The following is a 72,089-nucleotide window of genomic DNA, read 5'->3' on the forward strand; positions in this document are numbered from 1 at the left end:
TATTTGTAGAACATGGCACACAAAAGTGGCAGAATACACTTTCTTCTCAAGTGCACACAGAACATTCTCTAGTATACATCACATCTTGGGTCACAAATCAAGCCTCGGAAAATTTACAAAAATTGAAATCATATCAAGCATCTTTTCTGACCACAACGCTATGAGATTGGAATTCAATTACAAGAAAAAACTGTAAGAAACACACATACATGGAGGTGAAACAGTGCACTAGTAAATAACAAAGATATCACTGAAGATATCAAACAAGAAATTAAAAAACACATAGAAACAAGTGACAATGAAAACACACTGACCAAACACCTATGGGATGCAGCAAAATCAGTTCTAAGAGGGAAATTTATACCCATTCAATCTCACCTCAAGAAACAAGAAAAATCTCCAATAAACAAGCTAACCGTACACATAAAACAACTAGAGAAAAAAGAACAAAAAACCCAAAGTTAGTAGGAGGAAAGAAATCATAAATATCAGAGCTGAAATAAATGAAATACAAATGAAGAAAACAGTAGCAACAATCAATAAAACTAATAGCTGGTTCCTTGAGAAGATAAACAAAATTGATAAACCCTTAGGCAGACTCATCAAGAAAAAAAGGGAGAGGATGCAAATCAATAAAATTAGAAATGAAAAACTAGAAATCACAACTGACACTGCAGAAATACAAAGGATTATAAGAGACTACTACAAACAACTATATGCCAATAACATGGAAAACCATGAAGAAATGGACAAATTCCTGGAAAGGTACAATTTTCCAAGACTGAACCAGGAAGAATTAGAAAATATAAACAGATGTATCACAAGTAATGAAATTGAAATCATAATTAAAAATCTTCCAACAAGCAAAAGTTCAGGACCAGCTGGCTTCACAGGTGAATTCTATCAAATTCTATTCTATCGAATTCTATCAAATACTATTTAGAGGAGAGCTAACACCGATCTTTCTCAAACTCTTCCAAAAATTTGCAGAGGGAAAAACACTCCCAAATTCAGTGTATGAAGCCACCATCACCCTGATATCAAACAAAACTAGAAAAAGATATCACAAAGAAAGAAAACTACAGGGCAATATCACTGATGAACATAGATGCAAAAATCCTCAACAAAGTACTAGCATACAGAACCCAACAGCATGTTAAAAGGATCAGACACCATGATCAAGTGGGATTTGTCCCAGGGGTTCTTCAATATGCGCAAATCAAACAACCTGATACACCACATTAACAAATTAAGGAATAAAACCCATACAAACATCTCAATCGATGCAGAAAAAGTGTTTGAAAAAATTCAACACTGATTTATGATAAAAACTCTCCAGGAAATGAGCATAGAGGGAAGCTACCTCAACATAATAAAGGTCATATATGACAAACCCACCACAAACCTCATACTTAATGGTGAAAAACTGAAAGCATTTCCACCAGGATCAGGAACAAGACAAGGATGTCCACTCTCACCACTCTTATTCGACATAGTTTTGGGAGTCCTAGCCACGGCAATGAGAGAAGAAAAATAAATAAAAGGAATCCAAATTGGAAAAGAAGAAGTAAATTTTTCACTATTTGCCTATGACATGATACTACACATAGAAAATCCTAAAGATGTTGCCAGAAAACTACTAGAACTAATCATTGTATTTGGTAAGGTTTCAGGATACAAAATTAATGCACAGAAATCTCTGGCAATCCTATACACCAACAACGAAATATCAGAAGGAGAAATTCAGGAAACACTCCCATTTACCATTGCAACAAAAAGAATAAAATACCTGGGAATAAACCTGCCTAAGAAGGTGAAAGACTTGTACTTAAAAAAGTATAAAACATTGATGAAAGAAATCAAAGATGACATAAACAGATGGAGAAATATACCATATTCTTGGATTGGAAGAATCAATATTGTGAAAATGACTATACTACTGAAAGCAATGTACAGATACAATACAATCCCTTTCAAACTAACAATGGCATTCTTCACAGAATTCGAACAAAAAATCTTGCAATTCGTATAGAAAGAAAAAAGACCCCGAATACCCAAAGCAATCTTGAGAAAGAAAAACGGAGCTGGAGGGATCATGCTCCCTGACCTCAAACTATATAACAAGCTACAATAATCAAGACAGTACGGTATTTGCACAAAAACAGAAATATAGATCAATGGTACAGGGTGGTACAGGTACCCACACACATATGGGCACCTAATTTATGACAAAGGAGGCAAGAATATACAATGGGGAAAAGACAGCCTCTTCAATAATTGGTGTTGGGGAAACTGGACAGCTACATGTAAAAGAATGAAATTAGAACACTCCCTAACAACATACACAAAAATAAACTCCAAATGGTTTAAAAACTTAAAAATGTAAGACCAGACACTATAAAACACTTAGAAGAAAACATAGGAGAAACACTCTTTGACATAAACCACAGCAAAATCTTTTTTGACCCACCTAACCTACAAGAGTGACAGAAATAAAAACAAAAATAAACAAATACGACCTAATTAAACTTAAAACTATTGCACAGCAAAGGAAACCATAAACAAGACAAAAAGACAATCCTCAGAATGGGAGAAAATATTTGCAAATGAAGCAACAGACAAAGGATTAATCTCCAAAATATACAAACAGCTCATGGAGCTCAATATCAAAAAAACAAACAATGCAATTAAAAAATGGGCAGAAGACCTAAATAGACATTTCACCAAGGACGACATACAGATGGCCAAGAGGCACATGAAATGATGTTCAACATCACGAATTATTAGAGAAATGCAAATCAAAACTACAATGAGGTATCACCTCATGCCAATCAGAATGGCCATTATCAAAAAAGCTAGAAACAATAAATTCTGGAAAGGGTGTGGTGAAAAGGGAACCCTCCCACACTGTTGGTGGGAATGTAAATGGATACAACCACTATGGAAAACAGTATGGAGGTTCCTTAAAAAAAATAAAAAGAAAACTACCATATGACCGAGAAATCCCACAACTGGACATATACCCTGAGAAAACCATAATTCAAAAAGAGACATGCACCACAATGTTCATTGCAACGTTATTTACAATAACCAGGACATGGAAACAGCCTAAATGTCCATTGACAGATGAATGGATAAGGGAGATGTGGTATATATATACAATGGAATATTACTCAGCCATAAAAAGAAATGAAATTGAGTTATTTGTAGTGAGGTGGATGGGCATAGTCTGTCATGCAGACTGAAGTAAGTCAGAGAGAGGGAAAAAAATACCGTATGCTAACGCATATATATAGAATCTAAAAAAACAAAAAAGGTACTGATGAATATAGTTACAGGGCAGGAATAAATAGGTAGATAAAGAGAGTGGACTTGATGATACGGGGTGGGAGGGCGAGGTGAGCTTAGCGTCGACGTATTTACACTACCGAATGTAAAACAGTTGGCTGGTGGGAAGCAGCAGTATAGCACACGGAGATTGGCTCGATGCTTTGTGATGACCTAGCGGGGTGGGATAGGGAGGGTGGGAGGGAGCCTCAAGAGGGAGGGGCAATGGGGATATGTGTATGCATATGGCTGACTAACTTTGTTGTGCAACAGAAACTAACACAGTATTGCAAAGTAAGTATACTCTTATAAAGATGTATTTTAAAAAAAAGATATGACTTTAAGAGTGATCACAGATTTAATTTTCCAGGTATACTGAAAGAAACCAGAGTAGTGAAATTGCACTAAGGATGATGATAGCAACCGACTTCATTTTTATTTTATCTGCACATTGCACAAGAACTCTTAAGCCTGTGCATCACTGCTTTTTAAAAGAGAAGCTTCTTTCATTATAGGATCCTTTTTTTCTAATAAATATATTTATTTATTTAATTTATTTAAAAAAATAATTTATTGATATAAAACTATCAGGAGTTAATGAGTTCTAATCTACACTTGGGAGTAAAGCAAATTCGAAAAATCATCACATTGATGAAATAATGAATACATAATTTAATATGCTACTCAAAACTTAAGAAAAATAACTAAAGTCTAGAACTACATAATTTAGGTTATTAAATACAAAAGCATTTTCATGCAACTTCCAGAGATTCTTGCATGTCGTATAACATTTCTTTCTTAAAAGTGCCTTCCTGCATAATAATAACACAAACAAAATACATTTTTTTCTTTTTCTTATGTATTTATCAATACATTTCATTTCAAATTTATCAATAATGTATATAGCTTATAGCACATTTCAGGAAATGTCTATATGACAATATTGTGTTGTTTGGGGTGTTTTGGATTCTCTAAAATTAAGAGAAGATTAGGAGCCCCAATAATGATTAAAATAGAGATCCTCTTGTACAGTATTCTTGAAAATGGTGCCCCATGGATGGTCAAATAAAATGGCAGATAAATAGAATTTTAAGGGGCATGTGCAGCCGATTTTCTATTCTAATAAAAGCCATTATTGATTTTCAAAACATTATTTTCGAATCCAAACAATTAATTTTAAAAATAATTATTTCATGATCCAGTAAACAGGAAACCTGGCTCTTAGGAAAAGAAATCTAGCTTTACTCTTCCTAAATCTTGCAGAGTAACTTTACAGAAGTTCAGAATTTTAGGCAGTATTTTTAATAACCCAGCCTTTCTGAAAATATACAGGCTAATCAAGGATCCAGAACTGATAATGTTTTAAATGTCAACTTTATTTTGTAAAGTGCCAACTTTTCTTTGTAAACTAGTAGCAAAATTTTGGAATTATACAATGTGTAAACCCTTATTTACATTTAATTTTTAATATCAGAAGTTTTATTTTGCAGGGTAATTTAATTTACTGTGTTAAGAAGTAGAAGTCTATGAAGGTAAGGACATAGTACTATTTACCTTTCAATCCTCATAACAGTTCACATTCTGAAATATTGGAGGTTCTCAGAAAATAGTTGTTAATAAATGAAAATTTGATTAAGGACTGAATATGGTGATTTAGATGATCTTTCTCCTGAATGACACATTTATGTGGTTGATTCCAGAGTCATATTTTCCCGTAGGATCATATGGATGCTACAGTCTCTCCTGTGTGTTTGTGTGTGTATGCTTTAGTTTTTATTTTTAGCACCAGTGGAAGTCCTACAACTTGCTATTTCCATTGAACAGTCCATCATCAACATCTTTCCAAGTCAACATCTTTCCACCTATAGATTTACTTCATTTAAAAATATCAAAAAGTAAAACACAAATTAATAATATTGCATTGTGTAGACATACTAGAATTTCCTTACCTGATCCCTCTTAATGGCTATATTTATTGAATGTTCGTTTTCATATTAAATAATTCTGATATCAGTAATCTTATTACACATGTATTTGCACAAATGTTGCTCACACACCGGTTTCTTATCATTGGACTTTGCTTGTGGAATATGTAAAGATGAATTTGTGGTCAAGTTTATCATTCATTTCTTTGATGGTTTTTGGACTTTAAAAAAAAATGCTTTACAAGGGCTCCATTTTGAAACCACAGAATAAAAATCATTCATACATGTTTTCTACGTGTCCTTTCATGGTTTCAGTTTTACAGTCCACGCAGCCCAAGTCCCCGCAAAATCCCCAAGTGCTCCCAGGAGGAGGGACCCGCCCGAGCGCTGTGGGCCGCTAGTGCGCCCGCCCCGCCGGGAATCGCGTGGGGAGCGCTTCTCCGCGGCAGCCTCCCGGCGACCTCTTCCCAGTACCCGCCCTCTTTCCGTTGCCGGGGTCGCTTCCCGCGGTGCCGATCCCCGAGCTAGCTCCGAGGCGGAAGCCGCGGGACGAACTCCGGCGTTTGGGCGGCCCGCGCTGTACCCTCGCCGGCAGGCAATCGGGATCAGTCCCTCGGACTTTCCCGCCGCTTGTCGGGCGCCAAGTGGCCGCTGCTTGGAGACCGTCCCTTCCATCCGGAGCTTCAGTGACCTTCGCGAGGGCTGAGACTCAGCCTCCGGGCACGAGGCAGAGTTCCGGGAGGCCGGCGACGCTGGCGGCGACTGTGCCGGTGGTGCCCGCCGTTCATGTTGTCGCCGGCGATAGGCCGCCGAGGAGGCCTAAACCTTCTGAGGCTGTCGCTGAGCCCTGGGAAGGGTTGGGTATACTGGATGGGTGGACCAGCACCCCGTGGTGCCCCTTGGGTCACGGTGACCACAGGGACTGTTGTGTGTGACCAGGAGAGTGTGTCCGTGACTGGCGTCGTCCTCCGTGTGTCCCGTTGGTCGTACTTTCTCATATTTTCCAACTCGCCTGGAGGTTAGGAGCAACACGGATGGACGCAGACATCACCAACCCTAACCCTAACCCTAACCCTGACCCTAACCCTAACCCTAACCCTCCCTTTTTGACCTTCAATGAGCCTTTCTGCGTGTGTGTAGTTGGGAATGAGGAATATGTGCTCTTTTATCTCTTATCTGGGCAGGGCCCAGCCTCCTCTCTCACTCCTGGTATTTTGGAGTATCTGTCCACAGGGGAGAAACTCCAGCTCTTCACCCTGGGACCCATCTATCTCCTGCCTCATAGGGATGGTGCAGGGGCTTAGACCACAGACTTCAATCCTGAAAGCTGTTACAGTGGAAGTGGCAGTTCCAGGACTCTGGAGAGGGACGCTGCTAGACCTCCAATGGCCGACCCTGGCCACTTTCATACAGTGCTTCACCACCCAGGCCCTCTCCTGGGCCATCATGCCCAGGTCTCCGAGGCAGGTGGTGATGATGCACTTGGCCACACTGTTGAACTGGGTGACAGTGGCATGGATGGTTGGTGCCATGTGCTCATTTCCAAATGTGTTTTCTGGGACCAGATGGAGCCCAGGCACTGAGCGGGTACCACCTTCTTCAACACGTCCCGGGGAGCAGGGGGAACGTCACATGGGTCTGCCACACCCCGTCTTTGCATGCCCGGCAGGGGCATCACTGACAGTGGGAGCTCAGAAGTGGAGGATATAGCCAAGCCTGCCCATCTCCACTAACTGCCAGCTCCACAAGGCAGCTCAATTCTGCTCAACCCAAGGGAGCATCTTCCACCCACCCCAGTCACCCTTCTGCTCTAATTCCTTGTTCAAATGCACATTCCTCTGTGCAGCTACAACCAGGGGATTTGCCTGTTTCTGTCCCTTGAGGTTAAGGACACTTCAGATGTGTAATAGGTGCTGAGGCTGCTGAGTCTCTGGGCAGATTGGGGGGTGACCCGGGTACCTGGCTGCACACAGTGAGCTCTCCTCCCCCAAGCGATGGACCAGGCTCTGCCTGATGTTCTGCCTGTTCTACCTCTTTTAATCTGCACAGCCACTGTGTGGGAAGTCCTCTCATTGTCCATCTCTACTGATCTCAGGTGGACAGTGAACTTGCCCAGCTTACGTGGTTGATAAGTGGTGGATCTGGGGATCTGCACCCTGATCATAGGAGTCCACGCCATGAAAATGCAGGTGTGGGGCCCCAGGCCAACCATGAGTACCCACGTGCTCCGCACGCCCATCGGAGCCAACGGTCCTGGTGCAGCTGTCTCTAGCACTGCGTTGACCCTTCTTCTGACCCTTCAGCAAGCAAGAACCTTGGAGCTGGCACTAGAGCAGGATAAAGAGAAAGGTTCACCCACATAACTGACTTTCCCTGTGCCTTCCCCCAAACAGAAACATCTACTGTCTTTAAAAGGAATACCCAGCCCCTAAACCCTAACGCAGACAATCTTCCCTGCCTGCAGTCCCTTTACCCTCTGGCTTTGCCTCAGTGGACTCTAAAATCTCCTTCTGGACCAGGAAAATGGGGCATGGTGTTTCATGTCTGAGGCAGGCAAACTGACCTGCATGTATGCCAACTTTAGCCTAAAAAAGGGACAGAGCAGGGGCTGCCAGGTAAGCTGCAGGTACTAACACAACCAGGTGCCTAAGATGAGAGGCAGAGCGTGGGGGGAGTCACGTGTATAACAGAGCCGGATGCCTGGCCTCTCACTCAATGCTGTGCACCCGAAGCACCCTCCTTTGGCTCTTGGACCCAGATGATGGCCTCAGCCCACTTCCAACCCCACTGTGGTTATCCTTGTACTGGAAGGCCTGAGCCCGACAGAGATTGTGTGAGTCTGGTCTTCTTATTGACACTCTCCTCTCCAAGGTCATGGGCACAGCATACTCCATCCTCCATGCACATGAGCACCAGGACTGAGCTTGAGACAGCTTTGTGAACATGTTGCTCACCTCACCTCCTCTTCTGGTCCCCAGTTATGGGTGTCAGAGGAGGGTAGGTGGATTGAGATGGGGCTACGGAGGGGATGAGTCTCTCGGGGACCAACTCAACCCCTCTGATTCCCAGGGAGGCTGGGACCCTATCCACAGCTTTCTGCCCCATTTGCTTCTTCGGGGGAAACCCCCAGACATAAGCGTTCCCATGGGAACTGAAAGGTGTGCGGGCTCCAGCGTTCTGCCTGTCCTTGCCCAGCACGGCCTCCACACTCCCACTCTGTGCTGAGGCCTAGCACAGTGGTATTTGGGTCGACAGAGGAGCCTGTGAGCCCAAGGCCACTCAGAGTTTTAGTTGGTCCTGCCGTTTATATTTGTGTTCTAATATGGGAGGAGCACCCCTATCCAGAGGCAGCCATGAGGACATCACTTCTCATGCACTGTGGACATGACTACTTAAGATGTCTAGAGAGATGATCTGAAACTCAGTTTATAATTTAGCCCCAGGGATTGTGTCTGTTTTATTCTTTAAATTTAGTGTCTAGGAAAATGCCTGCATGTACTGGGTACTTAATCTATATTACTGAATGAGTGAGTGCCAACCAGAACCATCCCAGGTATCTGGGTGGGCCTGGAGTTCCTCTGCCTGCTCCCAGAAATTCCTAATCTGGCCACACCAAGGACTAGGTCCAGAACCAGATGGATGCAACCACAAAACTTCTTTGCAAATAGGAAATCAGGGTGATTTTCATGTGCTTTTCCAAACTCAGAAAAACCACAGGCCGGTGCAGGATGAGGCAGAGAGCTTCTTCACTGGGAAGAGAGAAATATAAATGTGAAGACACAGAGCATGGCCAGCAGCCCTCTCTGCAGAGCCAGCCACCAGGCAAGCATCTACCGTGACTTGCTACAGTAACCCTACGAGGTTCATACTTTTATCCCCCTACTTGTGTGAAGAGGAAAGTGAAGCTCAGAGAGGTGTGGTGACATTCCAAAGACACACAGACAAAGGTGGGACACTCGCCACCATGCTGTGGCTGGCACAGCCCTCGCCTATGAAACTGCTCATGTAGGACCTGTTGGGCAGTAGTGAAGGCCTGATAGGAGCACAGGGACAGCGTGGTGGAGGTGATGTTTCTACCTGGGAATGCTGGTACCAGGGACTCTCTCTGATTCTTCCTTGTGCCTGCTTTGAGGGGCAACATTATTCAGGCATCGTCCGGGGACAGGGCTGTCTGTTTTCACACCGTGTGGACAAGGAAGGACATATACACAATGGCAGCATCATAAATCACCAGTAGGATCAGGATGTGGAGCTCAGACCAGAAACTAGTAGCATAGCAGGAAGTGGTGCAAGAGGAGGACCTGAGTGCCCATCTCGAAAAAAGTTCTAGGTTTAAAAGTATAAGTTAAGTGGAGGGGGCTGATCGACAGTCGACCCTTCAGGACATTCTGTTATCTGGTGAACACCAGCACCTCCCTGTTTTAAGTACATCAGCCCAGTTAGGCATCAGTAAACATCACTGTTGACATAAGAAAATAGACGGTTAGGAATTACAAACAAGTACTCAAGATCATACAGGTCAAACAGGGAACTGCCCAAAGCACGGGCTGAATGACATTCCCTCTAAGCTGCCTGAGGCTTGGTCTGCTCTTGATGTGGAACAGAAGGCCCTGGAAAACCACATTCCTCAGAGGACCCCAAGCACTTGCCAGATTCATGTTTGGGTTCTAGGCCAACTCTGATCACCTGTAAGTCTTGGGATTTGAGACTCCTCTGCACCTGTTTTCACTGAAGACCAGAATTTGATGTTGTTGGCGGCCTGCCCCTTGCCTCGAAACGTGGAAGAGTTGAACCCATTGACCAGCTCCACAAAGATCTTTGGGTGGAACTCTGCAAAGAACTGTCTGGTAGGTGGGCCAGGATTGATCAGGAGCCTACCTGAACATTGCCACAGGGAGAGTCCCCATGAGAATTTCTGTTCCTCAGTTCAGGAACAGAGAGGCATCTGTCAAGTTCCCCAGCCAGGGGGGAGAGCAGATGAAAGCTCTAGGGATCAGGTTTAACATGTGCACAGATGATCTTGGTCTCGAGCGCTCACCTCACATCCTGCCAGCCACGAACTGGGGTTTGGGCATGACAGACCCCCCGGGCTGCTGACACTTGACAACCTGCTCCTGCCCTGGAAGGACGTACCCCTCATCCCCTGTCCCCACCACCCCCTTCACACACAAACAATGCTGGGCTGCTCTCTGTTACCTTTCGGTGCCTCCTGCCAAATGGCCAGAGGTATCGGTGATGAGGGCTGAGCAATGTCCACAGCAACCAAAAAGTCCCTCAGCCCAGAGCCTCTGAAAAGTGGGGCACAACAGGAGAATAGATTGTTCTCTTGAGAGTCTCCAGTCGAGTGAGCTCTTGGGGGGCTCTCCCTATAATGTGGTGGCGTCATAACCAGTGTTTAAGTTCTGTTGGGGCCTCTCACCAAGGAAGTGAGGTCACTTATTCAAGATTTTATTACCTGGGATCCTCCCTTCAATCAAATCTACCCAAATCCGCTTCTATGCTGTTAACTGCTCCACCCCCCCATGTCATCCTCTTTTTTGTACACGATGAGGTGATACAGCCCTGGACACAGCTGTCTGGAAATGTAACTAGGGTCCTAACTTTCAGGAGATAGAGCTGAAATCACTCCCTTTTCTCACCAGTTCTGTTTCCTGGAAAACACCGTGCTCCTCTCAGCTGTTCCTCAGTCTTCCAACCTGCACAGTGGAGATCGGGCTAGAATGTTCTTTCTAGGAGCATCACCATGTGCATTGAGATAATATCTATAACAGCTGTGGCTAGTGTCACATGTGTCTAAACCGCAAAGTAGAGACTGGAAAATTACAAGAAGGGGGGTGGGTCACAGCATAAAATAACTCAAAAGATGTCCGAGTTTCAGTAAGGTGAAATTGGAACTGTCACTTCCCCTCTTGGCCTCATTTTTAGGTCAGCAGCATGAAGGGGTTGAAATTAATGGAAATTCACTCATTGTCACCCTTCAGAGTAAAACTGTTCAGTTGTTTCCTGTTATAATTTGAATGAGACCCAAGTGACTCAAATTGGCCTGTGCGGTGGGCAGCCTCCACATGGCACCCAGTGACCCCATCTTTGCTATACATACCGCTGTGTAACTACTAAGTGGTTAGCAAATACCCCAATCAGTAGATTTTAGTCAAAGTGATGGAATGTCACGTGTATGCTTTAATTTCAAAAATCGCTCACCTTCCTTTTATTCCCCAATTTTCCACTTCCCTCTCTCCTATCCCTGAATTGAGGAATCAAACACAGATATTTTGAGCTGTCATATAAAGAGCCACACAAAGGAGAGAATCGAGGCATTGCCCAAGTCAACACACAGAAAGGAACTCAAACTCCAAATCCAACCTGCATCCTGAACCCTGTGAGTAAAGTTGGGACCAAATCCTCTGTCACTTGAGTCTCAGTTGAGGCTGCAGCCCCAGCCTGTGAGGCACCTTGAGGCAGAGGAGTCCATTAAGCTGTGCCCGTATTTCTTACCCACAAAAATTGCGAGCTATTAGATGTATGTAATTTTAAGATGTAAGGTTTGGGGTAAATGTTGTTAGAAAGAAACAGATACCTACCTAACAGTCTAGCACACCCCAGGATATGGCCCTGACTTCCTGACTCCCCCTAACCCCCGCAGGTTTTTCTCCAGTTCTACTCATCACTTTCCAGCTTCTCTGACCCACTCACTTCTGCCCACATGTGTCTGCAGAAGTGGTGACTTCTCCCTGACATGCTGCTCCCAGATGTGTGAGGTCTGGCTCGCTCTTGTCATTCTGGTCCCCGTAACTGTCACTCCAGTGAGGCCTCTGAGACCCTCCTACCCAGGGATTCCCCAAACCTCCCTCAGAGCACAGTCTTTATTTCCAGTCTCACACTTGCTCTTTTCTTTCATATGTCTTGTTCCTGTACTTCTGGCCATCTCTGCTCCAGGCTGTGAGCTCCTGGAAACTAGGGAACTCTTGGTCATTTTGTGCCCCACACAAGGGCACCTGGCAGAGAAAGAGTGCTTGGTGCATAGTTGCTGAAGGAATATATGTGATTATCTTGGCGTCCTCCTCCCTTTTAACCAGCTGGACTGTGGAGGTGAATGCTACTAACAAGAGTTTAAAGGTGTATGTGTAGCAGGGGGGACAACATAGCCCTCTATGTGGCCCTCAGTGGGTATCAGTGATGCAAAAGCCTGTCTGCTCCTAGGTGACCAGCACTACAACTGTGGTCCCGGGCCTGCACACCCCTCAAAACCTGGTCCCTTTATTTGGGTGTCCTCAACACAGAGGCTCCTCAGAGTCACAGGGGCATAGAGGAGACCATACAGGTTCCAGGGCAGTGCAGTGAAAGTGGCCCCAGAAGCTTCCTTTTCCCCACCGTTTTGTCCATCACTGTGGTGTCTCTTTGCTCGTGAGGGATGACCTCAGCCAAAACAATGATATTCCCACATCCAAATGAGGACCACGAGGCCCCAACAAAGACTGGTCTTCTTCCTAGAACCCTGGCTCTGGGTCTGAGGCTCTGCCCGCTTGTGCTCACAAGGCCTCATTTCCCCAGCTAATCCCTCCTCTAAGGGACCTCCGTGAAGTGGAAAGCATTTTGCCAAACTCTCAGAACACAGTAGTCAGTGGTGGAGAACCAAGGTTCTCAACAGTCTTTCCAAGCATGCAGAACACTTGCAATCCACCACGGCAAGCACACAATTTGAAGAGAAAGAAAGCCCTTCTCCCCTGCAGCACTGTCTACACTGGGGAATGGGGTGTGTGCTCAGCCTTGGTCTAGAAGATCAGAATGGTGGACTGTAAGACCCCAGGCCCTGTCCCCTGGAGAACACTAGTGAGATGGCCCACGCCCAGGCAGGTCTGTGGGAACCTGGAGAATCCCCCTCATTCTTTCGACCTCTGGACACACTGCCAGAGGGGTGGACGCCCCTGCTCCATGGCAGAGCTGTCTCCAACATTTTCCTGCTCTCCTCGGCACTTACATATTGTTTTCTCTTCCTTAACCACCCTCGCATCACCCCCAGCTGTGAACCCGATTTCTATTTGTACATACATGCGTCTGCATGGAGATGCGGAGAGAGTAATGGCCCAACTTGTGCCGGCTTGGCAGGGGTTCACCAGGATCTTAAGGGCTCTTATTTCAAAACTAAACGTGATGGGAGGGACTGAGTACTGGCTTAGGGAGCTGGATTCCTCACTCTTATTCTGGCCTCTGGTCACATATGATGTCCTAGACAAGTCCCTGCCTCTTTCTGGGCTTCAGTTTTCAAATTATATAAAGAGGGCTTCGATGCAGAGATGCATAGGCACGTGCACAGCCAGACAGGTCCCCAGGCTCCAGCAAGAGTAGATGGGTTGTTGGCGTGAGTGAGCTCAGGCAGGCACAGGTACACAGGCCTCCTAACATGGGCAGATGCAGGCGGACATGTAGCAGGAGTGACCAGGATACCTATGTCCTAGCACAAGCAAGAGACAGGGCACCTGTACCCCACCTTCCTGCACCAGCATGAACACTGCAAGAAGGGCTCTCCTCAAAGGTGAGCTCTGTCTGATGCCCCCACCTGCTGTGTCTAAAAGGTCCACATTCTCTGGAGCCCTAAGGACGAAGATCATTCACAGTGAAGTGGTTCCCAGCAAGTAAATTGGGGATGGAAGTGATATTTTCTTTGTAGAGGCTCAGGCCCTGGAAACACGCTCCCTGATTTGCCATACATTTTCCCTTTACAATTGAGTGGAATAAACCCAAGGAACATACCCGTAGTTGAAAGCACATGTTGTTGTTGGACAATCCACAAATTGAACGTTGCTGGGTCCCTGAATCTCTTATTGGAAGAAAATCAACAAGCAGAATCATTTGCTATTTCGAAGCCTTTGTTGAGCTGTTATATGATGTGAGTGTAAGTTTATGAAAGGTTCAAACAACTGATATTTTCATGTATATCTGTTAAGCAGCTAATTTTAAAGTCTGTAACAAAAGTATGTTCTGAAGAAATTTTTTCAAGAAAAATTACTTTCCAAAGTCTGAAAACAGAAAATCCCACGTGAAGTTCTGAAAGGATAAGTTTTAAAATGTAATTCATGAGTTTGTTTATTTAAGCAACTGATTATGAATTTTGTAAATAATTTTGGATATTAGAAATGTGTATCTTAAATACATTATCATTTTGTTTTCTGATATTTTATATTTAACGTATTTTACATTACTTTCTTGTGCATAAAAATATAATTGAATAAAGGTGGTCATAAGCAGAACGTTTTTTCTTGTTTCCTTATTTTTTGAGAGGATTTGCTAAATGAGGGAAAACACAGTTTGATTCCCTCCCTGACAAGCTCCAAGGTATGTCAGCTGTATTCCACTGCTTCAGATAGCTAACGATTTCTTGGAATTAACTGTGGACTCCTATTCTCAAATGAGGAAAAGTCCATAGATTTTCTACTCTCATCTTCTGTTTCAGTTATTTGTGATTGTGATCAACTCTGTATATTACTATAGAGAATTTTATTCGAAGCAGAGCAGCTGTCCTCTGTGTCTAACAGGTTGAAGATCCAGTGGAGAATCTGATGGTGGAAATTGGTGGCTCTTTTTTTAGGGACCTGAAATGGATACTGTCATTGTGGCATAGAATAGAGGTTATTATCATTTTGGGGGGAATGACCTAAAAACCAGATGACATGGCTCCAAAGAGTGGGGCACATCTCAGGCAAGAGAGCGGGCATGGCTGGATCAGAGCATCACCAGTGCCATCAGCAGAGAGGCTGGGGCACTGAGATTTTGAGTAACTTAGCATCCTGGCTGGGAGGGGCCACATGTTCTCCAGTGAGTTCGAGCATCCTACACTTCCCCCAAGGGCCTGCAGGGGGGGCACGAAGCCACTATGTCACAGGCGATGGGGCGCATGCGCAACTGCACCCGGACTTGATGGGCGGTCTTCCCTGAGGACGGAGTGGAGGCGCCATGGCGGTTGCGGGCCCGCGTGTGGGGCTGGCTGGTCTGCGGGAGGAAGACGTTCCCCGCCCGCGCCCCGGCCGGTGCAAAGGGGCTGTGCCCGCTCCTCGAGGCTCCGCGTCTTCCTTTCCGGCCACCCCGCGCGGTGTATCCCCACCTTCTCAGGTAACGTTCGATGTCGCTTGTTGTCCCTCGGATCCGGTCTACGAGGGGCCGGCGGCGTGGAGGCTGTTCCCGGCGGGGCGTCTGTTCCGGACGCGGGGCGGTTGGCGGGAGGAGCTCCGCCCGAGGCGGAGCGCGGGGAGCGCGTGTCCTCGTGGGCGGCGCGGCTGGGCCCCGGACCCTCGGGCCGCGGGGAAGGAGCTGGGGCGCGGGCGACCGGGAGAGTTCACCGTCGCGGACAGACTCTGCTGCGTTTCCTCAGACGCCCCCGGAAGGTTGTAAAAATGTCTCTTTTTTTTAGTGGCCAAGAGAAATGTTTCCGCCCCTTGTCCTCAACAGCACGGAATTATCCACTTATTCCTTTGTTCAAAGACCTTAACTAACAGACTATACACGGATGATGTGCAGGTAACGTGGATCTAGTTGAAAACGTATTGAAAGAGTAAAAAAACAGGGCTTCCCTGGTGGCGCAGTGGTTGAGAGTCCGCCTGCCGATGCAGGGGACACGGGGTCGTGCCCCAAAGAGTAAAAAAAACAGTGTAGTAAAACACACTATGTTAAGTTTTATAGTTTAAACATGTCAGAATCAGAATTTATTGTACTTTACTTTTCCGTCTTAAAGGAATAAAATTATTTGGAGCGTATTGTCAGCTATGGATCGGCACTTGCCATCTACCTCGACAAGGATTAAATCAGGTGCTGGTGCAGCTGCTGCAGCCGCTGACCTTCAACACCCCCTGAAAGGAGTTCAGGGTGGAGAGCGGAAATGACCCGCTCTGTGCTTGGGGGAAGCTGGCAGGACAGCTCTTCAGAGAGTTAGATACTTTCAGGAAGAGCTTTTATGAGCCCAGTTCTTGTATCTCCTCGTGTCTAGAGAAGCACTGAAATCCTTTATGGTGACGTCACTAGCCGGAGCCTGCATGAGCCGAGCAGAAACCTTCTGCAAAAATTAGATGTGCTCGATTGCGTGTACTCCCCCTTCACCAAAATTACATATACACTGACCTTCCCCCTGCCTCTTTGGAACAGTTTCTTGGAGCTATCTGAGATTCTGTCTCCCTGGATATAGTCTTTATTTTTCCCCCAATAAAACTTAACTCACAACTTTCATGTTGTGCTATTTTCTTTACGTCACCAATATTTATTATTATTATTTTTTTACAAATCATTCTTTTTAAAATTTATTTAATTTATTTTACTTTTGACTGCATTGGGTCTTCGTTGTTGCATGGGCTTTCTCTAGTGGCGAGCGGGGGCTACTCTTTGTCGCGGCGTGCGGCTTCTCATTGCGGTGGCTTGTCTTGTTGCAGAGCACGGACTCTAGGTGTGTGGGCTTCAGTAGTTGTGGCTCGCAGGCTCTAGGGCGCAGGCTCAGTAGTTGTGGATCACGGGCATAGTTGTTCCGCTGTATGTGGGATCTACCCGAACCCGGGCTCAAACCCGTGTCCTCTGCATTGGGGGGTGGGTTCTTAACCACTGCACCACCAGGGAAGCCCCACAATGAGCAATATTTAAGATGTAGTTCTTAGCTTTTTTCTCATTTTCAAGTCAAAATATTGCTGTGTTTGAAATTTTCTCATAATACAGTGACAGTCTTAAATATTTATACACATAAGCTGATTGAAAATTTTTCTGCAATATTCCAATGTGACTAGTATTATTAAAAATCATAATATTCATGTCAATACCAAATTTTTATAAGAATGTAATTTAAAAAATCGTGAATCACTTTTAGAAGTTCCAGGCACAGTGACGATTTTTAAAATACCAACCATTGCATACTTCATAAGACCATTTAAGATGAAATATATTAAAACTTAAAACTTCAACAGAATACTTAAAAGGTAAGACGGGGCTGCTTTTTGTAAATTAAATACATTCATAGCAAATAAATTTTCTGCTAATAGAGAATATGAAAGTTTTTAGCTTAATGTTGTATAGTGCCATTCAAAGATGAAATTAGGATATCGATAATCTCCTTATTATGTATTTTAAGCCTCTTTCCCATAAGAATTGATATTTCTATCTGTAGAATCTTCGTAGCTTATTCATTTACTTTTTATTTTGGTTTATTTTCTACAACAGAAAGAGTATTCCTATGTTGTGTTAAAGTTTTTATTCTCCTAACCTAGTTCAAGGTTACTTTCTGACATTGGTTGTAAACAAGGGGAGAGGCCTTATAATAAGCATGCGATTTTTCCTATAGTCAAGATGTTTTTCTTGGATGACTTTCTTTACAATTTCCACTTTGGTCACAATATTATCCCATTGTGACAACTGCATAAAAATTTGTAATCTATTTATACCTATATGCTTCTTATTTCACCACAGTGTATTTGTTAATATGATTTTACATTAAATATTAATATAACATAGTTGATTTTATTCATATATGCTAACATGTTTTATATAGGCGCACACATATATGAATATTTGTTACATGCCATTCATTTGCATAGAATGATAGTTGATTGTATCTGATCTTTCTGACTGACAATTAGATAGATTTATGTGTGTTTAAAGTACTACTTAGAACAGACATTAAAATATCACATCGTCTCATTATACAGTATTTTAAAGGTCATATTTTAAATTGTGGGAGCAGAAATTTTGTCCATTAAGGTTAAGAAATGATCAGGTCACAATTTTGGCATCGTCATGCTCAGTGGAGGAAAGTGGCTTCTACGTCTTCATACATATGCCACAGTTACACCTGTATGATATCTGTGAGCATGAGCATTTTTATGTCAACATTATCTTTTCCCAATATACTCGTAATTACCTGAGGTATATCATATCTAGTTTTTCCTTTTACTTCAGTACAATCAATAAAGCTTTCTTTTGCAGTGATGGCATTTTTTTCTTTTTTAACATGAAGGTACCTTGTCATCTGACATATTTGTACATGATGGGCTACTGCTCTTGTACAAAGCAAAAGTACTTTCATTTCATATTTTCATCTGTATTCCAGATCTAACCTGATTTCTTAGGAGCATTATATACTTTTTTAAACTGTATTAAACACATAAGAACAGATCACTTTTTATCTTTACCTACCTCATGAGCTAAATGGATATAGACATTATAATAACATGTAAGGTTGACAAAATTGGGAAGCATTCCAGGGTTTGAGCTTCAAGTAATTTTATGTAATCTTCTAAGAGGTAATTTATTTCTGGGTTATTATATGACAACATCTACAATCACTTGCAAGTTTGTGTGCCATTTGGGCTTTCTGATATTGTCACTTTCAGCTATCCCCTAGGAACTGAGTTTGAATTTTTTTTTTTCTTTTTGCGGTACGCGGGCCTCTCACTGCTGTGGCCTCTCCCATTGCGGAGCACAGGCCCCGGACGCGCATGCTCAGCGGCCATGGCTCACGGGTCCAGCCGCTCTGTGGCATGTGGGATCCTCCCGGACCGGGGCACGAACCCGTGTCCCTGCATCGGCAGGCAGACTCCCAACCACTGCGGGACAAGGGAAGCCCTGAATATTTTAAAAAACACTTCTGATTAGAAAATATCAGGATGAAACATTGAATTTTTGTGGTCAGAACTCTGTTCTCATTATTCTAATGTAATATTTGAGTTGGCACATAATTTGACTTTGTTCCATTAGTATGAAATGTAAGCATGGAAACAAAATTTTAAAAAGCATTCTTGGAATAAATGAACCAGTCACAATGAATTATTAGTTATTTTATTTTTATTTTATAAATGGGCTGTTTGAATATGTTCAGCCATGAAGTGACATGTAGACTCACTTCTGAGTCCTGACAGACATCTCTGGTGAGTGACTTCTTAGAAAGTGACTCAGGATACAGCCATACCAGTAAAATGACAGCAGCCAAAAGAAAAAAAAGAAAAACTCCCAAATAACAAAATATATAATAAATGATTATACACATGTGCATTCTTAATTTAACATAAAATATGTAAAATTGGTGTTATTGGAAATTTTCTACTATAATGGGTAATTTACTTCTCTCTGTTATAAATTCTATTTAACAAAATGAAACAGTACAGCTAGGTGACAGGGAAAATTAATAGTAATTACTGGTAGGACAATTTAAAAATAATATGTGTTAGAAAAAAATAAAAATTTGTTTAATACATTTTCATTTTAAAATTGTTTCAGATTTATAGAAAATTTGCAAGAATAGTGCAGGATTTCACAATTAGCCCAGACTCGGTTTCCTCTCTTATTACCGTTTCATGTCATTAGGGTACATTTTTACAGTTAATGAACTAGTGTTGACACCTGATGATTAACTATAACCCACACTTTTTTCAAATTTTCTTAGACTTACCTTTTCTTCTTCTAGGATTGCATTCAGGATATCTCACCCTCATTCCATTTAGCTGCCATTTCTCTTTAGGACACTGTTAGTTATAGTTTCTGAGACATTTCTTGTTTTTGATGACCTTGACAGTCTCGAATTGGGATTTACCTGTTGTCTCCCTCGTGATTAACCTGGGGTTATGTGTTTCACTTCATATCAAGGGCACATGCTCTGCAGATGACTTACTACTGTTGATGTTGCCCTTGATCACCTGGCTGAGGTGGAGTTTGTCAAGTTCCTCACTGTGACATCAATCTTTACTCCCTTCCATTCAGTGTGTACCGTTTGGAAGGCTGTCACTGCGTGCAGGACACATTTAGGGAGTTGGGAAGTTATGCTCCACCTTTCTGATAATTAAACATCTGTATCTATTATTTGGGATTTTGCCTGAGCGATTCCTACACTCCCATATTTATGTATCTGTTTTTTCCAGAAAAAATAACCAGTAAGTTTATGAAATGATGCTCCATCTCAGAAGGATCAGAGAGATGCTGGGTCCAAACATCTGTGCCTTGAATACTGTCCAGCACATAGTCTTGCTCAGTAAATACCTGTGAATAAGACTTAAAAGATATGAGAGAGGGCATACACAGTGTGCATAGGTGGCAAAAGCAGATTCCAGGCAGAGGGGAGAGCAAGGTAAAATGCTGTAAAGAAGGAACATGGCTGGCTTGTTTGAGGAAAGTTGGGAATGCTGGGTGGTTGAAGTTAAGTGAGCAAGGGATAGAGCCCTTGGTGTTGTCAACAGATTGTCGGCCATTTAAAGGACATTGGCTTTTACTCTGTGTGAAGCAAAGGACCAGTGAATGGTTGTAAGCAGAGGAGGGCTATCATCTGACTTCCTCTGGCTGCTGTCCTACCAACTGACTGAAGGGGCAAAAGGAGGATTGGGGCGCCAATTAGGAGACTGCTGTAGTAACCAAGGTGGGAGCTCAGGCACGTTGTTAGCCCTGGTGATGGGGACCAGTGGCCAGATATTCGTTGTGGTTTTGCAGGTAGAACTGGGGCCAGCTACATGGATATGACACAAGGTTCTTCACTCAGAAAGGCCCATGCTTGGTTTCATGCTCTTGTGTCCATCTTGAAATTCTTCTTTTTTTTCTTTTCTCCTCCAGATTTATTGAGACATAATTGATATACAGCACTGTGTAAGTTTAAGGTGTACAGTGTGGTGATTTGATACAGATATATAGTGTGAAATGATTACCGCAATAAGGATTCCTCTATAAACTCACATCATTAACTATTTTGTGTGGTAAAATTTTTGAGATCTACTCCCTTAGCAACTTTCAAATATATAATACAGCGTTGTTAGCTATGGCCACCATAATGCATGTTAAAATTCTCAGAACTTACTCATCTTAAAACTGAAAGCTTATACTCTTTGATGCAACGTATGATTTGCAGATATTCTCTCCTAATCTGTATGTAGACTATATATATATATATATATATATATATATAAAGCTTTTTAGTTTCATATAATCCCATCTGTTGGTTTTTACTTTTCTGGCTTATGCTTTTGGGATCATATCCCAAAATTATTGCCCAAACCAGTGTTAAGTAGATTCTTCTTTATGTTTTCTTTTGGAGTTTTATAGTATCTGGTCTTATGTTTCAGTCTTCAAATTAATATTTGTGAGTGGTATAAGATAGGTGTCCAGTTTCATATTTCTGTATGTGGTTTTCCAGTTTTCCCAACAGAATTTGGTGAAGACACTATCATTTCCCCTTTCAAAATTGCATTAAAACGAATAAATATTTAGAAATAAACTTAACGAAGGAAATGAAAAATTTGTCCTTTGAAAACTACAAGACTTTGATCAAAAAAAATTGAAGAAGACAAAACAAGTGAAAAGATATACAGTACTGTGTTCTGTGATCAGAAGAATTATTGTTGTTAAAATGTCCATACTACCCAAAGACATCTATAGGTTCAATGCAATCTCTATCAGAATTCCAGCAGCATCTTTTACAGATATAGAGAAATCAATTTTAAAATTTTGTACGTGACCACAGGAGGCCGCAAATAACCAGAGCAATCCTGAGAAAGAAAAAATTGGGAGTCATCACACTTCCTGATTTAAAATTATATTACAGGGGCTTCCCTCATGGTGCAGTGGCTAGGAATCCGCCTGCCAATACAGGGGACACAATTTCAAGCCCTGGTCTGGGAGGATCCCACATACCACAGAGCAACTAAGCCAGTGCACCACAATTACTGAGGCTGTGCTCTAGACACCACGAACCACAACTACTTAACCCACGTGCCACAACTACTGAATCCCGCGTGCCTAGACCCCATGCTCTGCAACAAGAGAAACCACCACAATGAGAAGCCCGTACAGCACACGGAAGGGTAGTCCCCACTCGCTGAAACTAGAGAAAGCCCGCGCGCAACAACAAAGACCCAGCACAGCCAAAAATAAGTGAATAAGTAAATAAATTTATTTTAAACAAAAAGAAACAATATTACAATGCTGTAGTTACACGACACTATGATATTGGCACTAAAATACACACATAGACTAAAGGAACAGAATAGAGAGCCCAGAAGTAAACCCCAGTGTATAAGTAAGTAATATTTGAGATGGGAATAAAGCACACTCACTGGGCAGGATAGTCTCTTCAACAAATGGTACTGGAACAACTGGATACTACTTATAATTTTGGGGGGAACCTCCATACTGTTTTTCACAGTGGCTGTATTAATTTACATCTCTACCAACAAGGCACAAGGATTTTCTTTTCTCCATGTTCTTTCAAACACTTGTAATCTCTTGTGTTTTGGCTGTAGCCATTCTAACAGGAGTGAGATGATCTCGTGATTTTGATTTTCATTTCCCTGATGATTAAAGACATTGAACACTTTTTCATATATCTGTTGGACATTTGTATGTCTTCTTTGGAAAATATATCTATTCAGATCCTTTCTCCATTTTTAACCAGTTGTTTTTTGTTTTGTTTTGCTTTTCTGTGTGGTTTTATTTTTTTCTGTGCAGAAGGTTTTTTAGATTTTCTTAGTCCCAGTTTATTTTTGCTTTTGCTTTGTTGCCTGTCCTTTGGGGTCATAACCAAAAAATCACTATTCCCAAGACCAAGGACAAGGAGATTTTCCCCCAGGATTATTTTAGGTGTTTTATGGTTTCAAGTCATACATGTTTGTCTTTAATCTCTTTTGAGTTAATTTTTGTGAGTAGTGTGAGATAGGGGTCCAGTTGAATTCTTTTACATTCATTAGACTGTACCAGTTTACATTTCCACCAAATATGCACACAAGTTGCCTTTTCTTCACATTCACACAAACATTTGTTTTTTCTTCTCATTTTTATAATAGCCATTCTAACAGGTGTGAGCTGATGTATCATTGTGGTTTTGATGATTATTGGTGTTGAGCATCTGTTCATGTACCTGTTGGCCATCTGTATGTCTTTTTTGGGGAAAAATGTCTTTTCAAGTCCTTTAGCCCATTTTTTATTTAATTTTTGACTGCTATTATTTTATGTTACTTCTCCTATATTTTGAATATTAGCCCCTTATCAAAAAAATGGTTTGCACATATGTTCTCCAGTTCTATAGCTGCTTTTTAGTTTGCTGATTGTTCATTTTGCTATGCAAAGTTTTTCGTTTGTTTGTTTGCTGTTCCACTTTTCTTTTTTTTTTTTGCTTTTGTGGCTCCCACATTTGGTATTATATCCGAAAAATATTTGCCAAAACTATATTGAGAAATTTGTTCTTTATGCTTTCTTCAAGTAGTTTTACAGCTTTAGGTCTTATATTTAAGCCTTCAGTCCACTTTGAGTTAATTTTTGTGAGTGGTACAAGAAAGGGGTCCAATTGTATTCTTCTGTAGGTTGTTATCCAGTTTTTTTCCAGCACCATTTATCCAAGAGACTGTATTTCCCCTACTACATGTCCTTGGCTCCCTTGTCAAATATTTGTTAACAGTAAATGACTGGTTTTATTTCCGTGCTCTTGATTCTGTTTCATTGGATTAAGTCTCTATTTTTTGCCAGAATCTATTGTTCTGATTACTATAGCTTTGTAATAAAGTTTGAAGTTAGGAATTGTGATGCCATTAGATTTGTTCTTCTTTGACCAGGTTGATTTGGCTATTAGTGGTGTTTTGTGGTTCCATACAAATTTTAGGGTTGTTTTCTCTTTCTCTGAAAAAATCATTGGAATGTTGACAGAGATTGCACTGAATTTATAGACAGCTTTGGGTAGTATAGATATTTTTACAATATTGTTCTGTTTCATAACCATGGAAACGTTCTTCATTTATTTGTATCTTCAGTTTTTTCATCAGTGTTTTTTCATTTTCAGTGTATGGATATTTTACCTACTTGGTTTAATTTATTCCTAAATGTTTTATTTATTTCTGATGCCATTTTAAATATGATTGCTTTTTACATTTCTTTTTCAAATTGTTGTTAGTATATAGAAGTACAATTGCTCTTCACATGTTGATTTTGTATCTTGCAACTTGACTGAATTTGTCTATAATTAGTAATACATTTTTTTGGAATCTTTGGGATTGTCCCTATATAAGATTATATTAAATGCAAACAGAAATAGCTTTACTTCATCCTTTTCAATTTGTATTTCTTTTATTTATTTTTCTTGCCTAATTGCTCTGGCTGTGGCTTCCAGTATTATGCTGAAAAGGAGTGGTGAGAGTGCACAAAACTTATTTTGTTTATATTTTTAGCAGAAAAACCTTTCAAACTTTCACCATTGATTTTAATGTCTGCTGTGAATTTGTTCAATATGACTTTTATTGTGTTGAGGTACATTCTACGTATAGCAATTTGTTGAGTATTTTTTATCATGGAAGGTTCTTTAATTATTTCACATTCTCTTTCTGTATCTATTGAGATAACCACATGATTTTCATATTTCATTCTCTTAATGTGGTGCATCACATGTTTGAATTACATAGGTTGAATTACCCTTGCATTCTAGGGATAAATTCCACTTGATCATGGTGTATGATCCTTTCAATATACTGTTGAATTTTGTTTGCTAGTATTTCACTGAGAATTTTTGCATCTATGTTAGTAATACTTGACGGTTGTTTTTTTTTTTTTTCTTGTAATGTTCTTATGTAGCTTTGGTATCAGGATAATGCTGGACTCATCAAATGAGTTTGGGAATGTACCTCAAAGTTTTTTTAGAAAACTTTGACATGGAGTTGTTTTAATTCGATTTAAATGTTTGGTTGAATTTCCCAATGGAAATTGGAAAATTTCCATCTGGTCCTAGCCTGTTTTTTTTTTTTTTTGGTAAATCTTTTATTACTGATACAATCTTTTCACTCATCATTGGTCTGTTTGGTTTGTCTATTTCCTCATGATTCAGTTTTGGTAGTTTTTATGTTGCTAGGAATTCATTTCTTCTAGGGTATCAAACTTGATGGTATATATGTGTTGACGGTCACCTCTCATGAGCTGTTGTATTTTTGTTGCATCAGTTGTAATGTTTCCTTTTTCATTTCTGATTTTATTTGAGTATTCTCTTTTATTCTTCATTAGTATAGCTAAAAGGTTAATTTTGTTTTCATTTCAAAAACCACCTCTTGCATTGATGTTTTCTATTGTTTGCATGTTCTCTGTTTTATTTCTGTTCTCATATTTCTTATTTCATTGCTCTGCTACTTGTGAGCTTAGTGGTTTTTCCTTTGTTTGCTAGTCCCGTGAGAAGTAAGGTTGTTTACTTGTGATCTTTCTTTTTTCTTATTGTAGGCATTTTTTTCAATAAACTCTCTTATTACTGTTTTTCTTGCAGCCCATAAGTTTTAGCAAGTTGTGTTTCAATTTCCTTTTAAGATTTTTTTTTAATTTCAAAGATATTATTGTAAAGCTGTTGTAATTTTCCCTCCAGTTTTATTGAGATATAATTGAACACAGTACTATTTAAGTTGAAAATGCACATTATAATGATTTGACTTCCATATATTGTGAAATTGTTACTGCAGTAAGATTAGTTAACATACATCGTCTTATATAGATGCAAGAAAAGAAAAATAAGGAAAATATATTTTCCTGTGATGAGAACTCTTAAGATCTACTTGCTTAACAGCGTTCAAATATACCATATGGCAGTGTTAACTCTATTCATCATGTTGTATATAATATTCTCAATACTTATTTATCCTGCAAGTTGGTACTTTTGGACTTCATCAAATTCTGCCTCTTCTCACCTCCCTCCTCTGGTAACCAAAAATCTGACCTTTTTCTATGAGTTTCTTGTGGTTTTTTTTTTCTTTCCCACATATAAGCTTGGTCTGACTTCTCTCACTTAGTCTAACTCCCTCAAGGTCCATCCATATTGTCACCAATGGCAAGATTTCCTTCTTTCTTATGGCTGAATGTTACTCCATTTTCTAAATATACCACAAGGTTTATATCCACTGATCTGTTGATAGACACACGTTTTTTCCATGTCTTGGCTATTGTAAACACTGCTGCTATGAACATGGAGGTGCAGATATCTCTTCAACATAGTGTTTTTAATTCTTTCAATATATTTCCATAGATGAAAATGCTGGACCATATGGTAGTCGTATTAACTTTTGAGGGCCTTCTCTAGTGTTTTCCATAGAAGCTGAACCAATTTATAAGACAAGCAAAAGCACACAAATCATCCTTTTTCTCCACATCTTTGCTAGCATTTACTAGCAGATCTCTTGTCTCTTTGATGAATTCCATTCTAACAGTCCTGAGGTGATATCTCATTGTGGTTTAGATTTAATTTCCCTGGTGTGTAATGACGTTGAACATATTTTCATGTATTTGTTGTACATTCACATATCTTCTTTGAAAAAATGTCCGTTGGGGTCTTTGCAACAGGTTTTAATTAGCTTAATTTATTTTGTGCTACTGAGTTCTATGATGTATTTTGGATAACAACCCCTTATTTGTTGTAAGGTTTGCAAATATTAGTTTTGATTACATAGGCTCTTTTCGTTATTTATTTTATTTTGTTGTGTAGCAGATTTTTAGTTTGGTATTGTTCTACTTGTTAACTTTTTAAATTGTTGCTTGTGCTTAAGGTATCATCAAACATAATATTAAAGACCTGTGTTAAAAAGATTTTTACTGTTTTCTTCCAGGAAGAAAAGCGTCCCGTCTTACAGTTGTCTTTACCTTATCTTATTTCTATTTAATTGTCATGAGTGGTGTTAGACAGGAGTCTAGTTTAATTCTTTTGCATATAACTATGCAGTTTTCCAAGCACTGTTTAGTGAAGAGATTGTCTCTCCACCGAGTGTTCCTGACTCTCTTATCAAATATTAGTTGACCTTATATGCATGGGTTTATATCTGGATTCTCAGTTCTATTCCATTGTTGTGTATGCCTTTCTACATGACAGTACCATACTACTTACATTACTATAGCTTTATAATACAGTTTGATATCATAGAATGTGATACCTCCAGGTTTGCTGTTCTTTCTCATGGTTGCATTACATATACAAGTTCTTTTGTGATTCCTCATACATTTCTCTGTTTTTTTTTCTACTTTAAAAAATGCCATTGGATTTTGATAGGAATTGCATTATATCCATAGATGGCTTTAGGTGGTATGGACATTTTGAAAATATTAATTCTTCCGATCATGAACAAGGGATAACTTTACGTTTATTTCTGTCTTTTCCAATTTTTTTCATCAGTGTATTGTAGCTTGTAGATACCTTTCATCTCCTTAGATAAATTTATTCCTTATTATTTTATTAGTTTTGATGCTCTTATAAATAGAATGGTTTTCTTTTTTCAGATCATTGTTAGTATATAGAAATATGACTGATTTTTGCATTTTAAGTTTTTATTCTGCAACTTTACTGATTATGTTGATTAGTTTTAACAGGTTTTTGGTGAAGTTTTTCAGAGTTTCTATATATAAAATCATGTTATCTTAATATAGACACATTTTTACCTCTTAATTTCCAATTTTGATGCCTTTTATTTCTCTTCCTTGACTGATTGCCCTGGCTAGGACTTCCATTTCTATGCTGAATGAGTGGTGAGAGTGGACTCCCTTGTCTTGTTTCTGGTATTAGAGAAAAAGTTTCACACTTTCACTCTTGAGTGTGCTTTGAACTGTGACCTTGTCATATTTGGCCTTTTAAAAAAATTATTTACTTTTGGCTGCATTGGGTTTTTGTTGCTGCATGCGGGCTTTATCTAGTTGCAGTAGGTGGGGGCTACCCTTCGTTGTGGTGCGTGGGCTTCTCATTGCAGTGGCTTCTCTTGTTGCAGAGCATGCACTCTAGGCATATGGGCTTCAGTAGTTGTGGCACACAGGCTGAGTAGTTGTGGCTCACGGGCTCTAGAGCGCAGGCTTAGCAGTTGCAGTGCACGGGCTTTGTTGCTCCTTGGCATGTGGGATCTTCCCGGACCAGGGCTTGAACCCATGTCCCTTGCATATCCTGGCAGATTCTTAACCACTGCGCCACCAGGGAAGCCCCGATATTTAGCCTTTATTATGTTGAGTTACATTCATTTTATACCTAACTTAACAAATGCTTTTTCTGTGCCTATTGATATTATATTTTCCTTATGTTCTCTTAATATGATGCATCCCATTTATTTGATTTGCTAGTATTTATTCAGAATTTTTAAACCTATATTCATCAGTGTTATTGGCCTGTAATTGGCAGTGTCCATTTCAGATTATTATATCAAAGTAATGCCGGCCTCGTAAAATGAGTTTGGGAGATATTCCTCCTCATCCATTTTTTCTCTTTGTTTTTTGAAGACTTTTAGGTTTGACATTAATGCGTTAAATATTTGGTAAAATTTACCAGTGAAGCCATTTGATCTTGAGTTTTCTTCATTTGAAGATTTTTGATTACTGATTTAATTTCCATACTACTAATTGCTTCATTTAGATTTTCTCTTTCTTCCTAATTCACTTTTGGTAGGTTGTATGTTTCTAAGAATTTTTTCCATTTATCTAGGTTGCCCAGCTTGTTAGCATGTAGTTGTTCAAAGTAACATGTTATCCTTCTTATCGCTGTAGTAGAGTTGTAATGTTTTCTCTTTTATTTATAATTTTGTTGATTTGGGTCTTCTCTCCTTTTCCTTGGTTAGTCTAGCAAAAGGTTCGAAATTTTATCTTTTAATGAACCAACTCTTAATATCACTAATCTTTTCTGTTGTTTTCCTCTTCTCTATGACATTGATTTCTGCTGTAATCTTTATAATTTTCTTGCTTCTGCTAATTTTGGGCTCAGTTTGTTCTTTTTCCAGGTCCTTGAACAGAAGAGTTTGGTTTTTTATTCGAGATATTTCTTAATTCGTAAGGTAGGCATTTGTTGCAATAAACCTCTCTCTTAACGCTCCTTTTGCTGCATCCCATAGCTTTTTGTATACTGTGTTTCCATTTCAGTTTGTCTCAAAATACTGTCTTATTTCTTCTTAAATTTATTCTTTGATAAATTAGTTGGTCAGGAGAGTGTTGATCAAATTTTTTGTATTCGTTTGAGTTCCAGTTTTCATCCTGTTATTGATTTCTAGTTTAATAATATGCTCAGACAATATACTTGGTATAATTAAAGTCTTCCTGAGTTTACTAAAATTTGATATATGGTCTATCATGTGGTCTTTTCTAGAAAATATTTTTTCTGCACTTGAGAAGACTGTGTATTCAGCGTATGTTGGATAGAATGCTCTGTATATGACTCTTAGGATCATTTGGCCTTTAGCGTTGTTCACATCAACTGATTTTTTTTTAATTGGAATATAGTTGAGTTACAATGTTGTATTAATTTTTGCTGTATAGCAAAGTGTCTCACGTATACACATATATACATCTGTTTTATATTCTTTTCCATTATGGTTTAGCTCAGGATATTGAATATCCTGTTCCCTGTGCTATACAGTAGGACATTGTATTTATCCATTCTATATGCAATAGTTTGCAGCTTCTATCCCCAAACTCTCAGTCCATCCTTCCCCAACCCCCTCCCACTTGGTAACCACAAGGCTGTTCTCTATGTCTGTGAGTCTGTTTTGTTTCGTAGATAGGTTCATTTGTGTCATATTTTAGATTTCACATATAAGTAATACCATATAGTATTTGTCTTTCTCTTTATGGCTTACTTCACTTAGTATGCTAATCTCCAGTTGCATCCATGTTGCTGCAAATGGCATTATTTCATTCTTTTTATGGCTGAGTAATATTCCATTGTATATATGCACCATATCTTCTGTATCCATTCATCTGTTGATGGACATTTAAGTTGCTTCCATGTCTTAGCTATTATAAATAGTGCTACTATGAGCATTGGGGTGCATGTATCTTTTCGATTTATGGTTCTCTCTGGATATATGCCCAGGAGTGGGATTGCAGGATCATATGGCAACTCTATTTTTAGTAACCTCTATACTGTTCTCCATAGTGGCTGTGTCAATTTATATTCCCACCAACAGTGGAGGAGGGTTCCCTTTTCTCCACACCCCCTCCTGCGTTTGTTATTTGCAGACTTTTGATGATGGCCATTCTGACTGGTGTGAGGTGGTACCTCATTGTAGTTTTAATTTGCATTTCTCTAATAATTAGTGATGATGGGCAACCTTTCATGTGCCTATTGGCCATCTGTATATCTTCTTGGGAGAAATGTGTGTTTCAGTCTTCTGCCCATTTTTTGATTGGTTTGTTCGGTTTTTTGTTATTGAGTTGTATGAGCTGTTTGTATATTTTGGAAATTAAACCCTTGTTGGTCGCATCATTTGGAAATATTTTCTCTTAGTCGGTATGTTGTCTTTTCATTTTGTCTATGGTTTCTTTTGCTGTGAGAAAACTTATAAGTTTGAGTGGGTCCCGTTTGTTTATTTTTGTTTTTATTTCTATTGTCTTGGGAGACTGACCTAAGAAAACACTGGTACAGTTTATATCAGAGAATGCTTTGCCTATGTTCCCTTTTAGGAGTTTTATGGTGTTATGTGTTATATTTAAGCCTTTAAGCCATTTTGAGTTTATTTTTGTGTATGGTGGGAGAGTGTTCTAACTTTATTGATTTGCATGAACCAACTTTTCCAACACCTCTTGCTGAAGAAACTATCTTTTCCCCCATTGTCTATTCTTCATCAGAGATGAATTGACCATGGGTCTGTGGGTTTATTTCTGGGCTCTCTATTCTTTTCCATTGATCCATATGTCTGTTTTTGTTCCAATACCAGGCTGTTTTGATTAGCATTGTAGCATTGTCTGAAGTCTGGGAGGGTTATGCCTCCTGCTTTGTTCTTTTTCCTCAGGATTGCTTTGGCAATTCTGGGTCTTTTATGGTTCCATATACATTTTAGGGTTATTTCTTCTACTTCTGTGGAAAAATGTCATGTGTAATTTGATAGTGATCCCATTAAACCTGTAGACTGCTTTGCGTAGTATGGACACTGTCACTTTAAACAGCTGCAGCCTGTTCTCAAGTGACCAGCTCCCCTCTGGAAGCAGGTGTCCATGCAGAGCTCTTAGAAATAAGACAGACAACACCACCCACGTGGATTCTTCGCACACACCTCTGACCACTGCGCCTTTGCTTTCTAGAAGTAACCTCCTTAATCAAGTGGGTGGCATCTGGGGATGGGGCAGCCATCATCCTCCAGGAAGAGTCGGTGCCCCTCCTACCACTGAGGAATGAGTGGTCCTGTGCCTCATTCACACCAAGGGTTCCAGTTTCAGGAGTTTTGGGAGCTTTTGTTTTGCTGCTTTAGTGGATGAAAAATGACACATAACCCACTGTCTCCTTTTCACTTCTCTTCTGATGATTGAGGCTGGACTTTTGTCACTTTCAGTTATTTCCAGAATACATCCACTTTTCCCAGTTCTGGGGGAGACCACTGAACATGCCTTCCTGGGTGTTCCCAGCCACAGACTGTGATCCACATGCAGCGAGGAAACTCCACTCTTTGTGCAAGTACTAAGTAGCTAGTGACTGGCTTCTGACCAACAGAATATAGCAAATCAGGGGAGGTCAGTATTAAGATTCATTGACAGAACCTCTGTCACTTACATCTCACTTGCTGCATCCTGTGTTCTCTCTCTGTTTCTGTCTGTCTGTCTCTCCTATCCCTGGACCTGGGGAAGCCTGCATGGGTGTTACTAGGTGCCATATGGAGAGGCCCACATAGGAGATAACACAGGGAAGTCCCAGGCCTCCAGGCAGAGGCACTAGGCTCTCAGCTCAGACTGCATCCTGTCAGTACCCATCTCAGTGAGTCTGGGAAAAAATCCTCCCCTGTGGAGCGACAGCTGAGACCTCAGCCCCAGCTTCATAGAGACCTTGAGTCGAGGGCACCCAGCTAAGTGCTGTGGGAGCTCAGGAGTAACTAGGTGTATGTATTTTGTATGTTGGGAAACCCTCCATAATGATCTGCAGTAAATCAGACAATCTTTAGCATAGAGCAGGTCTACTCAATGTTATGTAGAAACAACCACAAAGATAATGCATATTAATAAAGGTAATAAAATGGACTAAAAACAATAATAGTGAGAATTATGATGATATTACCATTACTACTGTTAAAGAGAAAAGTAAACATAGAAAGATTGCAGATTTGCGTACAGACTTCTCTAAGTAAATTTCAGGGTACCTATATCAGATGTCCTCTGGGATAGTTTAGAGTCAGAACGCTAGGTTTGCACAAAGAAATTTGTCCTGAGAGGAGAAAACAAGCAGGTGATCCTGGGTCAGCAGGGAGGATGATATGTTGGCACAAACAGTGCAGGGGCTCCCTGGGGGACTTCGAAAAAGAAATGGTTACTTGAGCAGCCACGTCACCATCTCTATGTCTGCCAGTGCCGCACCAGCTTTTCCTGGATCCCTGAGTGAATTTAGAACATGTTCCCAGGTTCAGGCATGTCAAGGATACACTCCTTCCTCCTCACTTGTCACAATGTCAGCTCCTAGTCTGACTTTTCTAATTCGGAGGACTGGACTCCAGGAGCGACACCCTCTCCAGCCTTCCCAGGAGACATGATAGTGGTTCCTGGCACAGAGTTGAGGTGGAAAATCCTGTGCTGAGTCTGGCAGGACAAGGGTGTCTTCCAGGGCTCTTGCACTAGCACCACTTTCTGGTCACTTAAGAGGACTTAAACATTTTTCTAGAGGCTCAAGAAAGTCAAGAGTGTACTCCCTGGGGTTCACTTACCAGTAACAACTGTCCCTTCCTCCACTGGGTATGTCTGAATATGTCAGGAGGCTCTCTGACCCACAAGTACCCATAAGCACAGCAGGAACCAGGAAGCACCGTGTTTATGTAAGTCTGTTGAAAACCCTCCACAATACTCTTCAGTAAGTTGGATATATTCATGAGCAGAGAAACTTAATAAGAAATGCAATAACAACAATAGTGATAAATAATAATATCAATAGTGATTACAATCATGAAGATATTAACTGTACTACTACCCATCATAATACTAATAAACTTAAGGACTGAGGGATTGTAGACTTCCCTTATTGAGTGACAAGTTTCCTGGGGTATTTTGGAGTCAGAGTCCTAGGTTAGCACAGGCTTTGGAGCCACAGTTGTAGGTTTGCATAGTGGAGGTATAAATAGAGCAAAACTAAACAGCAGCAGGTAAAAGAGATCCATGGGAGGGCGTGGGCTGACTTAAGTCTCATATTCCAAGCCCAGAGGAGAGCACTATGTAGAAGAGAAAAGTTGATCCTGGGCTTTCCAGACACATGGAGCCAGCAAATCTCATGAGTTCTGACGACTGGTGTCTGCGGCTCTAACCCGGGAAAGAAAAGCAGGACTCCAGATACACATTCAATACGTGAAAAAAACACGTAAAATGTACATGGAGCTTCAGCTCTATCTCTACCCCCACTGCCTGTCGATTGACAAAGTGGCAGATCAGGGCTATTGATTGCCTTTTGATGCACCTACAGACTTACTTGGAATTGGGAGGAGAATATTACTTATGAATTTGCATGTAAAATTTTTATAATAACCTATCTGGAAATTGGATTACCACTTTCTTGGGAAATTGATAGGTTATTTTACACAACACCTCATATGTTTCCTTTAGTAACATTCCTTCACAGTATATCTATTTCTGAATATGTATGAAAGGCACATGCCACATCAGCCCAGAGAATCCATTGACGGGGCTTTAGAGATCAGTGACCTTTGAGGACGTGTTTGTAGAACTCACTCATAAAGAGTAGGACGTGCTGGACACATTGCAGACAAAGATGTACACAGACGTGATGCTGGAGGACGCCCGTTTCATCTTCTGGGTGCGTCTCTCAATATTTATTTACTTCCTTATGCATGTCTTATTGAGATAGGCTCTGCAGCTTCCACATATGCTGCTGCACTCTTGGCCCTGACTCATGCTTCTGTAACACTTAGAGCAACCTGGAACGAATGTGTTCCTTTACTTATCACAGCACATGTGTCCCTGCATTGAGATACAGTCTCCATTACCACAATCGCACGTACTCCTTACTAGTCTGCCACCAACACGCAGAATAATGCTGGACACAGATAAGGGCTATTTTATCTAACAGACAAGTGACTTTATGTTGCTAAGTAATTCTTCTGCTCGGGGGACTACTATGAGGTTTGAACACAGCAAAATACACATAACAGCTTTTATCCCCCTTTCTACATGAACTCCAAGTAATAATCTCATGGGTCTTAAGTTCATTGGATTCTGTTAGAAAACAGTGTTAACCACATTATGAAAACGTTGCTTCCTTCCTGGCTGAGACGTCTAGGCAGCATGCAGCCTGTCTTTCCTCTTGGGCAAGAAGAGCAGCAACCAGAGACTTTTACTGTCTTTGAGTGAAGTGTCGGGTGACAACCTTCAGTGTTTCCCCCCTTCAGGGTGCTCGAACTTGGGCTGCCATTGATGCCCTCACACTTGAGCCTTGGCATGTTGTCCTGCACTTGCATTGCATGCACTGTTCTCAGCACAGAACTTCAGATCCATCTAGCATTTCCCACACGTACCAGGGCATCCGCTCTGCCAAACAGATATAATTTCCCAGTTGGAGCAAGAAGAGTAGGTGTGGAGGGAAGAGGAGGGTTTCCCCAGGCTGGGGTCCAAGTCAGCTCCAGACACATGTGCTCTGTGTGGGGAGGGAGCAGGACACTTGGAATGTCAACTGGAAGTTGGCTCGACTAAAGGATATTTTTAGAAATGTATGTGAAGCCATTGAGTCAAATTATCCAGATTCTGTCATTATGCATCACACATCAATTTCTCTTCACGCTTCCCCCTGTACTTTTCACCTCAGAGAAGCAAAATTCCTGTCCACGTGAGAGTTAAAATTTCATGTTTTTGTCTTTGCCACGGTCTCCTTAATAATTTTTCCTCTCATATTCCCTGTAGCGTCTGAATTTATTTTATTTTTCTTTTACCTAAACACTGAACATCTTATTAACATTTTTCTAAACCATGTTTCTATTCCACTGGTGTATTCCTCAAATTCATGTTCTTTCCCCATGTAATGTACTTTTCAACAATTTAATCCCCAAATGTCACATGTGTCGTTTCTTATTTATTTATTTTATTTAATTATTATTTTTGTCTTATTTCAAGCAAAAATTGTGACCATTAAAAGCAAGAAATGATATCCAGGCAAGCTATTTCCCTGGTGGAACAATGTAGCTGTAAGAAAATAGTAAATTTCTTCGGGTGTGAACCCTGGTCATCCACATGTGAAACCTGGGAATGAGGTAAGTTAGGAATTCAGCAGACTCATAGAACTCAATTACAGTGCAGTGTAAACACTAGACCAGCATAAAGTGTTCACTTTATGGACTAAATTAGACTGAATTTTGATGATAGCTAGTAGAAATGCTACAAAGGGGGGATGTCCATGCAGAAGATTTACATACTATGTGTATGTAACTGACATGGAGATCATTTTAACTGGAGAATATCATTGAATAGACTTACATACACATGAGTTTTCAAAACATAGAAAACACTTTTACTGTAATGAATGAAGGAGAGCCCTGAGAGATTTTTAATTCCTTAGTCAACTTTGAATTCTCTCACTGGATCTATCAATGCTAAAATCAAACTGAAATGCCGGAGTTCATATCAAAATTCTCAGACATGGAAAAACTCTTATCAAGAATGTTTTACCACACATTTCAGCTATGAATTCATAATTTTGGCTAATAACCTCTTATTTTATAAATAAGTAGAATAAAAATATAGATTTGTTAAGTAATCTTAGAATGATAAATACAAAATTTTGTAACAATAAGTACTTTTGTAAATAGGTTAGCATTAAGAAATATATATAAACAAAGTTATATGTGACAATTATTATGATCCACTTAATTGTGATTGTCAGTAAGATTGTCAGTTGCTTTCTCATCAGAAATTTTGCAGGCCAGAAGAGAGTGAAATGATATGCTTAAAGTATGGCGGAAACTACCTACCAACAATTCTATATCTTACAATATTATTCTTCAAAAATGAGGAAAATGAGAGACAGTCTCAGACAAAAGCTGAAGGAGTTCAGTACCATAATACCTATCCTTCAAGAAATGCTAAAGGGAGTACTTCAAGTTCAAATGAAAGGACACCAGTAACTTGAGGCCATATGAAAATACATATTTCTCTGATAAAGGTAAATAAATTGACAAATAGAAAAAAAAACTAAAATTTTGACTTGTAACTACACTTTTTATTATTCTAGGATATTTTTTAAAACCAAAATATTAAAATAATTATAAATTTATTGCTATTGCGTGATTGTTTCCCCAAAAATTCATATGTTAAAAATACAACCTCCAAATGTGTTGGTGTTAGGATGTAGGGCCTTTGGGGGGTGCTTAGGTTATGAAGGGAGAGCCACCATGAATAGGATTGTGTGCTTTTATTTATTTTAAAATATGTATTTATTTACTTATTTGGCTGCATTCGCTCTTAGTTGCAGCACGTGGGATCTTTGTTGTGACGCACAGGCTTCATATCTAGCTGTGATATGGGGGCTCTGTAGTTGCAGCACACAGGCTCTCTAGTTGTGGCAGACAGGCTCTAGAGCCAGCATACAGGCTCAATAGTTGTGGTGCATGGGCTTAGTTGCCCTGTGGCATGTGTGATCTTAGTTCTCTGACCAGAGATCGAACCCATGTCCCCTGCATTGGAAGGTGGATTCTTAACCACTGGCCTACCAGGGAAGTCTCTTGTGTGCTTTTAAAAGAGACCCCAGAGAGCTCTCTAGCCCCTTCCTCCAGGTGATGATATAATGAAAAGTCTATGACTCAGAAAAAGACCTTTACCTAACCACCTTGATCTCACACTTCAGCCTCCAGAACCATGAGAAATAAACTTCTGTTTATAAGCTACCCAAGCTGTGGCATTTTGTTATAGCATCCCCAAATAACGAATTCGTACATCTACATTAACAGAAAACAATGTATAAATATGTGACTTGTGACATTAATAACATGTAATTAATGCGTAAATATGTGATTTGTGACATTAATAACATGTAAGTAATGTGTAATGTAATTGGAGATGTAATAGAGATTTTGCGTGTGATTAAGTTTATGTTGACATCAGTTTAAGCTAGTTTGATAGGATTTTATATGTAATCTCCATGGTATCCACAAATTTATTATCTATAGAATATACACAGAAGGAAATTAAAAGTAAGTCAAGTCAGTGGACTTCCCTGGTGGTCCAGTGGCGAAGACTCCACGCTCCCAATGCAGAGGGCCTGGGCTCAATCCCTGGTCAGGGAACTAGATCCCCCATGGCACAACTAAGAGTTTGCATGCCACAAAGAAGATCAAAGGTCCCCCATGACACAAGTAAGACCTGGCACAGCCAAAGAAATTAATTTTAAAAATGGGTCAGTACAAAAAGTAAGAACAAAGGACGTCAGTATGTGAGAAAATATGGGACAGAAAAGCTATATGACATTACAGAAAACAAATTGGCAATTAAATGTCATTCCATATCAGTAATTTATATATATATATACATATATATATATATGTATATATATATATATGGCTTAAACTCATCAGTTAAAAAATAAAGATGGCCCCAGCCTTTTTCCGGCATCCAGGCCTGGAGGGGCTGCTCTGAAGACGGGCGAGCAGCAGGGAGGCCCACGGTGAATCCCTGCCAGACACGAGCTGTTCGTCTTTTTCCCGGGACAGCTCCAGGGTCTTGGTGTCCAGAGAGCTGCTGATGGAGGACAGCGGCGGCCGCGGAGGTATATGGGACAGGTTGCTCATCAACTCCAAGCGTAATTTCAGAAAGAATTCCACTCTTCAAACAGTTCGGATAGAGAGGAGTCCCCTATTGGACCAAGTACAGAGCTTTCTCCCACAGATGGCTCAGGCAAACGAAAAGCTAAGGAAAGAGATGGCAGCTGCACCACCTGGTCATTTCAATATTGAAAATATTGACACTCTCGGAAAAGTTATGCAAATGGATATGGCCTTGTTTGAGGTGAATCAGTCTGATTCAAAAGAAGATGACAGTTCACAAGAGAATTCACAAGACAGTTCAGAGGACAGTTCAGAATTTGAGGATGAAGATGATAGCACCTCTTCTGAAGGTGAAGTCACCACCGATACCATTAAGCTTCCTAACTCAGAAGATGGAAAAGGCAAAATAGAGGTTCTGGACTGTCCTGCCAGTGAAAAACAAGAAAACAGTGACATAAACAATCTGAGAAACAGGTGATAGTTCCCGCTAATTCTGTGAAAAAGAATGTGGCTTGCTGGTTATTTTGCATTTCAGATACTTATGGTGCTTGTTTGCAAAAATGAATGTATTTTGCTTCTTGGAGAAAGAAGCTAGCTTTTAAAGAGTTGGAAGAGATAGCATTTGGGGATCTTCTAAGAGCAGACTGTTTTTGATCTCATGCTAAAGAGATTTAGTTTAGAAAGCTTAACTTTATGTATGGTGATGAGTGAATTTGTTGACATCCTCTTTCATCAACATAGACTTCAGAAATCTCAAACTTATTTTAAAGTAAAATACAAGTTACCCATTTGTTTTTGTTTTAAATTGGCCTCTTGGGGCTTCCCTGGTGGTGCAGTGGTTGAGAGTCCGCCTGCCAATGCAGGGGACACGGGTTCATGCCCCGGTCCAGGAGGATCTCATATGCATGGAGCGGCTGGGCCTGTGAGCCATGGCCGCTGAGCCTGCGCATCTGGAGCCTGTGCTCCGCAACGGGAGAGGCCACAGCAGTGAGGCCCGCGTACTGGAAAAACAAAACAGAACACTTATGTTGGGTTTTTTTTTAGCTTATTATAAAGTCACATTTATTTGTTACCATCAAAATAGGTTCAGTGAGGGAGAATGTTTTTTTTTAAACATCTTTATTGGAGTATAGTTTCTTCATAATGTTGTGTTGGTTTCTGCTCTGTAACAAAGTGAATCAGCTACATGTATACATGTGTGCCCATGTTCCCTCCCTCTTGCGTCTCCCTTCCACCCTCCCTATCCCACCCCGAGGGAGAAATTTTTTACAAAGAAAATACTTATATATTTAGATGCCCTCAGACATATCTACTTTAATTTAAAAACAAATCCTTTCCAGTTTGAGCTGGAAAACTGGTGCTCTGGTTTAATCACTGTCAGTGGCTCTGTAGCCTCTCAGTGCATGTAGAATTTGCTGGTTGGAAAATTTTGTGGGTTTTTTGGTTTTCTTTTTTCTTTTTCTCATAAAGGAATTTTTTGTTTGTTTCAGCTATTAAAATTATTCCTTCCAGTTGCCCACAGTTTTGAAACCTATTAATTGTAGAGAATAGGGACACCCTAGGAAAATAGGTCACAGTACATAAAAAGGTAGTAACAGGTTTTCCCTTTCAAAAGGCAAAATGATCCTGCATTGGAGTTGCCTTTCTGCCACATTCTTGATCTTATTTAACTTGTTTGGGACCTCATCTGCCATGGGACTGGCTTTGCTCAGGATATAGACCTGAGAGTTTAAAGGACTGTCCCCAAGTGCATTGAGCTGATGAGACTTTGTTGCCTAATATTTTAGGGGTTTGTTTTAACTATTTTTTCCTACTCCTCTCATTAGCTTATGACATCTTGTAAATACTCTGAAGATAATTCTCCAAGTTCCTTCTGGTATTTTTCATTGGGAATTGGAAATCGGCTGTGCACTCAAAGTATGCAGAAGTGAACAGATCTGGAAACGAGACTTCTCAGCTGCAAAGGGTATTATGCTGTACTTTGTAGCACCAAACACAGCTGTGATGAATTATTGGTGTGTTTAAGGATTGTCTTCTACCAGATAATATTCATGCCACATTGTGGGAAGAGTTGTATTTGTCTGGTTCACCCCTTAGCTTGTTGCATGGTAGACAGTAGGCACCGAATGATGTCGATAAATGAATTTACAGGTATATTGAGGATGTACAGGGCATTTTAAGCCATAGTATCCATGCGGATATGAAAGTGTAACTTCGATGGTCAGTGAAAGAGACTAGTCAGTCTAGAATACATACTAGTGTGTAGAATTATATTTCTCTCCTGCCATGGCCTTCTCATATAATACGACTAGGTGTTCTATACAGTTAAAGAAGTCAACTAAATTCAGTTCCTCTGGACATTCTTATGACATAGGAGGAAAAGGAAAAACAAAAATTTAATATGTGATAGGGATGTCGTTTTAAGTTAAGTGTAAGATGGTTGAATTATTTAATATACAGAGTCAGGGGTGGCTGTTTTTAAACAAATTTGGATACTACGATAAATTATGTAGGTCTTAAAGATTTAAATATAAAGAAATAAAATTATGTTTCATACTAAAATATAGGTGAATATTTAATAACATTAAAAAAAACAAAGATGGACAAGATAGACATAAAAAGGGTCCAACTATATGTTGCCTACAAGAGACTCACTTAGAAGTAAGGACATTCATATGCTGAAAGTGAAAATATTGGAAGAGATATTGCATGAGAACACTAAGCAAAGAGAAGAGGAGTGGCTCTTCTGCTTCTGCAGCTGAGGCTGTGGCCCCTATTTTTCAGGGAGTAACCAAAGGCAGGGGGCAGGGGCAGGGGCAGGGGCTGGGGCTGGGGCTGGGGCTGGGGCTGGGGCACCCCTCCCACCCTCTGCACCTTGAGCCAGGGAAGTCAGAGGGACTTGGTACCCCTCCCGAATTCCATTCTTCCTCCAATGAGAATGGTGCTAATCAATAAGGACCAGGCTATAGGGCTGATTCACTTTGTTATAAAGCAGAAATTAACACACCAGTGTAAAGCAATTATACTCCAAAAAAGATGTTTAAAAATAAAGAAAAATAAAGATCTGGGGAAAAGAGATGGTCCCCATGGAGAATGCCTATATCCTAAGTTTATCTGCTGTCGGGTTGGCTTGAGAGAGGGCAGGAGCTACATGATGTGTTCTCTCCCTTCAAATCCATTAACTTTTTCTTTCTTGATGCACGCACACACCCACACACACAAAACCAGTATAAAGCCCATATATATAGAAGGCTAAAGGGTTGGTCTGTGAGCTTGAAAAGAGGGAAATAGAACACTTGAGACCGACTGCAGCAATGTGTTTGTGTCTGTGCATGTGCATTACTAGGTGGAGTGTCCACAGTATCCATCAGATACTTAAGGGAGAACATATCTCCCAAGTGTTCTGGATTTTGTAAATTATCACAGGACAACAGTCTTCAAGAAAAATCAGCTCTCTCACACACCACTCATTAAAGTAACAAATATTTATTGAGAGTCTCCAGGATTCCAGCATGTGGAATTTTCTCGAGACTAAGAGGTGAAATGTATAACATAACCACCTTCACCAAGTATATAGCTCAGTGGAGGCAATAAGAATATCTCCCATTTTTTCTATTTAAGTATGACTCAGGGTTTAAGGTAATTTTTTGCACCGTGTCCACAGTGTCCCAGGACTGACACCTTCCTCAAGCTCAGCACCTAGAACATAGATCTGATTGAACTAAACTGGTGATGCACCTGCTTCCAGTGAGGCTGTGGCCTCTAATGGCTGTCTCCTGCTCCTGTGTCCGTGGCCTCCTCAGGATATGGGAGACACTTAGGTTGATTCCTCAGTGCGTTGTGTACTTCCAAGGCCGAGAACTTGCTGAGCAAAACATAACTTCTTTACTTTTGTGAACACCTGGCCTCTAAAAGGCAGAAATATTTAGTGACAATGTACTAAGGACGTAATTCCTTAGTCATTCCCTGACCTAAACTCTCTGTCACAGAGACAGGTTAAACCACGGAATCAGGCTTATGGGTCATGACTTGGCTGTGTCAAGAAGTTCTAGGCCATGTGGGAAGACTCGTCTCTCCTCCGAGATTTCTGCTTCAACCAACGGGGAGCAGCTTCCTTAAGGTCTGAACTGAAAAACCCTATAAATTCACATATTGAAGTCCAGACGCTTGTACCTCAGAATGTGACTGTATTTGGGAATAGGGCCTTACGAGAGATGATGAAGTTAAAGTGGGTCACGTGGGTGAGCCCTAATCCAGAGCTGTGCCCCTGTGAGAAGATTAGGACACAGCCATGCACACTCAGCTCATAGAGTTAAGTCCATCTGCAGATGCAGCAAGAATGCGGCCATCTGCAAGCAAGGGAGAGAGGCCTCAGAAGAAACTGAAGCTGTAGACACCTTGATCTTGGACTCAAAGCCTCCAGAGCTGTGAGAAAATTAAGCCTCCCAGTCTGCACTATCTTGTTCTGGCAACCCTAGCAAAACCCTAATACAGCTTTATTTCTCCTCTATCCTCCTCCTTGCAAATAAAACTTATGAAAATACCACCCAAAAACACAGTGTATCAAGTATTTGAAAGAAAAACGCAGGGGAACCACTGCAGGGGCTGATGAACTACACAGCCATGATTCCACTGGTTTTCTTTGTCTCCTACCAAAGTAAGGGAAAATAGTCAAAATCACCATGGAAGGCTCGAGTAGACATTTTAGAGAAAGCATAGCTCCGTGGTAAAACAAACTTGACATGTACTCATTCGGTAGAAATAGTAAATGCATTTTAACCCTTGGAGGTTTAAAAAATTCGATTTCTAGAGAGGTTGTAATACATGTAACATGGTTGAAGATCCTGAAAATTGCATTACATTGTGCCCCGCACCGCCTCCCCCTCTTTGCCCAGGAGCCCCTGCCCTCCACAGGTAGCCATGTATCTGGTTTTCCACGGCAAATTTCCAGAGTGTCTTTATGTGCATACAAGCAAATATGAATATACATTTCTCCTTGGCACCCTAATTAAAAACACAAATAGAACACTAGGCACGGTGTTGTTATAGCTTGCTTTTATTCATTTGACAGTATCTTGCCAATTATCCTCTATCAAGACATCGTTTCCTGCACGACAGTGCACTGAATGGATGATGTACTATAATGCACTTTGCCAATCCACGTTGGGATGAACGCTGCTATTCAATAATCTGTATATTACAAACAATGCAGCCATGCATAATTCTGCTGCTAGCGAATGTGTAGGGTATGTTTCTAAAGGATTTATAACCTGGAGTGTTTCTCAGAGCATTTGATAAGATACTCTGTTGCTGAATCCTTCTGTGGAGACTAGCAATGAGCCTTTCTCTTTCTGTAAACTGCAACTTATCAGATCTATCTCCCCCCCATTTTAAGAATGCTTCCCAGCCTCTTGTACCATTCAGAAACCCTCCATAATCTTCTCAGCACCTCTCTTTATTCTCACACCCGTCACAGCCTTACCTGGCACATACCTGCTGTCTCCACCTTGCCCTCTGCCCATTTATAGCAGGCTTTAGAAATACTGAAATCCCCCCTTTGATCATCTTCAATTAATCAGCTACTGTGTGACTCAACTTTACTCAGTTTTATCACTAATTACAAACAATGGTAATCACAATACTGTTGAGTAACGACAATAGTAATTTTCAGTTCTGTAGAATTTCTCACTCCACCAGTGTCTACACTAGTGGATCTCCAAACAAATTCTCAAGTCACAAATTGTTTGCCAGGACAACGCTGTATGGTCATCTAGTCGTCCTTGCAGCAGCAGACGCCAGGTAACAAGCAAATGGAGGCAAAACCACCGGGGTAGATCTGGATGGCACGGAAGAGAAGGTGCACCTCCACCCCTCCGCACTCATCCCCTCTGGACCACCACAGGTCACATTTCTCTCCCCGAGTTGTCTCCTCGTCCACACGCGCGTTCAGAGACCATACCGGTATGAGATTCTCACGAGGAGCCTCTGACAACCGCGCCCACACAGGACCGCGCATCGCCTCGTGCCTCCTCACGACCATCACCAGACGCCCCAGGCAACTCCCCATTTCCCCATTTGTTAGGCTTCTCCGACCACCAAGCCACAGGCGGGACCGTGGCTGCGCCTGGAGCGCCCTCCCCGCTCGCCCGAGGCTGTCCTTGCTGTCACCTGTGGTGAGAGGACCTGGTCCACACAAGCGCTTCGCCGACGAGGCCAACAGAAGTGGGACGCCGGGCGCTACCCCGTAGACGCACCTCGTCCTGCAGGGGAATACCGTCTGCGGAGCCCCATGACCGCTTCTCGCGGATTTCGGAGAAAGTGGCCGCAGGGGAGAAGCTCCACCACGGCGACGGGACCGGGACGCACCGTTTCCCCAAGGCGGCCAAGAAGCAGCACCGGGCGTCCTATTGGACAGGACGTCGCGGTCCCTTGTGAAGGAGGACGTGAAGGCAGGGGTCTCACTTCCAGTGCCTCCGCGTTACGCCATTCGGGCCCTACCCACTGCGGAGAAAAACATATTTGGAAATAAGGGCGAACAGGATCAAGAGAGAAGGCCGGCGGAAACTTGGCGGCGTCCACGTCCGTAGGAGACTTTGAACCACTCTCAGGCGACACTAGGAAAGCGAAAGTACTACCACATGGCCACACGGACGACTCCGGGGATGGATACCCTCTCTTGGCCACGTGCTTCAATGTGGGCGTTTCACGCGCAAGGGAGTGCCGGTCGAACCGCCCAGACCCACCACTCAACGATTTCTAGGGAGCGCAGCGCCGGCCTCACACTACACATGTCTACACGTCCAAATCCCGCGAGAGCAGCAAGCGCCCATGCCCCGGAGACCGGGACCCAAGCGCGCCAGCCAACAAGCATATCGGGCCCTCCAACGGCCTCAAAGCCCGTGCCCGGTGCGTTCCCCACGTCCGGAGTGGGACGCTGGTGGACCGAAGTGGTAGAAAATGAACGCTCCTAAAGTGGCTCAGAAGGACGGACCATTAAGCTTCAGGCGCCCCGGAGGGCTCGCAAGACCCTCTCCGTACACAACGCGGCAGGCTGCCCAGGTAGGTTCGAGTCCGCTCAGTTCCCGTGGCTGGAGGGGCACGGGCGGTTGCTGGTCGACCAAGCCAGGCAACCCTCACTTTCACCTAGGAAGCGCGGCAACGATCACTGCCTCACACACCTACACACCCAATCTCCAGCGACCGCAGGAGGAGCCCATGTCCCGGGACCACCGGGACAGTCGCCACACGCATAGCCGGCCTCCCGGAACGCTGCCTCGCGCCCGCCGTCCGAATGTCAGCCCTCGCAAAGATCGCCGAAGCTCCGGAGACAAGGGACGATATAAAAGCGGCCGCCAGGTGGCGCCCGACAACCAGCTCGAACGTCCCCGGGCCGGATCCCGATCGCCGATCGGCGAGGGCGCAGTGCCGGCCGCGCAAACGCCCGAGCTCGTCTCGGGGCGCCCGGCTCGGCACGACACGGCGCGACCCCGGCAGCAGACGGGGGACGAGGAGCTGCGAAGATGGTGCCGGGAGGCTGCCGCGAAGGAGACGCGCTCTTCACGCTATTCCTGGGCCGCCGGCCGCTGTAAACAAGGAAAATTCTGCAGGGGGATGGACTGCGTGAACTGTAAACTGAAACCATGAACGTACCAATAGAAAACATGGACGACATTTTATTCTGTAATTGCAGAGTGGAGATGTTACTAAAACATAAAAACCAGGGCCCAGAAGCCATAAAGGAAACGATTGATAACTTGACCACCTAACTGATCTTTACATATTCCACAAGCAAAGTCAAATGACAAGAAGTGGGTAGGTGGGAACATTTGTATTTGTGCAAATACATGTGTACTAAGAATATTGATATCAGTATTACTTAAGAACAGAACATTTAGGAAACAGCCATTGAGAGGGACCAGGTAAGTAAATTTCAAGTACATTCAGACAATACAGTACTATCACTTTGTGCTTTGATTTATTGATATATTTTTTAAATGAGCTAGATGTATAGGTATTGACTTGGATAAAATGTTGATGACAAGCTGTCTAATGAAAATAGCGAGTTTATATATATCTTTTGAAAAGAGTAAATGGAAAAGTAGAGGATTGGAATAGGTAAAGCAACTTTGCAAAACAAGAGTAAATTCCTCCTTATAGCCTGGTGTCAAGAACCAGAACGATGAGTGTGTCAGAAACAAACATGAGCCACACTTCCTGCTTTTCTGCCCCCTCCTTCTGCAGTCCTGGGACAGGCAGCTGGCATCTCAGCCCCTCAATCTCTCCTCCACCCACACCCAGAGCCACCTACAGGCAAGAAGAACTTTCACTCTGCAGGCCTGGCCTCCCTATGTCCTCAGCCTGTTTCCTCATATCAGGAACCCTTAGCAATTCACTTGGTTTGCCCAGTCGTCCATGCCGAGGGTTGCTCGCCCCAACCTACACCTGTGCAGCCTTTCTCTCCAAAAGCTTTGAGCTGATTTCCCAAGGGAAGAACATTCCCCTGACATAGCAGGTATGAGCCAAGAGGACAGCTGGAAGTTTGCGCCTGGATCCATCATACAAATTTTGTGTGCACTCAACACCCAAAGACACAAGAGCGATGGAGGGTCCACTGTATTGTTAGCGCAGCATGGCCATTGCTTTCTAAAAACACGCAGGCTCAATCAGCAAGTCCAGCTGTGGCACGAAGAAAAAAGAAACGCACACACACATATCGGCAGGTAATCCATACTGCTGCCAGGTCTGAGAGTGCTGGGAGCAGAAAACAGATCATTGTTGCCACTTCTTGGGTCCCCTGTGCTGAAAAATCCTGGTGGCTGTATTGATGTTACTGGCGGGGAGTGAGGGCTTCGAGCTCCCTAATGCGTCATTTCCTGTCCAGTGCCCTATATTTCATTCTGTCTGTCATACACTTTCTCCTCAATACACAGTTACAATTAGGAAAATAATAATCTGCATATGTTACATTCAATTTTCAAGTTTGAACAAAGGTGAAGAACACATAGGGAGGGACTTCCCTGGTGGCGCAGTGGTTGAGAGTCCACATGCCAATGCAGGAAACATGGGTTTGATCCCTGGTCTGGGAGGATCCCACGTGCCGTGGAACGGCCAAGCCCAGGAGCCACAACTACTGAGCATGCGCCCCTGGAGCCCGTGCTCAGCAGTAAGAGAAGACACCGCAATGACTAACCCGTGTCCCTCAACGAAGAGTAGCCCCTGCTCGCAGCAAGTAGAGAAAGCCCGTGCTCAGCAACAAAAACCCAACACAGCCAAAAATAAATAAAATAGGAAACTATTTAAAAAGAAAAGTACACATAGGATAATTGAGTTATTGTGAAGGAAGGAAATTTTATTTATCTTCTTTTATAGACTTAAAAATGTTCAAATATAGTCTATAAAAAGTTTAATATTTTAAAAATTAGAAATAGTCAATAATTCCTCATTACTCTTTATTGTCCAGCACCCACCTCCACCCCAGCACCTTTCACATCTGCTCCACCCTCCACCCCCACCCCGGGTCTGCAAACTTGTTTCTCTCATTACTATCACCTGTGTTCACCACACACCTAAGGCTGTTGTAGTCATTCACATGGTAATTAGGGAGTTTTTCTTTACTGAGCCTAAGGGCTGTATTTATTGTTTTTAGTGAAAATCTCTCCCGTGTGTTCTGTGAAGTCACAGCATTAATGGAGTCTGGAACAAGTGGGTGTGAATGACGGAAGGAGATTATTTCCACATCAGTCTCCCTAACAGGGTGGTGAACATAACTGGCATTAGTATTTCATGGGTGCACTTAGAAGATCCAGGCCAAAAGGAGAAACCTGACCATTTGGCAAAAGACGGACCAATTCAAGAATAAAAATAAGTCTCTTCTCGCCTGTTGTTTCATTGTAAGGAACTCAGCCAACACTTGTCCGCCTCTGCATACTTATGCAGGGTCAGTTGAAAAACTGAGCAGTTAAAGATGAGGAAAGGGAAATCAACCAAGAGAATCCAGGCATTTAAAGCATTGTTAGGCATGCCAGGCATGTATCCCCAGCCACCCACCTGGGAATGAGCTCTATTACCTAACCCCCAGGCGTGTGTAGATATGGTGAACCCCCCTCTCTCCAGGGTCAAAAATAAGGCAGTGTAGGCTACTGCACATAATCAAGACAGTAATATTTTCATTTACACATAAAACATGAAAATCCTTGGGTGTTGTACTTTTTCAGAGTTATTTCATTAATGTTCAGTTCCTAGGAGTTACACCAAACTGCAGGAAACCCGCACAATGATCAGTTGGGGAATGTTGACTCCACAGAAAGAACAACACTCTCAAATGTTTCATGAAATAATCCTTGATCAAACGCACCAGGATTTTTTCTCCAACACCCGCCCCAGTGCTTCAGAGGCCCCACCCTCCCTGCTGTGCCCTCTCCCCACGACCCGGATGCCCTTGCCCTCAGTCACCTTGGTTCCTCCCCATGTGGGAATCAGGCAACATGAGAACCTCAGCCCTATTGCTGCCCTCCAAGGCCTTGGACATGTGGCCAGGCCACTTTGGATCTACTTCATGGTGGGGAAAACAATCCAGGGACTCATGTCTTGTTGGAAGGTCTTGTCACACAAATCAGGGCTAAAAACCTCTTGCACAGGAAAGCAGCAGGAGTACGTACATCATAAGCCCACTGTTGGGTACCACAATCCACACAGGGCAGACACGCTCATCAAATATAGAGTGAAGTTTAATTTGGGGTGAAATTTAGTCGACACCTTCAGATACATTAGTGAAAGAGTAGGTGGAGTTCTGTCCTACTAAATGTCATGGGGAGAAACATTCTTCATTTCATAATTTTTCTATAGCCAAGTATGTGTCAAGTGTCAAGTGCTACCTAAGTCAATGTTAATCATTAACTACTGCATAGACAAATACTGATAATGTGTCAGGAAGAGGCGTGGATCACAACCCTTTGATCCTGAGATCCTGAAGAGAAAACATTCCTTTTGAGACCCTGTGATTGAGATTTACCTACGTTTGCTCATTTATCTTTAGTACAACCCTGTTACTTATAGATTAGTTACCTTTTAACAAGTAACATAAGCTAGGTTCTGAAATTTTGCTTCTGTGAGAAGATCATGCAGCTAGGAAATGACAGAGCTAGAATTCAAACGTAGCTCAGGCTGTTTCTGAATCTCAAATTCCTAAATATGCTGGTGTTGAGGTGTGGATCCCAGATTCAAATTTCACCTGGATATGTCACCTATCAAATCAGTGGTTGGAATCCTCCCTGTTATCATAACACCTCCCCTCCAGTCTGTTCACACAATGACTACCGTGCTTAGGTTCTCCCAACACAGGAATCCTCCAGTGCATTGACCCAGCCTCCCGATCATTCCCATGTCTCCTAAGTTTTATGGAACAATTCTCAGGTCCCTCTGACTTCTCAGCACAGATGATGATCAAGGCCCCAATGAGAGATGACAAAAAAATCCGCTTCCTATGGCTGCATCTCTCATACGTATCTCCCAATGAGTTTTATAAATATCTGGCATCCTACCAGGACGTGATCATAAACCATTCTCCCATGCTTTGCACACACTTCGAATGTTCCCCTTGTTTTTTTGAATCCCTGAAATTCTCACCTTCCCTCACTTTCAACACTGTGCTCACCTCCTACCATGCAGATGAAGTAGAATATTCGAAGAAATGTGTCAGCTCACTATCATGAAGTTAACACCTATTCCTGAATCTTCACCCATTGGCTATGCCACTCCTGTTGAAACTGAAAGTCATTTCTACGCCTCGATAAGCCCATTTTTCTCAAATGTATCCCCTTCTCTCCTGCTCTCTGGAGGATGTTTTATTATTAATTGTAAACTGAAGCTCTTCTACCAGCGAACACCCATCTCTTCCCAGTCCATTCCCTTTCATCTTTTTCAGTTTCTTCATTCTTGAAACAAAATCTCTGAACCAATATATCTCTAGTTCCTGCCCAATGAATTTCCTCCTTCCAAAGTAAACTGAAAGTGCAGTGCTGGATTAGTGACAATCTCTGGGCGCCCCTCCCACAGTCTGATTTACTAGGGATGATCTCCCTGTTACTGCTGACTTGCATATACATAAACCTTTATAACATTATAGTTATCTCTCCGTGATTAAATGCAATGAATGTTTCTCAGTATTTTACTTGGACCCAAGCAGAATTGGACTATGACCTCCGTCAGGAAATTTATATTTCCAAGGTCCTCTGACATCACAAACTCCCCACTGCCTTTAAACTAGTCAGTTCCTGCCAGTACTGTGCGCAGTTCTCCTCAAACAATACTATTTCAACATCTCAAGACTCCATTGTAGCCCTCTTCTCTCTTTTTACTATATACACCATCTTTGAAAACTGTTATAATTATTCAGTCTTCTCCTGTTACCACTATGATAACAATGCATAAAAACGAATGCTAGATTTCATTTCTGAGGTCTCATCCATAATTGCATGGGAAGCAGACACCTACAATGAAATGTATATCAGACAGAAGCCAGGAACTTCCTCCCCAATAAAAACTACTACTCCTCTCGTCTGCAGTCTCAGATAGCGGCTCCACTAATTATTTGGGGCTCAGTCATTGACATAACGTCCCAGAACCACACAAACAGAACCAAGCATCGATTTTATCTCTACAATGAGCGCTCTCATCTCTGTTCATCACCTCCCTGATATACACATACATAGTTCCAGCTACACTTACACTGCTTCACTTTCAGGTTAAATGTCAGTGCCTCAGAGATTCCTTCTTTAAATTACTAGCTAAGTAACTCTCCTCTCTCTGTTGTCTTGAATAGAACCTACAGGCAACACACGTAATATTTCACGATATCTCTACTCATCATTTTTTTCTTTTCTTTTTCTCCTGTTTTCCTCTCTGCACAAATTGCAGAAAAGTAAACCGTAGAGTCATAAAGCAAGTTTCTCTTGACTATTACATAAGAATTGTAAATGCACAGAAATTCCATGTACACAGTAACCTAATCTACTCTCAGATGGCCTGTGACCAATGTTCTTTAATCAAATTAAAAAACTATCTTTAAATTAATAATTCTTTGAATAATAAATGACTTTGATTCCTCCTGGGGAAAATTTTATTTAGTAATCACCAGAAACAGAATGTGTGGGAAAACTGCGTTTGTGTCTTTACTTGAGTATACAACTACCACACTCCTGAGTTCAAAGTTTTAGTCTCTTTCTATAGAATCAGGCATAGAATTGTCTGCGGGCTCCTGTTAATAGATCTGATAACCTCATATATTTTATAATCATAAAGAAATAACTCCTTTAATCTGGATGCCAATCAGGATAAATCTAATCAAGGAACAACTTCCCTGACACAAACTTTTCCTTCTCAACACGTTAACCACTTACATATATGTAAGGAAAGTATAAGAGATTCCTTTAATTTGCTAATATTCTAAAAACCTCCAAAAGCAGTCTTGATGCCTTGGCCGGAGGTCTCACTGTTTTGTGAATTGTGGCCAGTTCTGGGAAGAGAATTGCAGCTGGAGGATTAGTCTTTATATAAATATGTTTAACCTACCAACAACCCATCAGGCTGTGGTTTTGTGTGGCTTTATATAAGGACTGGTGTTGTTTGATGATATCAAACATTCAAGGAAGATATTTTTAGGGTTTTATAGCATTTGTATTTTAATACCAAGGTAAATAATAATTAAATTATAATCAATTACATGAAGTTTCCAGGGAAGCAGGAGAGAAAAGAATACAATTGGAGAAAATGGGCTTGGCCAAGGAAGAGATGATTCTTCAATTCTTACTATGGGCTTGGGAATAAACCGTGAGGAATATTTGTAGATTTTTGTGACAGTGAGCTGAAGGATTTCCTCAAATTATTTGATTAATCTGTCTAGTAGAAAGTGGTCCCTTTTGTGGAAAGTGGCAAAAGTACTGAGAACGATTAAAAATCAAAAGATATGGAGAAGGTCTGAAATATTTGTGAGGCATAGAATAAGACTGAATCATCTAGATATAGTACAATGGCCAGCGATATTTGAAAGATGTTGGGAGGTTTGCGAACCCCACCAGATTTAATATCCTAGTTAGATTCAGTCATGGAAGAAGCAGGTACTTGGAGCCCTAAAAGATTGGAGTCTTGACCAGCAAATGTGATGAATTTAGAAGGAATATGGAAAGGGGAATATGGAAATTGTTGGTCTTCATAACTATATGTTGAAATTACTTGATTTGATTAATTTGGAATAAAAATGAAGACGGTTGGCACACATGTTAGGAGAGTGGGGTCAGTGCACTGGAGGTTCTCCTAGCATTTGGGGCGAGAGAGGAAACTGAATAATAACTTGGAATATCATGGGTTAATTACCTTTAAAAACTCTTTGATTTTTATTTCCTAATAAATAAATTTGGGATACTAATATTTCCCTTATGAGAAGCAGTAGCCAAAGCCTGCTTAGTTTGACCGTGGGAAACAAGATTACTCCTCTTTTCTCATAGACCAGTTCACATTTGCAGGTGGGGTAGTTGTTCACTCCCAGGTAAAGATTTATGTGTTCATTACTCTTAGGTCTGAAAACTCTAGATAGGATTCAAGTCTCATGGCTTTCTTCTCTTTCCTTGGACTTTCCTGCTTAGAGTAAACAGTGTCTCTGAGAGAGACTACTAGCAGCTGAGTTCTTGGCAATGTGTCCCCAGGTGAGTGGGGACTTTTTTTTCTCCTGAAATGGTAACTCTCTTTCCGGTGGATAGAAAGGTGTCACCACTTGGACTGAGTGCTCTAAGTGTATCCTGGTGGGAGTCAAGTCTCTGAGCACTAGTCCTGTCGTCTGGCATCTCTGTGAGGATGGTGGAGTAGGGCAAGGGCTAATACAGCAAACGTCTCCTTTCCAACATTTATACCGACGTGCTCCAGACTCCATGAAAGCTGTGTTGGTAAAGAGGGCACATGAGAGGTTGTATTTCTCTCCGCTCAGTCATGGGTTTGACGGGGGTGTGACTCACTCCATAAGCGAGTCGGCAATGCAGTGAGCTCTGTCATGTGATGGACACAAGTGGAGGGATGAGCAAGAGCAGAAGTTCAAGGTCTGGCAGGGGAGGAGGTGTGTGGACAGGTGAGATCAATACGTCCAGGGTCAGAGATGCTTGCTAGACGGCTGTGCAGGGCTGAGGGGGCAGGAGAAAGAGAAGAAGCCCTTCAGCAGGACTGGCCCAGAGAGGACAGTGGAGCCAATTTTGCTTTTTCTTTCTTTGTTTTTCCAATTTTTAATCTATTTTCTGAGAATACAATTGACTATTTTGAAAACTCTAAAACGTCACAACAAAATATTCCCTTTCATTCTTGTTCCAAACCAGCCATTTTCCCCCTGTTTAGGTACCTTTGTTCAGAAACTGGAAGCACTTTCCAGAAAGCATTTTTTCCTTAATTGGTGCATTGAGTAGGATATAGTAGTAGAGGAACACTTAGAAAACTGTGGCGATATGTGAAGCCCTGGAGAGGCCTGAACCATCGAGAGTCTCCGATTAGTCTCTGAGCAGGCATGACAGGAGGAAGCTACAGGAGAGACAATGATAGTCAAAGCGGTGAGGTCCCAGGAAACCAGGAGGGAAAGAGGGACCTCAACCCACAGGAAAGGTCAGTTGGGGATCATCTTACAGTTTGGCAACCCCGGGAACGCTGGCTTGTAAAGTTGAGCCCGTCTGTCCTCATATCTGGTGATGAATGCATGCTCTGTGTTGAGGTTAGGTAGGCAGCGACTGCGGACCCCAAGTTGTATACACAGTCTGTTCACTCACACAAAATGGTGGACATTGCATCAAGGCTCTCTGACTTTTTAATGACTAATTCACCTGTAGCTTTTATTTATTGGGTTTTGTTATGTTCAAACATGTCATGTCAGCTCACTTAATCACTCAACTCTCTTGAGAGGTTATTAACGTATTTCCCACATGAGAACAGTGAGGTATGTATTGGGGAATACTTTGCCTGTAGTCACTGCTGATAAGTGGCAGAACACGTATATTGCCTGTCTTGTGCTAAGTCCGTAGATTTAACTGAAAGTAGCGGGGAGCAGGGATATTTATGAAATCCCAAGTACACGTTTTTTAATTGCCAGTCAGCTCAGAATTAACATTCTTTTGTGGACTGTGCAGGTTATTTCACACCACCCCTCATGTGATACTCCTTTACCATGAATGTCACTCTGTATTCAGAGTGTGCCCATCTCTGTGATGCACCTGAAAGGCATACGCCAAGTCAGCCCAGAGGAACATTGGACTTGACGTCAAACAGGTTTGAGCTTTTGATACACACAGCTACCTATTCTCAGTACTGTCACCCTCGACCATCACCTCTGGACATTTGGGTAAATGGGGCAGCCTGAACCAGAATGTTCTGCATGTTTTTAGGAAATCACTGATTTTCAAGACATATGACTGTGAACTTCATCCAGAACTGGATTAATGTCAATTGCAGGTTTATTTGAGTGAAATGTCTCTGGAATCTTGTTGAAGTCAGTGTAGAAAAATCCCTCCGACAGTGTCACAATTCTGTGAACGTATCAATCTTATTGATCTAACCTGCATATTCCTTGGCCTTAGAGGAAAGGATGGCTCTGTGGCTACTGGTGCTAAACGTCAACGCAGCACCCATTGTTTCAGTCCCTCCCTTTCAGTGCTTTTCCTCATCTTTATCTCGCCAACAACCCACCCATTTTATTTTTCGTTTGTTTTACCCTTAAAGATATATTCTAATTGTCAATATCCTATAATATGTTTCCAATTTCTTATATATTGCTCCATTTCATACCTTTTCTCTGTGTTAAAGATCAACATTTTAAACATGTTCACAGACAGTAGCTTCAGGAAGAAGCCATTTATCTGAAGGTCAATAGTAAGTTTATGAGGATAAACCCCACTGTCCACATTAGAGACATGATCTTAGGGTAAGAGGAATTCAGCCCAACCATCTGACTGAAAGTGGACTTAAACGCTGGCCCGGCAGAGGTTTTTGAATAGTTTGCATTTGGAACCATTTTTCCCCCCCAAACAACTGTACCTTGAGTTTCAAAAGGGCAGTTGCTTAAATGTAGCTCGTATATATAGTGTTTGAAAAATAAAGAAGACCTAAAACTTAATCAGAAAACGATGGCTGTGAGAGGCTACAAATTAGAAAAATCTATATGAATTCAGCAAAGTGAGACTCTATGTGAATATAAGTAACATGGTGGGGGAGGGTAGTTAGTGGAGACCATCACTGAGGGAGCAGCCTAGAATTCATGTGTAGAGAACTAAAGAAATGAATTTTATGTGAGCAAACTTTTAACAGTCTTTCCTTTCTTTATCAATAGCAGAGACTTCACACTGGAGAAGAGCCCACTGAATGTAACAAATATGAGGAGATTTCACATAGAACTCAACTATCACGCCACATGAGTGACCTCTCACAGGACAGAAACCCTATGCTTGCAATCAATTTGGAAGAGCCTTCAGCCTTTATTCATCATTGAATTAACATAAGATAATTTAGACTGGAGTGAAACCATGCAGGTCTCATCAATGTGGGAAGGCTTGTAGACAATGCTGTAACCTTAGATGACATGAGAAAACTCACCCTGTAGTGAACCCCTATATATGCTATAAACATGGAGGATAGTTTAGCTGGAGCCTCATATTTAAATACACCAGAAACTCACACTGGAGAGAACGCTTAATGTGATAAATGTGGGACACACTTCAGCAGAGCCTTAACTTTTATTCACACTGATGAACTCACAAGGTGAGAAGGCCTCTGTCTCAAAACACTGTAAAATCTGGTGCTTCAATTATTCTATTCCATTTATATTTTCTATTAATGTGCCTCTCATGACTTAAAATTGAATTACAAATAAATTTAATTTTTCACAAGAGTCCTAGTCCTAGAGAATTTGTGGACCCGGCCATGAAAATTCCAAGAATTCAGTCAGGCAGGGGTTTATTCCTGCAACAGAATTTTTTATCCAAAATGTTTTTTCCCCCACCTAGAACAGATAGATATGTCAGAATCAAGAAGGTGGGAGACCATTCCAGAAACACAATATTGTAAAGCAACTATACCCCCAATAAATAAAATAAGGTAAGATAAAATAAAGTAAATCATTGCAGACATGGAGAGTTCCATTTTCAGATTTGGAGAGGGTAGGGGCTTCCTGATAAGGTCGGGCTCCTCTTCAGATACATTGCTTTTACTTTGTTGGTCTAAAAACATTCATTATAACCCTAAAGTCCACGGATGTCTAATGGGTGAAAGCATGGTATTGTAGGGGTCTATAAAGCATGGGATGTTGCCTGCAACATTTGTGTGTCTGTGCTCCTGTCTGTGTACATGCACACGCACACAAACAAACATGCAAGCAAGGGAGAGAGCATAGAGCATCCATCTGATCCTAAAGAGAAAATGTGAGTCTGGAATCAATGGTATAAATGTGTCATCAGGAGAGAGAGCATCCAAGATACCTTAGTCATTAATTTATCAAATTTTCAATTATTAACAAATATTTACTGAAAGCTTCCAGGATTTCAGAACTTGGCTTGTTATGAGGACTAAATTGTAAATAATACAATGTTCCTATCTTCGTAGAACTCTACATTCTAACGCAGTCAGTTCAAATACACTGCAATATAAAATTTCTGATATTGAAAATCAAACATACATAAGGGTTTACAAATTGTGTAACTACAAAATGCTTGCTACTATTTACAAAGAAAAGTTGCCACTTTAAAAAATAAAATTGAGATTTATAACAGTGTCATGATAGAACTTTGGAAGGCCAAAAATTGTCAAAAAGACTGGGCTTTAAAAAAATATTTTACAAAATTCTGAACCTTTGAAAAGCTATTCTGCAAGATTTGGGAAGAATAAAGATAGATTTCCATTTCTAACAGCCAAAATAATTGTTCAAAATATTATGAAATAACTATTTTAAATTAACTGTTCAATTACAAAATACACTTTTGAAAATCAATAATGGTTTTTATGAGAATACAAAAACTGCTGCACATGCCCACTAAAATTCCATTTAGCATCCATTTTAATCGAGATTCAATGGGGCATCGTTTTATTTATTCATTTACCTTCTTCCACTTTTACTGAGATATTACTGACATAGAGCACAGAGGAACTTTACAGTGTATAATGATTCGACTTACATGTTATGAAATGATTATCACACTAAATTTAGTGAACATTCATCATCTCATATAGATACAAAATTAGCGAAATAGAAAAATGTGTTTTTCTTGTGATGGGAACCCTTATAATTTATTCTCTTAACCAGTTTTATGTGTAGGAGACAGAAGTATTTATTTTCTTTATCATGTGCTATATTGCATCCCTGGTACTTCATCTCTCTTTCGGCTGGACGCTTGCAGTTTGGGCCACCTTCATCCAGTCCCACCCCTTCCCACGCTCTGCCTCTGTGGACCACAAATTGGACTGTTATTGGATGAGTTTTTTTGCTTGTTGGTTGGCTGTTGAAATATAACTGATCTAAAACGCTATGTTACTTCTTGTTACACAACAGAGTAATTTGGAATTACTATACTTTTCAAAATGAGCACCGGGTCCTCTGCTTGGGGAAGGGCCAGGGCACCGGCGCGTCTGAGGCCCTGGGCCCCGCCGCCAAGCTCAGGGACAGGCCCCTGTGTGCGGAGGACGAGGCAGCCTCCGCGTGCCAGAGGATATGTTGGGATCGCACCCCTTCTCTCTGTCCTCCGACCCCAAGTTCCCTCGGCGACGGCAGAGACAGCGGGCTGGGATGTGCGCCTAGGGAGGGAAGCAGGTGCGGTTCCGGCCACGGGGGGCTGATCCCGGCCGGTGGGAAGCCCTGTGCCAGGCCGAGGACCCGCTCTACCGCCCGTGGTGCTCCCATGACTGCCGCTTCTCCTGAGCGCAGAGGAGCGGGACAGTCTCCTGGGCCTGCAGGCCGCCACGCTCCTCTCCTCGCCGCCTCCAGGGCTCCCGCCACGCATCCAGCACCTGCGACGTCAGCGAGGGGGGCGGGAGCTCGTGCGGGGATGGACCCAGCTGCAATCGCCGCCCCAGCCCGGAGCCCTGTCCTGTGCTCCGCCCGACACACGGTCGCGCTTTCCCGGACCTGCCGGCCGAGCTGCAGGCGGAGCCGTGGAGACACTGACGCCAGAGGCGCAGTCGGGTTTTCCTGGCGGGTCCTGGGACACCGGGCCGCTTCCACTTCTGGCTCCACGTGCTTCCCGGTCTGTAGCTTAAGAGCCGAAGGACGCAGCGCCGGGACGCTTCGCTGGCTGCACGTTGCGCTCAGGGTCGGCACTGGAACAACAGCGCGGGGGTCAACTACACAGTGCACCCCGCGTGCTACTTCTTTGATCTTTGTCTCTGGTGTGAAAGGGCCCAGATTTCCCATCCTGGGCAACAGAAGTGTTCTTTATAAATGTTTTGTAGAAGATGTTCTGTCCCCTACCAAAATAAGATATTTGGTGACTTGAACTGTCAGAGTCATCCGCTGGTGTTGGCCGTGAGGTTGAAAAGCAGGTCACTGCCGCAACCACATTTGGGTGCACAGAACCCACAACAGCTGTCAGACTCTGGCCATTAGCCCTCAGAGAAGGTGGACCCTTAGCGGCTGGACTCCAAGCCAGGGGTGGGGCTGGAAAGGCGGCTTTCTGTCCCTCTGGGAGCCACAGAAGTTAGTGGTGAATTGATGGAGGAGGATCTGTGCCCAGCAAATAACTATTGCTCGGAACTCTTTGGCCCCATGCATGCGGCCGGACAGGGAGCACAGGGTCAGGACAGTCTCACTCACTGCTGGTGGCTGGGGACGCCAAGAGGAGGGGACCATACATGAGCAGGGGGGGCACCCTGGGGGAGGAATAAGTCCCCTCCCATCTTGGGCAGATTTTGGTAACTTGTTTTTTGTTTTGATTGTAGTTTTCATATTTTCTGGCGGAGGGCTAGTACAATCAATTCGTTTTGAAATGCTGGTCTCCAAGGAGGGATGTTTGCACCGTAATTCGAGAGAACAGGCCATTGCATCCTACATCCCATCGGCCAAATTCCACACCCAGCTTGTGCTGGTAGGAACTGCAAGCTAAGAGTGGTTTTTATATATTTAAATGGCTGAAAATAATTCATAAAAAGATTATTTGCAACGCACGAAAATTATATAGCATTCAAATTTCCTTGTCAATAAATAATGTTTTATTGAAACACAGTTATACTCCTTTATTTACATTTTACTGTAGCTGCTGTTTGGCTACAATGACTGAGCTGAGTAGAAGTAACAGACATCCTATGACGAATCTAAAATATTTACTCTCTTGGCCTTTACACAAGTTTGCCAACCCCTGCTCTAGAAAAGCGGGAAAAAAATTTTTTTTGAAACTCATATGCTGGGATTTATACTTTTAAAATAGTTAAACTTTTAACGAATTTTCTCCCTGGAAACAAACTTTAGGTAGATGTAAATATGTTAAATTACTCTCAGTAATCTCAGTTAGAGTAAACACTAATTCACAATTATTCCTGCACTGAGGAAGGGAATCCACCGGCAGATATTTTTATTTTCATCTCAGAAATAATCACAAATTAGTGTAACTAAAACCTAGCACCCATACAAATTAACATCAACTGCATAAACTGCTACATATTTCTGAGCCTCAAAATAGGACATTGTAAGCCATAAAAGTATTTACTTTAAATTCTGGTTTGGCGACATCTCTTGACTGTGGCAGTGTTTACCAAAGTTAATTGATCACGAAGAATTTCATCAAGAATCATTTTCTAATAGAAAAGTATCAAGAGTTAATGCACCATAATTCACACTAGAGTAAAATAAACCAGAAAACAATCACATTGATGAAACAATGAATATGTAATTTACATAAGAATATAAAAATGTATAACAACAAAAAAAATCACTTATTACCTTATTTTCTGTTATTAAATATAAAAACATATTATGCAACTTCCAGGTATTCTTGCATCTGGTAAGCCATTTCTTTCTTAAAAGGGCATTATTGCATAATGAAACATATAGGTGAATGCATTTTTAGACTTTTATTTTGTATTTAGGAATACATTTAAGTTCAAATTCACCAATACTGTATATAATCGCATTGGGACTATATACACTACAGAACACACTGGGAAATTCTAGATTTTATGATAATAATGTGTTATTTTGGATTGCTTTGGGTTATCAAAAAAATCAGAAAGAAATCAAGAGCCCAATATAAAGAGCAAGATAGCAATCCTCTTGTCTGTTATCCTTTAAAATGGTATCCGGTTGAATTTTGAATAAAATGGATAATGAAAGGAATTTTAACAGGCACGTACAGGGAATTTTTATCCTTACAAAAATCGGTACTGATTTTCAAACATGTAGTTTTGAATTCTAACAATATAAAAAATACTTATTTTGGAATATAGAGAAGAGCAAACCTGGTTCTTAAGACAGGAAACCTAGCTTTGCTCTCCCCAATTCATGTAGACAAGCTTTTCCAAAATTGACAATTTTGTAAAATATTTTTACTGAGCAGTCTTTCTAAAAATATATAACTTTTCAAAGTTCCAGAATTGAGACTGTTTTAAATGTCAATTTTATTTTATGAGTGCCAACTTTTTAATGTAGACCAGTAGTGATAGTTTGTAACTATACAATGTATGAATATGTCTTTTTTTTAACCTCTGGAATTTCATTTGGCAAATTATTCTTATTACCTGCGTTAGAATATAGAGTTCTATGAAGAGAAAGGCGTTCTGCTATTTACAGTTTAATCATCATAACAATCCAGGTTCTGAAATGTCAGAAGTTCTCTTTAAATATTTAATAATTGAAAAGTTTATAAATGAACGAACAGGGTGATTTAGCTTATTTTTCTCCTGCATGAATCCTTTATGCTAATAATTCCTAAATGGCATTTTCCCTTTTGATCAGATAGTTGCTACAGTGTCCCTCCCTTGCATGGGTGTGTGTGTGCACTCAGATGCACATACATACAGTAATGTTGCAGGTAACATCATGGGTTTTCTAAAGGAATTTTTTAATGATTTTTTTTCATGTGGACCATTTTAAAGTATTTTTATACAATTTGTTACAATATTGTTACTGTTTTATGCTTTGGTTTTCTGGCTGCGAGCCATGTGAGATCTTAGCTCCCTGACCAGGGATCGAACCCGCACTCCCTGCATTGGAAGGTGAAGTCCTAACCTCTGGAATGCTAGGAAAGTCCCCATGATGGGCTTTATAGGCCCTAGAATACCATTTCTCAACCCATTAGACTTCAATGGACCTCAGGGCTATAACGAATGTTTTGGCCAACAAAGAAAAAGAAATTAAACTGAAAAAGGTCCAGAAGTCATCATGCAGCCTTTATGCTCTCCCTAGCTAGCCTTCTTGAAGGTTTAATTGACAAAATAGACATTGTCTCTATGATGATCTTTCTCCCGGAACATTTTTTAGTACCATTTTTCTACATCAAAGAGTAAAGCTTTAAAGGTAGACTTACCAATGGCTCTGTGAGGGATCTCCCTTGTGTTTACATGATTTAGTATATGCACCCCTCAATGTTCTAATACATTCTTAAAGTAGAACTCTTCTTATGTCTGCAAAGATCTTTCACCTTCTCAGTCCAGGAGATATCAATCTGTTCTTCTTGGACAAAACAAACAAAGAAACCCTTGGCTACAAAATGCTATGTAGGGATTAAACCACCATCTGACTCTGAATTTTTGAGTTCTTCCTGTCCACGTACCCACAATTATTCACCTTTCTTTAAATATAATTAATGTATACTTTTTTTAAGTCATACGAGAAATAGTAAATGAACGTTAAATAATAGAATTAATTGAAGCAGCAGAGGTTAATCACAAAGTATGTGTGTATTTATTCTTGAAGCCATTCATCCGGAATGCGTATACAGATATTTGGACCCTAATGTACGAGTTAACACACATCATACTATGTTTTACATTTTCAGTTAACATTCATTGTTGTTTCCTGATTGATCCCAGCCTTTGTAATTATGATTATAATTTTATAAAGTCAGAAAGTGTCTAACTGATCCACAGTGACAGAGTATTAACAGAAAATGGATTCATTCTTACTTACCACAATATTTCATGATTTTGAATGACACGTACCCACTCAGTAGCGCTTATGTATTTGCAAATCCTGATCTCCTGAAGCAGGTTTGCTTCGTTTCTTCTTACTTGATACTGAATATTGCTTGCAGCACTTCTCAAAACCCTTCACCATCTACATCTTTATACTGTATATTTAATAATAAGACAATTGCTGAAGGACTTAATTATTGTCTCAATTGCATGCTAACACATTCTTTTTTTTTTTTTTTCTAACACATTCTTTATAGATTATTTTCCCAGTATGAGTTTTCTGATGAATAGCAAGTGAAAGATTTTCCACATTGTCTTTAGAATTGGCATCTTCTCAGTGTGAGTACTTTCTTTTTCAGTCAGGAATAAGGAATCACTGAAGAATGTCCTTCCTTCATTACACTGAGACTATTTTTTCAGTGTGAACCCTCTCATGTCTAATGACTCCATGACTAATGGAACTGTAGCATTCATTTCATCGGATTTCTTCTACAGCAGTGATTAGATGGTTTACCTCTAGAGGGCTCTCCTCGTAGTAAACCTTGGGATGTCTTCTCTACTGTGTCAGAGATGCAGCCTACTCTGAGTTCTCTGTGTATTCTGAGGCTGGAGCTCCAACTGAAGGCTCTTCCACCATGATTACAGGGCCAGGGTTTCTCTCCACATGACTTTCCTGGTGGTTTAAAAGGGATAATTTCTGGCAGAAGGCTCAATATCATTGATTACAGACACCGGGTTTCTACTCGGTATGAATTCTCTGGTGTTTATAAAAGTGGGAGCTCTGGTTTACCACCAGAGCTGCACCACATGGATTCCAGACATAGGGTGGCTCTCCTGTGAGTTTTCTAGTGCGTATAAGCGTGAGAGCTGCGTTTAAAGGCTTTTCCACATTCATTGCATTTGTAGGCTTTCTCATTAGTGTGAATTATCCCCCATGACTAAGGTTATGGCTTTGACTAAGTGTTTTCTCACATAAATGATATTCCTTGTGGTTTCCCTCCTGTGTGAATGTGCTCATGTTATTGAAGCGTTGGATGGTCACTGAAAGCTCTTCCACAGTCATTCCAAACATAGGGCTTCTCTCCCGTGTGAGTTTATTGGTGTGAATAAAAGTCAGCTCTCTGGCTGCATTACCTTTATAAGGTTCGTATTCTCCAGTGTGAGCTGTTGGTGTATAAATGCGAGGCTTCAGCTGAAGTATTTCCCACGTTCAGGACATTTGCAAGAGTCACTCCAGAGTGCACTCTCTCATGTTGTCTAAGGTTGGAGGGTGACTAAAAACCTTCCACATTCTGATATCTGCATGGTTTCCTAGTATAATTAGCTTATGTTAATTCAGTGATGAATAACGGCTGAAGTCTCTCCCATTCGGGCTCAAAGTGTAACACACGTGGAGTTAAGGTTGTTGTATGTGACATGTCCTCATATTCATTGCATTCAGTGGGCTCTTCTCCAGCATGAAATCCCTGCTATTGACAAGGAAAGAGAGGCTGTTAAAAATTACTCACATAATAATCATTCAGTCATTTCTCTACATGTGACTTCTAGGCGGCTTCCTCGGTGATGGTCTTCATTGAAAATCTCCCCATGTTAGTTACATTCACAGGTCATGTTACTTTTCTGAATTCACACAGATTTTCTATGTGGTAACCCCTCATTGGTCATAGCTTTCTGATTAAATTTTAGGTCTTCTTTATGTTTCAAACACTATATCCATGAGCTATGTTTAATCAATTACCTTTTCATTGAAGCCCAGGTTAGTGTTTGACATGTAATGTCAAAAGACATGGGTCCTCAGATTGTTCCATCCTCCATTAAATTGAGAGAAAATCTCCTGGCCACATGGCCAAGGACATGGAGGGCAGAGCTAGGGTTGAGGCTCTGATGTTACTGATTCCCACATGGGGAGGAACCAAGGTGACTAAGGGCAAGGGCATCCGGGGTGGCGGTGGGTGCAACAGGGGTGCTAAAGGCCCGTAATGGGTGTTGGAGAACAAATGATGGTGTCTTTCACCAAGAATTATTAAATAAGAATTTTGCGAGAGGTGTCCTTGCTGTGGAGACAGGACTCTCCAGGAGACCGTGATAAGGGTTACATGGGAATTAGTGTTAATCCTAGGAACTGAATATTAATAAAATAATAACTGAACTGTAATTCGAATCAAAGTATAACACCCCATAACTTGCATTGTTTTCTGCAAAATGGGGATATTTTATTCTCCCTACATGCCGAGTAGCCAATGCAGCCTTGTTCTTAACCATGGGAGGAAAAAGCTTTCTTTCTGTCTGCGCATGCCTGTGGGTAAGGTGGCAGGGGTCACTCCCAGCTGAGTGGTTGGGGATTCATGCCTGGTGGATCTAGCAATACTCTGAAAGACTGGATTCTCATGGCTGCTTTCTCTTTCTTCAGATTTATCTGCTTGATTTCCGGATTGTCCCTGCATAAGGATGCAGAGGAGGGCAGGTAGTGGCAGAGTTCCTGATAATGAAACAACAGGTGAGAAAAAAACTTACTTTGATTCCTGTATTGATCCATCTTTTGCCAAATGGCCAGGTTTCTACTTTGGATCCGGATCTTCTAAGTGCACCCAGGAAATATTAACGCCAGTTATGTTCACCACTCTGTTAGGGATATGGCAGGTCAGGGACCAATGTAAAAACACTCTCTTTCCGAACACTTACTTTCACTTGTTCCAGCCTCCATTGAGGCTGTGACCTCACAGAAGACGGGAGAGGTTTTTTCCTTCTCTTTTTTGAAAGGTCATCCCTTGGGCTCAGTGGCCTCCTTCATCATGTTACTGGCTGCAGTGGACTTAGGAATGCGGTGAACACAGGGAACAGAGAATGACTCAGAACAGTAATCTCTAGGCCAGTGGGGAGCAGACGTTTCATCAGGTGAGTCCTATGTTATAGGTGCCGAGGTGAGTGGGGTTTGGTGAGAGACAGTAATAAAGAATCATTTATTTTTTCTAATTTAAAAAAGATTAACCTTTTACAGACTACTCATAAACATTTTGATAGCTTCAAAAAGATAAACGTAAGTTCCTTAGCAAAATTATTCACATAACTCTGTTCCTTTTTGTTCTTAACGTTCATTCAAATTAGAAAGTTGAATTCAATGCCTGCAGATTCTTCTTTTCTTAATTATGACTGTGTATGGACGAGAAGGGGCATAGCACACAAAACAAAGTGTAGAGCACTGGACAGCAAATGACAGTCTGGGGAGCTCCAAGACCTCACTCCCACACAGATCCATCAGTAAAACAACCAGGATCTGCCTGAATGATCTGGGATTCTAGCCCAGGGAGGCCCAGAAGTGGGAAAAATGGGCTTTCTGATCCCACCATTGCCAGCCCTGGTAAGTTTTCCTATTAGACCCGTGGATGTGTGTGTGTGTGTGTGTGTGTGTGTGCTTGTGTGTGTGCGTGTGTGTGTGTGTTTCTTCTTCCGGACACCCCTGTACTTGCCGAGTGTTCATCACTGTTGCATGAAAGCTATGCTCATGTGGTGCTAAAGTTATAAGGCCCTCTCAGTCTTGTATCTTCCTGCGTTGGATACATAAAATTTCTCTCATAGGTCCAGGTGCAAATGTTCAGTTGTCTCCTTGGCTCCTACCTGCAATGGCATGGGGCTGTCTTCCTTGGGAAAGCAGCTCTAGGCTCATGGAGAGAAAAGCTGCACAGGTGTAGGGTGGGCAGAGATAATTGGAGCAACCAAGTGAATTGCTAAGGTCTCCTGATAAGGAGGTAAGAGGCTGGGCACTAAGGGAACGCAAGTCTTCAGAGTCAGGGTCCTGACTGCAGAATTCTCCACATTAGCGTGAGGAGCGCATCTCCTTCGCGGCAGCCTCCTGCCCAAATCTTCCCAGCCCCGTCCGCTGCTGGGGGCCGGTAGCTCCTAGGTGGACGGCCCGAGACGAACTCGAGCGTTTGGGCGGTCGGAGCTGATCCCTCGCCGTCCAGCGATCAGAATCCATCGCGCTGACGTTCAAGCCCGTTGTCGGGAGCCACCTGGCGGCCGCTTTTATATTGTCCCTTTCCTCCTGAGCTTTGGCGACCTTCGCGAGGGATGTGACTCGCCCTCCAGGCGCGGGCCAGAGCTCCGGGAGGCCGGCGACGCTGGCGGCGACCATGCCGGTGCTGCGGAGTGGTGGGCGCCTCCTGCTCTCACTAGAGATTGAATGTGGAGAGAAGTGTGTTGGTGGGCCCGGGCTGAGCTCCCTCGCGAGTTTTGGGGGAGGTCTGTGCCGGTCGACCAGCATTCCCTGGTGCCCCTTGGCTCTCGGAGACCTCACGTCCTGTTACGCGTCACCAGGAGAGGATGTCCGTGAACAGCCTCGTACATCGTGTGTCACGATCCGTCGGTGCCTCCTGGCCGGCTTGTAGCGGACTGTCGAGGGCAAGCGTGTAGGGCGCTCCTGGAGGGACGGCAGTTCTTCCTAGGCTTCCGTGGTCGTAGGTCGTAGCCGTTTCTCTTTGTGAAACAGGGCCGGCCCGGGACATCCGTGATGGTCGGGAGGAAATACGAGCCTGGCCGCGGTCCTGGGAGGGCGCGGTTGTCGGTAGTTTCTCTGGAGAAGCTCTGCAGACAGCAAACGGGAGGAACCCCAGGGCGAGAAATGAGACCGATGGTGGCCTGGGTCGAGGACGGGTGTCAGGGGAGTGGCGGTGCGCCTTCGTCCCTGTGCGATCTGGATACTTTCTGTTGAGGTTCACACCAGTTGCACGTCACTTGGCGTCTGCAGCGGCAAGGTCGACCAGATGGCCAGATTTCGGTATTGGGGCAAGAAAAATATTTAATGAATTTTAACTCTTTTTGTTGTGAGAGTCACTACAATGTGAACATTAGTGAAATAGGAAATCCGAAGATTTACAGTAAATCCACATTACTGTAATAATTACTACGGTTTGCAGTTCTTTTCACAAAATGTTTATCTATGAAATTTAAAATATATTTAGTACATTTTTTTGTGATACAAGTCTGCTAATGAGAAAAATGGAATTCTTTGGCAAGGGGGATGCCGTTTAGCTTATTACAGATTCCTATTATCAAAATTTCAATTGTTCGTGCTGACTTATAAGGAGATTTTGCATGGTTTATATATTTCATATTTGAAAATTCTTTTCACACAGATATGTACTACCAAATACTGCAGTTCATGAGTGTGTGATTTTAATTGAGTATAATCATTGCTTGGAAGGAATTTATAAAATTCTGTTTGAATCTTCTATTAATGTTTGCCTTTTACTATGTCATTATATTGTACGTTAGTCATTGACAGGTCTGTTTGCAGTTAATTTTAAAAACATTGATTCAAATTTCTCTCTCCACAGGGCATCTGATTGATTGAAGATGATGAAGAAGGGTTTTGGGATGCAGAATTTTCTAAAACCACCTGGAAGCCTGGGAAACTCTCCCTCCAGCCACAAGGCCCTGCCCCACACCCTGCAGCAGCCAATCTGGAAAATCAGACTCCAACCTCTGCAACAATATGGCCCAAGGGTCAGGACTTGGTCAGTGACTCACAGCTTCGTCATTTTCAGTCCTTTCCATGTAGAACCAAATGCGGGGAAAGCCAAATATGTTCCCTTAAGTAATCACTTAGGATGCCCCTCTTCCTATCAACTTGTCTCCAGCCTCCTCACATCACAAGCTCTGGGGAGCACATGCCTTCCTTTTTTGGCCACCAGAAAGTGTCCTCACGCTTATGTGCCCTGAGTCTCAGCCTGATGTGAGTGGTGGTGGCTGACTCCCGTGCTCTATAGACAAGTTCTCAGTAAATAGTGCTTGTTCTCATTTTGTGTGTGTGGCGGGGTGTCTTTTTCCATTTCTACAGAGCTTAGGATGGCAGGAAGCAAATAAAACTCATGATAATATTCCCCATGTTATTTTAAAAATCACATTTATTAATCACCATTTTTTAAGTTGAGACATAGTTCACATACCATAAAATTCACCCTTTGAAAAGTGTAGAATTTAGTGATTGATAATCTATTCACAAAGTTGTGCAACCATCGGCACTAATACCAGAACATTTAATCACCTCAAAAAGAAACCTCATCCCCATTAGTCTCTTCTATTCCACCTATGCTCAGGCCGTGGTCACCACAAATCTGCTTTCTGTCTCTACAGATATGCCTATTCTCAATATTTCATGTGACTGGAATCATACAATATGTGCCCTTTATGTCTGGCTTCTTATACTGAATATCATGCTTTCCAGGCTCATGTTTTAGAATGTATCAGTAATGTACTCCTTCATTTGGCCTAAGAATTTTTATTTTTAAGCCATAAGATTTTATGTACATTCACATGCCACCAGGGTTTTTGGAGTTTTTTTATTGTAAAAAATATATTTTCCACTTTAACCATTTAAAGTCTACAGTTGACTAATAATAAGTACTGCTTCCCTGCCTGGCCCCAACTTACCCCACTCACCTGGAGCTGCCAGTAGGCTCAGAGGACACAAGCCCAGTCATGCTGCCCTTCCTTGGAAACACCAACGTCATCCATCATGACCATGACCCCACTATTAGTGTCCTTCATTGTAGCAAAACGAACTCCGGACATGGAGAGACTCTAGCGAGGACGGAAGCTGCAACCAGGCAAGTTGTTGTGCTTGGGACAAGGAAGCAGTGCCCTGCGACCTGCAGTCACCCTGGAGCCCCATGAGGTACAGTGTTGGTCTCCTGAGGGCATATTGTGCTGAGGTCCCTGCCAGGCCCCTATGGAGGAGAACCAGTGAACACTTAGGGACATCTCTTGTCATTCTTTCCTTCCTTCCTTCCTTTCTTTCTCTTTTTCTCTTTCCACCTGGAAGAGGTAAATCTTGACAAGAAAAAAATAAATGACTTCCTAGACCATCCATATTTCAGGGCTGCCTCTGTACCTGTCCTTATTTTCTCAATAAAAACCTTCCAAGGAATAAGATGTGCTATGTGTTCCATGCACGCTCACCTGTGTGCCTGCCACGCACAGTCCTCCATCTTCCCTTCCCTCTTCCAACACTTCACTCCTCCTGTGGGGGCCTATTCAAGGGCAAAGATTGCTGTGAGTTCCAGCATGGTGTCTGCCTCACCTGCTTCGTGACTGTCTTGCTGACTCAATAGCCTGTGTTCTGGTTGCTCGGGAACCCTCGTGTGTCCTCTGCTCAGGGACACTGCTCATCCTTAGCAACATGCACCTGTATTCCTCACTGTTCAGGCCCTGGGAAATTGGCCGTCCTGACCTGGGACAGCTTTAAATATAAGAAAATGCTACCTGCCACCGCTGGGGTCAGAAGGCTGGGTGTGTGGTCCAAGGCTCTCGGAGGTGTTTTGCATCCTCCTAGAATCTCCTCTCACCTCCCTAAGAAACTCTACTACCAAGACCCCTCCAACCAACACCCTCCATTAGGTGCTGAGCTGTCAATATTTCCAGCCCAGAAAGACCACAGCCTGTGCTTTGCAACAGAGAAAACCCTCCCTTCTACTTCCAGTCCATCCAAGTGCCCCCACCATTCCTCAGCTCGCACAGCCCACAGACGGTTTCTGAGTCTGTACAGCAGGTGAAGTCCCATAGGTGACATGTCCTGAGTCTTTTCCGGCTACCATGTTCCACCCAAACATACATGACGAGTCCACGGTCCTCTGGGAGTGCAAGGGCCCCTCCCATGTGCCTCTTCTGGCACTGTTGCTGTATCTCCTTCCTCCTTAAATCAGGGCAAGAAGCTTGGTTTCTCTGGGCCTGTGAGTGGGGAAGGGTAGGAGGAGATGTGAGGCCTAGAGAGTCCAGTCTATTCTGCATCCTTTGGACCCATGACTCTGGTGGGTGGAAGCAGAGGGGGTAATGGGACAGCGAGGCTCTTGGCCTGCTTAGTGGCTCGGGATTTAGGGCACATTCAAGTGGAGGCTGAACCTAGTGGAGAATGTTGGTCAACAAGCAATTTCTGCATGTGTAGGAACTGAACCAGTTCACCAAGCTCTCTCAAAACTAATAAACACTCTTACTTCTGGCAACAGGGGAAGGGCAGACGATGTTCCAGGAAACTCCTCCCTACCCTACTGGGAACATTCTGACAGGGTCTTTGAATATGCAACAAATGTCTGCTTTGGTTAAGAAGCCATTGGATGATTTGAAGGTACATTCTGGTAATGTAGAAAACTACAGTACTTCAAAATTAAAATCCTATTTTATGATTTAGAATCTACTGTACTTAGATGACTGATAAATTATTTAATGAAGGCATTGGTAAAAATAAAAGCTGAGAGCTGAAGAGTTCTTTTTTTTTTTTTTTCAGTATGCGGGCCTCTCACTGTTGTGGCCTCTCCCGTTGTGGAGCACAGGCTCCGGACGCGCAGGCTCAGCGGCCATGGCTCATGGGCCCAGCTGCTCCGCGGCATGTGGGATCCTCCCGGAACGGGGCACGATCCCATGTCCACCGCATCGGCAGGCAGACTCTCAACCACTGCGCCACCAGGGAAGCCCCATAAATTTTAAATTATAGTCTACAACTGTGGCATGCTTACCTATTTGTCCATCTACCTTTCCTTCTCCCTCTCTCCATAGTTTTAAGATTTTTGTCACTATTTTGTAGGTGCCAATTCTTCTGCAACACGCACACTTCATTGTGTAGGGGAAGTGGTAATGTTTGTTCACAGGAGTGTAAGTGAGGAGACGATGCACGGTCGGGCAGGGCCACTGCAATGTGGTGAAAGAAGGACAGGCATTGTCCAGGGGGGCTGGCCCCTGGACCCTAGGCTCCTGCTTTTATCCAGACATCTGGGGCGCCTTATTCACTCTTGACCCAGTAAACAGGGTGCCTAGAAAAGCTCTGTGAGCAGCCCTGGCCAGGAGACCTTCACATACTTCTCTCCATTTACATCGTGAGCATGGAGTTCTCTCAAAGATCTTCAAAGTCCTCAGTTCTTCTGATTTCTATAGGCTTCGCTTTTCTTCTTGCCAAGGATGTCACTAACTAAATCAGCCTATGTATGATTAATATGAACATATATTATTGATATATTAATAAATATTATTATATTAAAATAATATTAGTATATTTAACATTTTATTTACATTATATGTACATATACTTATATAGTATTATTTTATTAAAATAAATTAAATAAATAAATATAAACAAGCTATTAATATGAATATATATTACCTCTGTGAGTCAGGATTTGCCTCCTAGGTGCTCAGCTCTGCCACTGAGCCAGACTGTTTGCCTGAAAAAATGAAGACTTCAGGGCCAAGTGAAATGTGAGGGGGAGGTGGGCAGAGAAGACCCAACCTGCAGTCACAGTGAAGAATGAGGTGTGTTCTCAAGACCAGCTTGAAGCGCACATTCTCAGTGAGGGGAGTGGATGCAAACACTGTCGCCCGCCCCGTGCGCCCCATCTGGAGTGGAGAGGGGAGGAAGCATCCTCCAGGTATTTCTTCTCCGTCTCCTCCCACCTGACACCCTCTCCTCCCCAGTCTCTGCTGTGACACTTGTGTTTTGCCACCTGGAGGTGAATTGACCCATCCCCCACTGTTCTCTTCCATCCTCTCTCTCTTTTCTTTCCCTTCCTTGAGGCTCTCAGGCCTTCTATCAGCCTGGCTGGGGGCCACAGCCAGTCATAAGTACCTTCCCTGCAGCCAGCGAGCTGTCCTTGCCCCATCTTCCTCCTTTCAGAGCTGTGATAACTGGGTTCCTGCTGTCACTGGAGACTTTCCCTGCTGTTAGTCTCCCTGGCCAGGTGGTCGGATGTGCAGGACAACAAAAGGTGCCTCTGACTTTCCCCGGCTGTGCATGGTAGCACCGATTGGAGGTTGCTAAGGCTTGCCACCTAAGCACAGGCTGTGCGTTGTTTTAAGATATACCCCAAAAATACAATAAGAAAGAAACTCCCCTGATAAGGTTGGCGTGACTAAATATATTCAGAACTTCATTGAGCCTATTCTCATACACTCAATTTACTACAGCTTTTGAGGTTTCTAATTTCTACTCAGATTTGCAAAGATTGGTCACTGGGAAATCTATTAGCTGTCATTGTATTCCAGATGGCAGGGTAAACAGGGACTGAAGGTAGAAACA

The 72,089-nt window shown here is 42.0% G+C and overlaps 1 protein-coding gene and 1 pseudogene across 15 annotated transcripts; both read left to right on the plus strand.

Annotated features, from left to right (window-relative positions):
- Nucleotides 1-14,763: 14,763 nt before the first annotated feature.
- LOC111171317 (uncharacterized) lies at nt 14,764-55,808 on the plus strand. 15 transcript variants are annotated; one of them, XR_016391719.1, is made up of 7 exons: nt 14,769-15,359; nt 15,658-15,764; nt 15,979-17,200; nt 35,259-36,303; nt 43,652-45,819; nt 54,055-54,193; nt 55,251-55,808. XR_016391719.1 is itself a non-coding variant. In XM_089906112.1 (6 exons), exon 6 carries the CDS (start codon nt 44,858-44,860, stop codon nt 45,542-45,544), a length of 687 nt encoding a protein of 228 aa, XP_089762238.1. In that variant the 5' UTR covers nt 14,768-15,359; nt 15,658-15,764; nt 15,979-17,200; nt 35,259-36,303; nt 39,727-39,866; nt 43,652-44,857; the 3' UTR covers nt 45,545-54,047. The 15 variants fall into 15 exon arrangements, 11 of the variants coding, with proteins under 11 accessions (XP_089762244.1, XP_089762243.1, XP_089762245.1 ...); XM_089906112.1 differs by lacking the exons at nt 54,055-54,193; nt 55,251-55,808 and adding an exon at nt 39,727-39,866 and having other exon boundaries at nt 14,768-15,359; nt 43,652-54,047; XR_016391718.1 differs by lacking the exon at nt 54,055-54,193.
- On the plus strand, nt 38,022-38,378 carry LOC149743831 (NOP protein chaperone 1 pseudogene; annotated as a pseudogene).
- Nucleotides 55,809-72,089: the final 16,281 nt, after the last annotated feature.

Source organism: Delphinapterus leucas, unplaced genomic scaffold (genome assembly GCF_059928025.1).
Source record: "Delphinapterus leucas isolate spDelLeu-1000000601 "Yukka" unplaced genomic scaffold, BTC_Dleu_Yukka2 spDelLeu_asBTCV2_sq67, whole genome shotgun sequence".
NCBI classification, from domain to species: Eukaryota; Metazoa; Chordata; class Mammalia; order Artiodactyla; family Monodontidae; genus Delphinapterus; species Delphinapterus leucas.

Bases quoted from the DNA above. Each gene is read 5' to 3' on its own strand.
- LOC111171317 (XM_089906118.1), top strand. From the start codon at position 44,858: ATGAACGCTCCTAAAGTGGCTCAGAAGGACGGACCATTAAGCTTCAGG.